Source organism: Pyrgilauda ruficollis, unplaced genomic scaffold (assembly GCF_017590135.1).
Source record: "Pyrgilauda ruficollis isolate IOZ18807 unplaced genomic scaffold, ASM1759013v1 scaffold7, whole genome shotgun sequence".
Taxonomy (NCBI): Eukaryota; Metazoa; Chordata; class Aves; order Passeriformes; family Passeridae; genus Pyrgilauda; species Pyrgilauda ruficollis.
In genome coordinates, this window is record NW_024528821.1 from 4,879,058 (window position 1) to 4,949,120 (window position 70,063).

General features: G+C 50.0%; 2 protein-coding genes across 7 annotated transcripts; one reads left to right on the plus strand and one right to left on the minus strand.

Annotated features, from left to right (window-relative positions):
- Positions 1–27,634: 27,634 nt before the first annotated feature.
- On the plus strand, positions 27,635–41,026 carry EDA2R (ectodysplasin A2 receptor). The gene is made up of 9 exons (XM_041485122.1): positions 27,635–27,817; positions 32,638–32,746; positions 33,386–33,564; positions 34,323–34,408; positions 34,573–34,737; positions 35,214–35,360; positions 35,504–35,982; positions 36,218–36,266; positions 36,658–41,026. Exons 2-9 carry the CDS (start codon positions 32,660–32,662, stop codon positions 36,951–36,953), a joined length of 1,488 nt encoding a protein of 495 aa, XP_041341056.1. The 5' UTR covers positions 27,635–27,817; positions 32,638–32,659; the 3' UTR covers positions 36,954–41,026.
- Positions 41,027–48,659: 7,633 nt separating this feature from the next.
- LOC121363244 (probable G-protein coupled receptor 83) lies at positions 48,660–57,494 on the minus strand. Of its 6 annotated transcripts, none has more exons than XR_005956664.1 (7): positions 57,465–57,494; positions 56,176–56,757; positions 55,262–55,387; positions 54,480–54,613; positions 50,754–51,344; positions 50,287–50,486; positions 48,660–49,640 (listed from the first exon to the last, which is right to left on the minus strand). XR_005956664.1 is itself a non-coding variant. In XM_041485401.1 (6 exons), the coding sequence occupies exons 2-6, from the start codon at positions 56,557–56,559 to the stop codon at positions 50,429–50,431; spliced, it is 1,293 nt and encodes a 430-aa protein (XP_041341335.1). In that variant the 5' UTR covers positions 56,560–56,804; positions 56,977–57,080; the 3' UTR covers positions 50,140–50,428. The 6 variants fall into 6 exon arrangements, 1 of the variants encoding a protein (XP_041341335.1); XR_005956663.1 differs by lacking the exon at positions 57,465–57,494 and adding an exon at positions 56,977–57,093; XR_005956661.1 differs by lacking the exon at positions 57,465–57,494 and adding an exon at positions 56,977–57,080 and having other exon boundaries at positions 56,176–56,804.
- Positions 57,495–70,063: the final 12,569 nt, after the last annotated feature.

Consider the following 70,063-nt stretch of genomic DNA (forward strand, 5'->3'; position numbering starts at 1 on the left):
TTTTGGATCCTCAGATGCCTGACCCAGCACTGGAATTATAATGCTGACCATAAAGCAAGGAACCAAGGTCATGTACTGCATGCTCTCCTGTCAGGAGTCAGAACACGGTTCCCCAGGGTCCTGTGAGGTACATGCAATTACAGAGGCAAACAGAAGCCCTTTCTGCTCAGACAGGGTTTGTGGCTGTTGTCCTTAAATGAAAAATACCAGTGTGGTCAGGAAAATGACGTACATGGAATCCAGTTTCTAATTTTGTCCTGGATTCCCACTTAAACTTCTGAAAGAAACAGCAGAAAATATCCATCCCAAAGTCAGGAATTAAGACAAATAAATAAATAAATATGTAAATACTGTAATTTATCTGGGTTGCAGTCACTGTAAAATGGCCACTAAACTCAACAGGGTGAGTAAAACTTTACAGTTTGGTTGTTATTTTGGATCACTGACAACTGATATCATCTTGCAAAGAAGAGTGATTCATCCAAGTGCTTAGAGGATGGGAGCCCTGGACAGGTTCTGAGGCTGATGACCAACATAAACAGGCTGTAAATTCAGGAGGTAATAGTGCAAGTCAAAGGAAAAGAGAGAGAAAGGAAAACTTATGGCCAGAGTCAGGGAGAAGTAGATAAAAGTTTGAACAGTGGAAACAGATCCAGAAATTCAGGCAGGGAAATATTTGCTCCTGCCTAAGTACATGCAGCAAATCCAGAGGAGGTTGCATGGGACATCATTCACAGAGCCTCAAATGGAAACTGAGCTCAGACACCTCTGAACTATTGGGATCTGCAAAGCCTCATCCTTACTGAGGACCAAAGAGGCCCTTGACTTGAACTCTGGAGGAGTCCAATTACAAATTCTGTGGCTCTGACCTCTCCAACAAACACCTCCTCCAGGCTGCTCTGCAGCAGCTCCACTGCCTGGAGACGGCTGACACAGCTCAGGGATTGCACTCAGATTTTAAAATGGGAACTGGAGGATTTTGTTCAAGAGCTTGACCAACACTGAGGCATAAAAGGGGTTGTGAGGCAATGCAGAGACGGGAGTGGTGTTCCCCTAGAGCTGGCAGTGGCTGGTACTGTGTACAGGTGGCTTTGTGGCTTCACCTGGTGCCAGGCAGCAGATTGTTGAAACCATTTCATTGTTTGCATGTTACTTGGTGAGCTGAGACTTCCCTGCAGAGGAGTTTGCACATCAACATAATTTATTTTTGGCCTTGACAGCTCCTAACTTCTGTGGTGAGTGAGAGCACTTATCAAAACCCACTCAGATGTAGGTAAAGGTGTCACTCTTAATGGCTGAACATATCCAGCACTGGTAACTAATCTCAGTTATCTTTGAGATCTCATGACAAAAATAATTATGTGTGAGAGAGTATTATGGCCACACACCTCAACAACACAGGGCAGGTTGTGCACAGTGACACAGGTTTCTCTGTGCAAAATGACACAGCATTATGAACTGTTTCCTCTCAGGGAAGAAGTTAGTGAGGAAACTGAAGTGGACTGAGGTGGAGTACTGATCCTGCACAGTGAGGAGGTATCCTGTGCATCATCACACCTCCAGTTTGTGCTCCTTGCCTTTCAGGAGTGACATTGGAGACTCTCTCCAAACAGACCATGCCCAGCACTCATTGCAAACGAGGGGCTGGGGCTGCTGGGACCAGAAGCAAGAGATGTGCTGCATTCCTCCACAGGCTGTCCCAGCCCTGGCTCCTCAGGCAGCACAGAGAAACCTCCCAGTGATGCTGAAAGGAAGGAACCAGTCTGGATCTGCAAACCCAGTCTGGACTTGGAGGTAAAGAAGGGTTGAATGCACCACAGGGATGTACAAACAGCTAAACCCCAGATGGGCAGAGGGGCGGTAAATGTCGGAATTTGGGAGAGAACTGATGCTGGCAGAAGATAAGAAGGTATCAGAGTAGTGAATCCAGCCTGAAGTAAGTTTTCCTTGGGAAGAACTATCTGTGTTTGCCAGCACAGTGTGTATTGACAGTCTGCAGCTGTGGACAGCAGCTGAGTGTGGATCTACCTCCTGCCTGAGCAGAAACCATGGGCTGGGAAAGTTCTTGCTCTGGCAAGCAAGTGTAGAGAGCTGGGTGACACAGGCACAAATACAACCCAGAACCCATAGTTAATTGTTGGTGAAGATTTACCCTTTGTCCTTATTAACTTGCCTTTAAACAGACATGATAAATGCTGTTCATTACTCAAATGTATTCTGAAGGAGTCTAAACTTCCCCAGCTCACCCTTTAATCATCCTCTGGCTTACACATTTGTCTTTCTTTCCAAGATGCTGGTAATAAATAAATGCTGTTTAAATGGTCACAGTGCTGTGGCAAGTCTGCAAGACCATACATCTTGTCTTTGGGTTGTTGGTGTTTTTTAACTGCCTCTATATTTCTTAATTCAAAGACTTGAGGAGTTCAGTACTTGTTTCCTGCCTCGAGATGTCTGGTGAAATGTCTGCTGACATCTTGTCTCTAGTGCCAGTGCCAATGGCAGGTGAATAAGCAAAATGAGGGGGCAGCTGCCTGGAGCCTGGGCCACAGCACAGGGATAAGGGAGAAGTGCTGCTCATTTGTCTCCTTCTTGTCCTCCATGACTGGACATGAAAAAAGAAGGTGTAAGCTTATATCTGATGTAAATTTATAGCTAAGTAAAAGCTTTTTTTACTCTACAGATGATCAAACACTGGAACAACTTGACATGAGAGGCTGTGGAGGCTCCATCCTTGAAGACATTATGGCCTTTATAATATAAAGAGAATCTACAAGACTGAATATTCTCTCTGCTGCAAAACAAAAGACAGTGCTGGCATCAAAACCATCTCAGTGCTGGAGTGAAAGAGGAGCTGATGTCTCAGCAGCAACAGGAGACAACAACATCCATCTATCTCCAAGATTTTTGCCAGTTTGGAAAAACTGGAGGCTGGAAACATGGCCAGAATCATCTAGGGTAATCTCAGGCAAAGTACAGAACAAATTAATTAATAACCTATTTCTGGAACCTTTGGAATGATGGATCTGTGGCTGATTAATTGTGGTGGTGTGTTCCCAGGGACTGATCATGTCAGCTGTGCTGCTTTCCATGGAGGGAGTTCAGTCACTGGCTTGGGAAAGTGTTGGTAGAGAAGTTCTATGATGAAAAGGAATTTGAGCTTTTAAGATACTTGGATCATTAAGAAAGAGTTATTATGTGCAGCATTGATTCATCAACTTGTGCTTTTAAGTTAACTAGGTCTGTTTGGCAATTGCAATCTCTCCTTTTTCTGGACTGCAAGCAGTAATCAATCAAAACCCAGCTCTGAAGTGACTGGAGAAGTACCAACAGCAAACTGTGCCCTTGGCAGGGATCTGGGTATCCACTGGAACCTGCAAAGGGCTCTGGCTGCCTGAAGAAACTTCCCATCTTACACACTGCTGAATCACCAGCCTGGGGCTGTTCTGGGATAGGCAAGAAGAGTGGAGAGAACTTTACCTGTCAGAGAGCTGTCAAGCACTGGAGAGAAAGGAATCCCTTTGTTGGGACTTCTCTGGAAAAAGGTCAAGGTTCTCACCAATTATTGGACAAGTCTTCCCATGAATTGCAAATCCAAAAGCCAGAGAACTGCAAGGTCCCAGTATATACTCCAGTTATTTCCCAAGCACTCACCAGAGTTAAAACCTTCCATGCAGTTTCTCCACAGTCTCCTTGGTCAAGCTGTAAATCAGGGATAAAATTGACTCAATGACTCCTAGACAAATGAATGGAAGCATCACAGCTATTCCACATGATTGCAGCTCTCCAGGGCCTGGAGCTGAGTTCCAGTGCTCTGTTCCTACCTGGCAGTGTGTTTCCATGAGCACTCAAAGCTGCACTCGCACATCATTTATATATCAAGCCAGAAAATATTTTAATTTTTGTGAAAAAAAAAAAAAATACAGAACTAGCACCACCCCAAGGTCTCATAGGAGAACTTCCTGGAATTCCTTATGGTTGGAAAGGAGCCTCAACAACTAACATTTGCTGATTTCTTCTTAAGGCTGGGAAAAGAGAACATTAAATGGAGGAAAATGTTAGTTTGACTGAAAACAAAAGCAAATCTTGTTCTAAAGCCAGGACAGAGCTGGAATTTCTTTCTAGTGTTTGCAAAGGATAATAAAATGAAGCACCAGGAAAATATCACATCTCACAATGATGAATGTTATTACATCAGACTTTCAAAATACAGCTTGATGAATATGTGTAATAAATACAGAAATACAGAATATGTGCAATAAATGAAGAAAACACAGGAAAAAAAATCAGAAGTCATTTGACTTTAGGTAGTACAATTCTAAAAACCATTTGTGTTGCGCATCAACTCTTCTGCAGGGTTTTTCCAACCAGAATTACAAAGTACTTCACAAACTTGGACCAGCTCTTCATCCTTTGAATTATTTGGGGAAATATTTCCCTTTGAATGTGGGAGATAATTGAGCCATGGAAATGAGCAGAGGTGAAGTGATCCAGTGGCACAGGCAGGGAAAGGCTCCTCTCCTTCCCTCTCAGGATGAAGGTGCTTTGGCATCAGACAGCAGCACAGCAGCTCTGAGCCAGTGCTTGGATCTGCTGCAGGCACCAGCAGCCACTGACCAGCCTGATAAACCAATTTTGCCTCAGTAAAAAGGCAAAGCACTAGTAATATGCTAATAAAATTAGCATTAGCAAAGTGCTTTACTCAGGTCAGCACCATTGCTTAGGAAAGATGCACAGCACAGGGGTGAGGACCTGTGAAAGTGAATTTCAGATGGTTCACTGGCATGTTTTAGGGTGCTGTGAACACTCTGCCTCCAGTGGAAGGGATGCTGGGTCATTCCCCCCAAAGCAGTAAGGGCTGAAATCCTCAGTTCAGAAAGGAATTCCTGGAAGCATCCCCAGTTTGACTCACCTGGACTCCTGCAAACATTCCTCATTCTCAGGGAAGGACACAGAAATCATGTACACACTTAGAGCTCATGCTGAATTCACTCTGTCTTAACCCCTGTCATGGCTCAGGAAGTGCTTTCTAACACATTTTCCAGAGGGCAATGTTGTTAGCAACTCTATGCCATTATTTAGTTTAATTTTACTCTGCTAATAAGCCACAAAACAACATCAGAGACCCTCCTGATCCTACTCATAGCTGACCTCCTTTCTGTGGGATGTGTAAATATCCATCCACATCACCCCAAAAGAACATGGCCTGCTGCCCTTGACTGCAGTACCTGTTCCAGGCTACCTGGCTTCTGCTGCTTTTGGCTCTGTCTTCCTCTCTCTGTGGATCCCTGCAGCTGTTCTGGAGCATTTTTAGTTATCAAGAGACAGCTCAAGTTCCAAGAACACAAAGTAAATAAACCATTAACGGTGCCTGTACCAAATTAAAACCTCTCTAATCTTTGTACTTCTATCTTTATTTATTCTACTAATTTCATGGCTGGAACAAGTCTAAATATAAACAAAACATTCTCCACTATCCATCCACACAGCCCAGAGTCTTGGCTCCAAGGAAATCTGCTGACACAGTTAAAGGAAACCCACAGTAGCAAAATCCAGCAGTTTTCAACCTTTCCTAAACGACCACTCAAATGCTGTGAACTGGGATGAAATCAGGAATCTTCAGCCCATTAAATAACATAGAAAATGGAGCATGTTCATCATTCTATGATGAGTCTTCCCACCTCTGAGGGCTCTCAGGGGGCTTCTCCAGAGCCTCTCTCAGGGCAGGAATGCAGGCAATCAGATCTGGTTCCTGGCCACTGTGCACTGAAATTATATGGAAGATGAATTTCTTCTCTTCTAAACAAGACTGTCAAGATGGAATATATAGAAAATCTTCATAGCAATGTGTTTTTAAGACAGTGGAGTTATCTCTTACTGAAAGTGGTTGAAAAATCCATCCAGCAACCTTTCAGAAGTGAACATCACAATGTTGTGTATGCACAGGCAGATGGAGGAATGGATTATTTCATGGGTGCTTTTTCTTTCCAAATGCTGTAATTCTGCCGCCTTCCCTGCCCCTGTCCAACATCAGCCAGCCCACACTGCACACAACCACAGAGGAAATGCATCGAGGCAGGAGTTCTTAATAGTCACTAAAAATTGAGTTCTAAAAATAGATAAACGTTTGCAGTGATCTAGACAGTAAAATACTGCGAAATACTTTTTTTTTTTCTGCTTGTACCAAACAGTTTTTGAGAATGACTAATGCACTGTTTCCACTGTCTCCAAAACATGCAGGTACAAATTATTGCTTGAGAGAAGGGAAACATCTGTTCTTCCCCAGCCTATTGCCTTAAGACTGTGAGGCTAAAAATCCACAATTTCTAAATGGTAATGACCCATGTTTGGGGTTGGTTGACCAACCATGCGTGGCCACAGAGAGGAGAGTTTCTGTTGAGAAGTTTTTTTCTTCTAACACGGCATGAAAAAATTTAAGTCACCTGGGTCATCGTGGTCCTCTGAGGCTCCTCTGAGAGTCATCAAATTCAGTCTCCTTAGCAAACAGTAAAACACAAGGTAAATGTCATTAGAATGACAGGGCTTGTGCAAAAAGCATTGTGGGAAGGAGTATTTCAATATCCTGCCATTATAATTTTCTGTGTCCGTGACACTGTAAGCTGCTTCCACAGTGCCTAATTAACACAGTCATTAATATCCTGTTACAGGAACCAGAATGTGTTGGGAGCGTTCCACGGGGTTTTGCTGACTGGCTTTATTTATTCACACAGCTATGGTGAATTCATTATCACATTCCTTGAATATGCCCCATCGTGGTGGTGAAAATCTGCCTGTGCTAAGAGGATGGTCCTTGACTAAGCAAGCAGCCCTTTGCATCTTGCCTCCCCCACACCCCTCCTGTATCCTTCAAGGCTAAGGGAGGCCACTGCCAGGTTCTAGTTTGATCCCTGAAACACAAGCCATGGCAATTTTGCCCAGTTATACCTACACTGAATGATATTAGGATACAGGCTGCCTTACTGTGCAAATAAAATCTCTTCAAGTTTGACAGCTGCTCATGGAAGTAGAAATCTTTCATAAAATCTTCCAGTCCTAATTAATTTATCTGAAGTGCTGGAAAATTCACAGCCTTTCTCTTGAGAGCCCGTGGTATTGGCTGCCCACCCCACCTTTAAAAACCTGTGTTATGTTCCTTGATTGCAGCTTTGTAACTCGAGGCTTCAGCCCTGGCATTTCATTATGCCTCCACTGGGCATCAGGGATGGAACAGGCTGTTCTCCCAGGGTTCTCTCCAGCAATGTAGCTCTGAGAGAGGAGTTTTGGTTGCTTCAAGGCAAGCTGCAGCTTGGAAGCATCCCCAGTTTGACTCACCTGGATTCCTGCAAAGAGGAGTTTGGTATCAGTCCCCCTTGGACTGATATGGCCAGCTCATCAGAAGAATTCAGTAGTCCCTCATTGTCACCTGCTTGTGCCATTGAAAAAATTTTTACCTTTAGAGCTGCAGAAACTAGCAAGAGTTGTATGTATTTCATACCGATCTGTGGGGCAGAGCTGACAGCCTCACTGGCTCGGTGCTCGACTTCTTTTGCATTAGACTAGTAGGGCTTTGACTCTCTGACCTCATCAGGGATCAGGTGCTGCTCCCTAAATTCCTTGTGCTGCAGAAAGCATTCCCCGTTGTCAGCCAGCAAATCTCTCCTTTCATCAGGATAGTGCATGTCTCTTCCACACACACACACAGGTTCACACCTCCACCTGCACAGTTTTCCATATTTATTCTTTCCCTCTCTTTCCTCTCCCCATATTGGAAGACAAAAATACATCATCTCACTTCTGGGTGAATACACTCAGAAACTAAAGCCAGAATGTCAGAGGGCTCCATTTCCTGACATACTCAGAGGGTCACAAGGCTGTCTGAGAGCAAGAACTATTATTTTCCCTGCCACATTCACCCAGATATTCTCTTCCCCCATACAATTCTTGCTAGTTTTTGCAGCTGTACAAGGTAAAAAGTTTTGCAATGGCACAAGGAGGTGACAATGAGGGACTACTGAACTCTTCTGATGAGTTTGCCATAGTGATCTTACAGGGAACCCTTGTGGCAAGTTTTTAGAGATAGAAAGCAAAAATACAAGTGAAAACTCCCATGACACCAGCATCAGAGTCAGATATTCATGTTTCTCTTCCTGCAGAGCCCCCACTCCTGCCCACCAGGTATGCACTAGAACAGAAACTCCAGCATTATCATAATTCTGTGGAACTGGCTCAAATAATTTATGCCTTTTAAAAGTGAAAGTCCTTGCTCCAAAGCTTTCCAGTCTAGAATAAAAGCACAGACTGCTTCCTCAAATTCCCAGGAAGAGAAAATGCAAGAGATATCACAAGTCATTAGGAGCAGTTCTCTGTAATTTCCACCATCATCTAATACAAGCCAAATCAAAACCATCACAGAAAAGGATTGGGTTGTTTTTTCCCCTGCTTTCTATTCCTACAGGGCACATTTCTGAACAAAGGGGTTTCTTTCTTTCAGCCCTCAAGCCACTGGGTTTAAAGACAGCTCAGACACCTCTGGCCCACGTGGCAGCCTGTACTTTGGGTATAGCTCTGTTGTCTGACCTCCCTGACGCCCCAAGGTTCATCAACACCTGCTCCAGCTGGAATTTCAATTCCTAAATCTACTTTGAAGATAAACATGTTGAAACCATGGCCTGAGACAGAGCTATGACACCATTTAATGCAATTTCTAATCTTGCTTCTTATACAAGTCAGTACTGCTTAACACCCACTGAGAAGTTCTCATATGGGACGTACAAAAGTCAAGTCTCCCAATTACAAGAAAGAACCACTGTGGGGAAAATCCCCAAAAGCAGAGCCCAGATAAACCATCTTCCTTTTCCTCCTTGGCTTCTAGGGCTGCAAAGTTATCAGTTCCCATCAGACCTCAAACAAACCCATCCAGTCTGAGGCTGTAACATTGCTTTCTGCTGAGACCACAGGGGCAAGCAAAAGCTTTGATCAACTAACCACTGCAAACTTTTATTTATTTTTAATTTCCTTTTTACGTAGCAGACATGGTTTGCAACAAAAGGTCATTTGAAAAAGCGATTTGGCAGTGCACAGAGCAGCAATGTTTTCCACAGCACACTCAGCTGGGCTGTGCCAGGGCTAGGAGGGCCTGTCCCAGGGCTACCAGGGGGTTGTGGTCATTACTGTCATCCAGACTTTTGGCTACTCTGATTTTTTATTCAGCTTTTGGAATGGGATGGGTTGACACAGAATAAACCTCTGCTTGGAAAGTCTGGTAGATGCCTTTGAGATGTTTTCTTGGTGCCTCTTTCACTGGCCACACAACTACAGAGCTCATTCTGTCCCATTTCTTACATAACTGGTAAATTTTAAATTTCAAATCCATGAGTAACCAAGTGATACAAATTCCTAGGGACAATGGAAGGCAACAGACCTGGTGGTGCAGCTGTGATTGCAGACAGGTCTGGCACAGGTTTCTCTCCAAGCCAGTACCATAGCACCTGGATTAACCCCATGGCCTGACAGAACAGAGCTTCTTTCCCTCTTTTTTTTTTTTTTCCTTAGTTCTTCTACCTTTCAACACTGCTCTGTTATGCACCTCCATTCTTGTGCTACTGATATGCCTCACTGCCTTCTTTGAAGGGAAATAAGGACGTGACTTTCCTCTGTCCTGGTCAGCAAACCCAAAGGATCAGAGATTAAGGTGAGCTGTCCCTGGGTGTGCACATCACCCAGTACTGCAAACAAGTGACTGAGGCAAAACCAGCTGGTTATTTCCCCAAAAGCAGCTCTCATCTCTTGAGAATGAATATTGCATTATCATCAGGAAGAAACCTGTGCAGGGTCCAGCCAGTCTGTACTGACTGCATCACACAGCAGCCCCTGACAAAGTGAATTAGGGTGACCCTAAGGAATGAGTAATGACCAGGAAGATCACAGGAAATGCTCTGCCAGCACTGCACACAGGGAGTGGGATTTAGGATGCATCAGGATTTCAAAGGAGATGAAAAACCTGACAATTTCCATTCAAGAAAATGAATAATGACACTTGCCAGCAATTGCAGATAAAGGAAAAATCACAAATTATTTTGAAATTTCATAGAAATATCAACAGTATCCTATTTCTGTTGGGTCTGGAACATCTTACATATGAGATCCTTGATGACTTCATTGGAAATTCCGCAGGCTCCATTCTCACAGAGTTTGTAAACAATTAGAATTCACCCTTGGCAGCATTTGCTACACCACAGTGGTTTGAAGAGTGAGTTCACACTCTTTGCTGAGCCTCCTGCAGCACACCAGGAGCACAGGACACAGGACTGCAGTCCTGGAAGATAAACAGTTTCACAGAAACCAGAAGGGACCTCAGAAAACAGGTAATCCATCTTTTTACCACTAACCAAGTCTAATCAAAACCAAGCACTCCTGACCTGCTCTTAAAGACCTTCAGGAACAGACCTCACCACATCCCAGACGATCTATTCCAAGGCTTTCATTGCCCTTTGCCAATACTTCTTTTTATTTTATGTCTCCCTTTAATCATTCTCGCTGCAGTTTACGCACATTATTTCTTGTCTTACCCAGAATGAGCTCACAGAACAGATTATTCCCTTCTGTGCAACAGCAATGCCTGCATTTGCCACAGTTCTCTGTCTTTGTAGGTTATGAAGGCAAGTTAAAGGATCTCTGATGATTTCTGTTACTCTGCCTGCAGGCTCTCCAGCCAGTTTGTGTTTCCCTTGAAGAGCAGCCCCTCTAAGCAATGCAATTTGAGGCTTTACCCAAACTTAGCTGAGCTGTAAGGGCATCACTCTGACAAGACTCTCCATCCTGGGTTACAGAGGCAAACAAAATACAGTGATCCATGCAAGGTGAAAATGATCAGCAAGGGGCTCAAGCCACTCAGTGACTCGCTGGCAGACTGAACTGAGATGGAGATCTCATTGATCTCATCCAGATATGTGCTAGCACCAAACTGTCCAGCTCTTGTGAATGTGAAATTGAATCTACAGCCTAATTCCTTTAGGCAAGAAAAAAAGACCTGAAGCTCTCTAGGAATCAGCAAATGAACTCCTGAATTTAATTGCATGACTACTCCGTGCCATCTTTCACATGATGAAACAAATGTATCATGATTGCATTGTCCTAAACCAGGATAATGTTCTTTTTCTCTCATGTCTTTTTTTAAAAATCTGAATTGATTCTTGGCTTGGGATGAAATGCTGCTCATATTGAACAGACAAAAGTTGTCAGAAAGTTCAAAGACTTATTTGGAATTCCTGTTAGTGAACTATCCAGAGCGTGTTGGGAAAACTTTTCCCTTGGGGTGTTATTGGGATCTCAGTTTCCAAGAAGACTTCCAGACCTGTTTAGTTTCAGCCAAGCTAATAATCTCCCTCTGTGGCATTTGGTTCTTTTCCTTCTATTCCTTATCAGGAATTTTAAGATACATGTGAGAATGGAGAAAGCACAAAGTGACTAAATATAGTCAGCAGCAGGCTGGACATCTCCAAAATCTTCAGCAAACAGCTAATTTTGACTGGAGGATAATTTTCTGGTTGGGGACTTGTCTTTGGTCAGTGGCTGACTCAGGAAATCTGAAGCGACAAAAAAAAAAAAAAAATCTGTTGTTTCATTTGGGATTTAACTCAAAGATGGGATAAACCTGCCATGTCCAAAGTGGTCAGGGAGGAGCAGTGCCACTGAGTCTGATGCTGCTGTGGCTGAGCTGTCACTGTGCCTCTCACTGAGCTGTGCTGACCACCTAACTTACAAATCCTGTACTTTGAGAGTTCTTCTCTAGTACCTGAATCACTGACTCTGCCTGGGAAACAGGGACATGCTCCTTCTAGCCCAACCAAATGGTGAATTTTCTTTGGGGAAGGTTAAAAGCAAAATATGAAGGAAAAGGAAAATGAAGAAGTCAGAGAATGCAGCCAGTTCCTGCCCCTGCTCTTTTACTTGCTGAGCTACAGTGGACACCTTTGAGCACCTTCTTAAAAAAGAGATGGAAAAATAAATCTGAAAAAACCGCAACAATTTCTACTTTTAGGAATGCTTTTAGCAACCCTTCAGTGGTCCTAATTTTAGACCATTTTTCAGTTAAACTTAGCATTTTCTAAAGTTTAATTACAGAGTTATTCCATTCAGACTGACAGCAAATTATTTCTTTGAGATTTCATTTTGAGTGTACACTGGAGCATCTTTCTAGAAATGCTGCCCTTGATTTTAACATCCTTCCAGGGGAGTTGTGCACATATTGCTGCAATAGGAAAAAAAATCCACATCCAGCAGTCACATAAGTAGTGTGTGCCTAATTAGTATGGCTAAAGCTAAAGATCAGAAATGTTGCAGATGAACATTATGGCTACACACTGTCTCATCTTTCCCTTTTGGGAGCAATGAAAGAAGCATTTAGCTAAAGCACTTGCATAGGTAATGTTGCCATCTTGCTTTCATTCTGAGTTGGCAACTGTCTGCAATTTATGCATGAAATATGGAGCATAAATACTGCTCCACCGAGGGGAAATATGGGCATGTAGAATTCAAAAAAGAAGTGGGGACTAAAGGGCCATTAAGTTTTTCTATTAGCACTACCTCACAAATATTCCAGCATGCTGATGGACTTCTCTCACCACAAACTCTCAGTGCAGACTCCATGGCTGCCCAAAGGGGATAGAGCAGGATGCCAATATTTGGAAAGACTAGAGAAAATTAGACAGGAATGAAAGAAAAATGAGTTAAACCTTGGGACTCTTTGTTCCACTCTCAGCAAATGGAGGCATCTCAGAGCAGGGCACAAGCCTAACTTCAAATTGTCATTAAGAACTTGAGAATTACTAAAGATTTGTCACATGAGGAGTTCTGGTCACCCTGCTCACTGCTTCCTCTTGCTTCCATGAGTATTCCACACAGATCACACAGGATTAACATAAATCATTGGGTGATCACCTTAACTTGGCTCAGCTTTCACCCTCCCAGTCTCTCACCCTGCTATTCCCACAGCTCTCATGTCCCCACACCTGTGTGCACCACAGCAAACTCTTACAGTGGTTAAATGAGTTCCAGTGTGCCTGAGCTGGGGTGAAGGGGGAGGCTTGGGTGAACATGTGGATCTGAGAACAGTTCAGCACTTCTCATCTCAAAATACCTTGCAAAAGTGCTTAAAATATCTTCAATTCTCCTTGAATTAAATCCTTCTCCAATTTTTTCTTTCTTTTGTTGTTGTTTTTCCTACCATTGCCATTTCTGCAACAAAGCAAAGAGTAGCAGAACCCTCCAGATTTCTTTGCTTCTACTTTTTGGGAACCTTCTCACAAAGCCACATCACTGATCCCATTTCCTGTATTCCCTTCACCATGGAAGTGCTGTGCTTTCATTATTGTGGCATCATATTTCCCTGCTTTAAATCCTCTGTAACTCTGTGAAATTTGAAGTGACAATGAAAGCTAGACACTACTTGAGGAAATGATGGTTTGTTTTGTGGTGCTGGCAGAAGATCATGGCTTTGGGGACTTGAAATTCCCCAGGATTTCATAACCCTACACAGCATCTTTGTCACCAGTGTCTCCCTGCCCAGCCTGGCTGGAACAATTCCTTACCTTCTGTTCAATTCACACACCCTCATCCTTCCAAGCTCCTCAGGCAGTCTTACATTCTCCCACCATTTTTTCACTGCAAAAATGCCTTTCCAGAACAAAAAGATGCCTTTTCCCAAAGAGGCCAGGATGCCTTTTCCATGCCACGAGCATCTGTCTGTCACTTTGCACATTCACTCCCCCACGCTTCCCAACTCTCCTCAGGGGCGATCAGGAATTCACACAACAATCTGGGTCTGCTTTGGTCTCCTTTCTTTGGTGTCCTTCCCAAAGGCTGAGGGTTCCCTCAGGCTCCATCCTGACCCTGTGACGATGCCTCAGCACAGTGAAAGCTGCAGACTCCCCTGTGCCTGGCCCTGCACATGTCCTGGCACCCTCTGAGCAGAGCAGAGCAGCCCAGGGTTTGTTTGGCTCACCTGAGCACCCCTCTGGAAAGCCTCAGCAGGAAAAATCTCCTCCAAAATCTCCTCTCTTACCTTAGGCAGGATTTAATTGACCACGTGTAGGATTCAGCACTGAAGGCAGGAATTAGGGAGGATTGGCACCGAGCTACTCACCTCCGCTCCTTGCAGAATTCCCTCTGTGGTGGAGCTGAGGCACTTCCAGAGGAGTCAGGGGTCAGTGCAGCACATCCAGCAGCCCCCACTCCACACCAGCTCCAAGAGCTTCAGGCTTTTCCCATCCCTGCTGCAAGTTCTGAAGTGAAGCAGCCAGCCCCAGGCACAAATCCATGGTGATTCATGTGCCACTGGCAGGCTGTTGGTTTAACCTGTACAGGTTCAGGTGTATGAGATCCATATGAAGCTTTAGTTACAAAACAATGCAATTTTATCTTCCATGTCCATGATTGCCTTGCCATGTGCTGGAGCTTGCTTAGAACTTTAAGAAGGAAATCAGTAGCAAGTCCTGCTGCTTCCAGCTCCTCAGATCTGGTTCTTCTCCTTCCCCATGTCCATAACACAACCCTCTACTACCCTCTGTTACCTTCTGCTCTTCTGCCACTGGCAGATGCTTGTACTCTTTGGGTTTTAATCTCTACTGGGTTTACATTTGAGCTTTATTTTGTCCTGAATTCTGCTCTAAAGTCAGGATATCTATTATCTATGACTCATGCATGTGCATGTTCCAACATGTAATTCAGCTACAGGGCAAGGTAAAGATCCTTTTTTGGAAAATAAGTCCTTTTCTCAATGCGTGTTTCTCCAGCTGTGTAACTATGATGGGTGTCCCACTGAACAATGAACCTCTTTCATGCAGCTCCTTAGGAATGGTGGAAATCACAATGTAAGTCTGGAAAAGGAGGCATGTGACCAGACAATAGTAATGATGGTTAATGAACACCCAGGAGGTGCTGGGAACCAGAGATCCTGCTCAGGCTAACGGGAGGTGGTACCTGACCAGCCAAAGGCACCCCTGAACTCTCCTGTGACAACAGTATGAACAGAAGAGGCTGTTGCCCGAGGTGAAATGTTGTTTTACAAGAACTAAACAAGAAATAACTGCACCAAACCCAGACATTTTCCTAAAAAACTGGCTGCCAGTGCTCATGGGGTATTGCGGTTTTATCTGAGTTCAGGGAAGAAGCGAGCTGGAAAGCCTCAAAACTCACTGGAGGAGAGAACAAAAAGGGCTTCCAGGCACAGAACTGGCTAGGAAAGTGTCTTTGAAAACTGCCAGCATGGAAACTGCTAGCTATTGCTGACCTTTCCCATGTTTACAGAAGCAGAACTTTCAACACCTGTAACTGGGAGGGAATGAGCTGAAGAAAGATCTGACTCACATCGTCATTTTCACCTCCTAAGAGAAACAATTCTCTAAGGCTTCAAGCACTCACCATGCAGGCCACAAGGCAGCGTCCCTGGAGAACAAGCTGTCTCTGAGCTCTGCCACCCCATTTCATTAGTGGTGCTCATTCCACATCCCTCTCCAGCATCCTGACACCACACTCGCTGTCTGCTCATGCCCTTGCCTCCCTCCCATGCTCCTGCCTGCCCTCCTGGCTGTAGCCAGGACAGGTCCTGCCTGACCTCACATGGAGCTCTGCTGTCCATCAGGGTGTTACTTGAGGTCTCTCTCATCTCTGTGACACCAGTGGCTGTGCAGGGCTTGGGCAGGGCAGGCTCCATCAGACCCTTCTCTCTGGCTGGGCTCAGGGGGATGAGGAGCTGCTCCCCACGGCTGGGCAGGGCAGCACATGGGGCTCAGGCCTCCCTCCTGGGGATGCAGGTGAGACAGGGATGGTGCTGGTGTAGGCACTGCTGGGATGTTCCTGCAGGGAGAATAGAGTGAAGCTGCTGCCCAGCCTGTCAGAGTCCTCAGGAGATGCTGAAATGTTCAGATTTCTGAGAAAAGCTCAGTGGAGAAAAACCAATTCACTGGTATTGAGCTTTAGGATCATTTTTTGGTTACCCTGTGCAGCCGGGGGAGATTTAAATTTCTGCTTTCCAAGAAACAAACCAATGAGACTGAGGCTGGGATGTGGTCATCTGGCACTCGAAGCTGAGACTAGAATCTGCACACTGCATAATTAGTGATGAAATTCCATGTGTTGGCAGTGTCAGTGACAATCCAGCTGCAGCACAAGGCTCATGCAGTTGTCTCCAAATGCTTCTCCTGTTTCTTGAAGGAATTCAGGATTTCATCTTCCTGCAAAATATTTAACCAATTCCTTTCTCTGTACAAGACAATTTGTGACATGGGGTAAGGAGAAAGTTCATTGAAAATAACCTTGGGGGATTTTTATTAATATCTCACTGCTACCAGAATGTGGGTTTGGGTTCTTTCCCCTTCTTTAAAGTTTATTTTATACAAAGTTTATAACTGCGACTGCATTATTTTTCCTGCCTATAAAATACCAAGAAAAGGGAACTAAAATCTGTGGAATGGCGATAATGTACTTTTTTTCTTTTAATCTGAGGTAGGTTTATTTATCTCTATTAATGCTAGACAGGCATATTTTAGTGATTCATGGCTGGATCCATGTAAAGCCAGGCACAACAAGGAGAAATATAGGCATGGTATTTTTCTGTTAGTGCCGTTTTAATGAGCAAATGAAAAAAGAGCAATCCTTTTCATGTTCTACTCCTGCAAGAGCAATTCCATGATTATTGATTGTTACTAGAAATAACTGTCTAATACTGAAATAGCTATTTGAGGTACAGGATGCACAATGTTCATGCTGCTTGAGCTTTTTATTTCAAAGTGTTATCAGTACTCATAAATCAGAGTTCAATTTGATTTCCTTCCATAAGATGAGATTTAATTACAAGATTCAATTATTTCTGTACTCAAGATTGATTTCTGGAGAAAGAAGTGATAGAGAAGAGGGACACAGAAGGGTGATGCAGAGCCAATCACAGTTACACATGCATCCCCAGGCCTGCAAGCCAAGACATTCCCTTTTCATCATTCACAGAAATAAATTATCTCAGCAATGTGAACATTGCTATTTTTTTTTCCTGGGTATTTAAATGATGTTAACAATTTTTAGCTCATTATCCAGTCCTGTGGTGTTCTCATATAGGGAAAAAAAAAACTGACTTGCCCCAACTGTTGGGGTCATGGTGCCATTTCCCCAGAGTACAGATGGGGAGGGAATGGGACAGACCTGAGAACTGCAGCAGTGCCAAAGCTGCGAGAGGAATGTCTCATTTTCCCTCACAGCCTCACAGCAAGCCCAGACAGGCTCTTCTGAATTAAATGCACATAGATAGGTGTGGGAAATCTTTCCACTGATATTTTTAATGTTTTTTTTTCTTCATCATGCAGTGCCTAGGTTAACCCTTATGGTACATAGCAGCTGTCCTTAAGAAGAATAATTTCCTTACGAGGCTTTCTAGACAAGATCCTTCTCTGCCCTGGTGCTGTCTTGAGAACCAGGCTGAGGGAGCCCTGCTGAAGGTGGAGGAGAGGCAGAGGCAGGGAGAGCCAGCCCTGCAGGTGTGCCAGTGCCATGGATGATGCCAGTTTCCCTCTCCTTGGGAACATGGCCTCTCCCTCTCACTGCCTGCTCAGCACAACTCTCAGCCCAAGTTAGTTTTGCCTTTATGACCCCTGGAAGCTCTGAGTGCTCAGAGCCTTGGGGTGGGCAGGGCTGGGATCCCAGCTCCAGGGGGCAGAGGCACAGCCTCAGTCCCTTTGATCAGTCTGGCTGGCAGGGGCCCTGGCACAGGGTGTGCAATGGCATCCTGTGCTCAGTCTGCTGTCAGCTCTGAGTGTGACATTCCCTGAACACCTACGAGTTACCCTCCAGCTTTGATCATCTCAGTTTATTGGGAAACAGAGATTATGTGATACCACTGTGCTGAGCTTCTTGGAATCACAGACATCCAGAGTTAAACCTGCAAACAAAGGTAATGCACAAGGTTTGGCCAACAGAAAGTATTTTCTGTGGGATAATAATCACCAAATTCTTTTACTGCTCTCAGGAAAACACACTCTTGGTTTGGTGTGCATCTTGAACAAAACAAGGGGAACCTTCTCACACTGCTCCTTTGCCCTCCTCTGCTCTGGAAGACACTCACTGCTGTGCCTGCAGCCGTGGGGAAGCTGGCAGTGTGCAGTGCTGCCCTTTAAGAATGTTCCTTATTCCACTGGGACAGAGGAGCACCACAAAAAGCACAGAAAATTTTTTGTAATGGACCCGATTTACTGCACCTGTGTTTCCCTGGGTCAGATGCCAGAATGCAGGTCTGGTGCACAAGTTTTGGCAGTGTTTGGTAACAGAGAATGGCAGTGCCATGCCCAGCCTGCTCCAGGAGTACCGGTGATCCTGGAAGCACAATCACAGTAATTAACACATTTGAACCTGGTGCTGACTGAGACAGGCTCAGCGCTGTGGGGACCTTTTGTTCACCACAGGCAGCTCTGCAGCATCTCCACATCTTCAGTGAATCGTTCCTTCAGTGAGATAGTTATTAGCACATTGTCTGACCCTTTGCACTGGGAAAAAATGTCACAGAAGCATAGAAGGGTTTGGGTTGGAAGGAGCCTGAAGGATCACCTCGTTCCAACCCTGTGGCACAGGCAGGGGCAGCTCCACCAGACCTGCTTGCTCCAAGCCCCATCCAACCTGGACACTTGGAGCCCAGTCCTCTCACTGCACTGGCACAGCTCTGTCCCAAACACCCATCCTGACTCTTGGCTGGTGAGAGAACATCCCAGAGCGTGTGGGCTGGGAGGGTCTGTGATTTGCTTTGCTGTGTCTGTGTGCACACAGATGGAGTTTCAGGGGCAGCCAGTTCTGGGGTTTTACTGGCACCAGGTGTCTCCTCTGTTGTGGTGTTTGCTTTGCAGATTTGTACCATCCCCACGTCACTGCCCTTGTCAGTGGCTGCCACAGGAGCTGTCGGTGCAGGTGTTAATTCATCCTGGGATGGGATGAGTGAAAATCCCTGCTACTTGTCCCTCCCCTGGGCATGTCCCTTTACAGGCCCTGTCAGGCTGTTTGGGTGCACCCCTTTCAAAAGGAACCTCCAGGAGCCCAGAGGTGAGCACTCTGCTCCCAGCTGGTCACAGGTACATGCAGGCAGGCTTCCTTGCAATGGTTTGGCACTTGTATCTCTCATTGGGCCAGACATACTGAGGAGAAAAAAAAAATGTATTTAACTATTAAAATTTGTCAAAGTTCCAGTTAAGCTTGAAGTTAGACAAAAAGGAAAACAGAGCTATGGAATAGAATAATTTTTCACCAGTGACTTGAGATAAAAGATTCAGTGAGCAACACCCTCTGAAGTGCTAAACTGATTATGAGTTCTGAAGACATATATCTCTGTCCTGACAGGACCTAATACTACATAAATATATTTTTCAAGAAGCAGTGCTTTAAACATTTACTGGTCAGAGAAGAGACTCTTAATGTGTACATTTATGCAAAATACAAACCACAATATTAGCCTTCACTGAGAGCAGATAAACATGCTGTGCATTTCTTGGAAGGCATTAGAAATGTCATTTCAAGCATCCTGATTTTCTTCTGCCTCTTCTTTTTTATCATAGAGTGGGGATAGTGTGCCAGATCATTGCAGGTTGTGCAAGACTGCAGCTTGCACATGCTGCCTGTGGTACCAAGGCACTCAGCTCCCATGACAAAGAGAGTCACAGCTCTGAACAAGCTCAGGACACTCCAGAATTCTGCTGCTCTCATCATCCACGCAGCACATGCAGCAATGTGGGCATCAGGGTGCTGTTCCCAAGCTGCTGGAGCCTGGGCAGTGGGCTCATGCTCCTTGTGCTATGGCTCAGGAGCAGCTCCACTCCATCCTGCAGCATTCTCCTGCAGACACCTGCCTGCACCAGCCTGCCCTCTTGCTCCAAGCTAGGCTGGCATCTGTACCAGGGGAGAATGGAAATTGGCAACTGAGTGCTGTTCTGAGGAAGCTGATGGCATTTTCTGGAAGCCAATGGGTTTATCAATTGCTTTAGTGAGTAAAACACACCCAGTCCAGTAAGAATCCAAGTTCCACGTCCTCTCTTAGGAAGGGCCAGCAGCGTGCCTCAGTGCCCTGGCCCACAGGAATTAGCCTTTGCTTTACCCAGACAATTAGAGCCTTTGTTCCATGGGAAGAAGGCACCTGACTGAAGCAGGTGACACTCATTTGATTCTGAGACTTGGGGAGGTTGAAACTCCCTGACACTTTGTGATCCAGTGCCTGCAGAGGAATGGTCCCCTCCAAGCCACCCTGCTGCAGTTGGCTGGCCTGTTTGCTGATGCTGTTATCATTCTGCTATCAGTGGTGTTATCAACCCCTCTCCATGCTTGGTGAGTTTCCCTTTGTTGTCATCTGGGCCACAAGGTGATCCCTCAGCTGTGGTCTCCACGATGAGCTCCACTGAAGCCCGACTTTGTTTGCTTCCCTGGGATTTTGCAGGTGCAGCCAGTCATGGAGTTCAGGCACGTGTTCCTCTGAAGTGAAAAAAAACCAAAATTCCTGATGAACCTAGAAATGTTGCTGTGCAACATTTTCTGTGAAAAATCAGACCAGTTAGTGAGGGAACAGGGAGGAAGAGCACAGGTCTGCTGGGGAGTGGCTGGGGGGGCTGGGGGTGCTCAGCCTGGAGAAAAGGAGGCTCAGGAGCTCCCTGACAGGAGGCTGTGGCCAGGTGGGGGTCAGTCTCTTTTCCCAAGTAACAGGCATCAGGACAAGGGAAAACAGCCTCAAATTGCACCAGGGGAAGTTTAGGTTGGATATTGGGAAAATTTCTTTCCAGAAAGGACTGTCCAGCCCTGGCACAGCTGCCCAGGCAGTGGTGGAGTCCCCATCCCTGGAGGGATTGAGCAGGCTTGTGGCACCTGGGGACATGGGACAGTGGTGGCCTTGTCAGTGCTGGGGGAGCAGCTGGATTTGATGATCTCAGAGTGCTGTTCCAACCTCAGTGCTGTTGTGATTCTGTGCCTAAGGAGGAAGTGCAGAAGAAGAAAAAGGGATAGAAACTCCTGTGGAAGTTTGCTGGCTCAGTCCAACAGGAGTGCATTCTGTGCCAGTCATTCACATGAACATGCTGAGATATGATTAGCTTTGACTTCTCTGATGCTTATCTGCATAATTTGTTCTATGTTTTCACTTATCTCTTCTTCAATAAGGAAACATGCCAATACTGAATGCGTGGGTCAAGTTCTATTTATCAATTTAATTTGTTTTGGCTACAAGGTGGAGATTAGAACTTGAAAGTGAGAGGGAAATAGGCTGAATACGAAAGCAGGTGATCTGAATGCACAGCCAGAAACCTGGACCACCCACTGCAAACCCCTACTTGGGTCAGTAACACTTTCCTGTAAAAGGGACTGATGTAGTCAGGTTCAAAGTAGCCTCTGGTGAGCCAAAAGGATCTGCTCATTAAATATGAACCACAAGTGCCTCAGACCCCCCATTCTGGATTATCCTAAACAAGATTGATTTTCTTCTTTTTTTAATTGGCTATTGAGTGCAGCTGAAAATCACTTTTCTTTTTGTAACTGCTGCTATTGTACTGATGTCACATGGCCAAAGTGTTTTGGGAAGAGAATTTAAGGGAAGGTGCTTTCTGCTCGGCTGAAGAACAGAGATTCAAAGGAGAGGCCTTTCAAAGGAGAGACCTTCCCTGGCATTCACAACATCTTGCCCCTGAGTGGAAAGGGCAGTGGGTGTTGGACACCTCCATGGGTGTCAGAGTAAGGGACTTCTACAGAGAGAGCAGTTCATCCTGCAGACCATCCAGGTACACCTCCTCAGCAAAGAGATTTTTCCTAGAAGAAAATCAGTAGTGGAAAGGGAATGTAAGAAAGAGTGATATTTAATGGGATGTGACAGAGATAATAATTCATGGCAGATGATGGTGACAGCTGGGGAATCACAGTGTCAAACTCAACAGAGTGATGGAGAGGAGTTACTGTTGTACACACAGGGAATTGCTCCTTTCCCCTGAATAAAACATCCTTTGCTTTCACACATACTTGCTGCTGTGGCAGGCAGGACAGGGCAAAGGATAAAGGATACTTTCAATTAAGACCTTCTAGGAAGGAAATCTTGTTTTGTTGGGTTTCTTATTTTGCAGAACCTTATTTTTGAATCCAACCCTCCCTGCTCTCGGCAGAAGGCAGCTGGAACTGAACTCTCACACAATCTAGGGTCATATTGTGTGTGAGCACTGGGGTAATAGACTTGATGAGCTTAAAGGTCTTTTCCAGCCTAAATGGTTCTGTGATTCAGTGGAAATCCTAATTAGCTAGGGTAAGACCTGAAAGGACTGTCTGCTTTGCTTGACTCAAAAGACAGACTGTGGTACCTGGGAATGCTTCTCCTTAGACAGGAGCCTGATCAGGGCCGGCTCCTCTTGCCGTGGGGCTGTTCAGAGAGGGCTCAGGAGTATCCACTGCCAGAGCAGGATCACACAGTGATTCTCTGCTGTGACTTGTTGCCAGGCTCAAACCAAGCTGGGAAATGTTGAGGTGGAGCTGAGCCAGACTCAAGGGACATTCACCAGCTGCCTGAAGGACCCTGCTGGCTCTGGCAGCCCAGCCCAGCTCACCCCTCTGCTTCCAGCAGGACAGCATGAGGGATCTCTCCCCAGACCTGAGGGGGTCACCCATCAGGAGAGCAATTCTGTCTGTATTACCTGCTTCTACCTTCTCCCTGGAGCCAGGAATGTTGCAAGTGAGCGAGCAGCTACAAAAGAACCATCTAATTATGACCTGAAGTCATAAATCTGTGATAGTTTGTTTTCACTGTGGCTTTTTGCTACTTTCCTCAGACAGATCAAGAGAGGCAAGGGCAAAGCAGGCTGCGAGGAATGACGTGATGGTTTGTCCTCTGTTTCCTCCTGCACCAGCAGGGCCCAGTGTGGCACAAGCAGGTGTGGGCAGCCCTCCCCTCCACCCTGAGGAAACACACCAGGCACCAGGGGCTCTGTGTGCTCATCAGAGGCTCCTCACACTCCTCACACTGCCCACGGGGCTCTGCTGAGCTGGGCCTCACAAGTCTCCCTGCTCTGGGGAGTCTTTGGGCTTGTGCTTGCCCACGGACATACCTCTCCCTCTGGAGAAAACAGGGGACTTGGAAAAGCTGAGGTGAGCAAAGCAAGAACACTTCTGTCCAAAGTGTTCAGATCCAAGGAAGATGCTGGAGGCAGGAGGGGAAAAAAGTAATCTGGTTTGCTTTTGTCTTCCAAAAGAAAATGAGCCTAGGAAGAGACATACCAAAGAGTGACATTGCCTGGATTTCTGAGCAACTTTCCTGGGCACTCCAAGAGCTTGGGCCAAGAAATATTTGAAGCTGTGAGTGCACTGGGTCCTTCAGAGCAGATTGACACAAGGACAGCTTCCTCCATGGAGTGAACCAAGAGAAATTATGGCCTGGGCTGCTCTTTAAGCAGCCCCACGTCCCCACCTGGCAGTGCTGGAGCTGCCTGCCCCACAGCACAGCAGCCTGCCCTGTGCCCGTGATCACCGTGCTGTGAAAATGACCTGGAACAGGCTCATGGACACGGCTGCTCATTTATAACGCAGCAGAAAAAGTCATTGTCACTGCCAGGAAAAGACAAAGGGCCGCCAAACAATAACCCAGCCATAAATGAAGGCTATAAATATGGAGATAGGTGGGAGGTAACTATAGGATTCCTCTGACCAGGATGGAAAGTGTCCTTCAGGTCAAGATGCTGTGTGTGCCATGAGCAGCTTTTTGTGATCAGAATTTTTTCAGTGGAAAAAAAAAAATAATATCTGCTTTTCTTACTTTCCATAGGTCAACATTAGGATGCAAGGTCAGAGCTCAGCTTTGAGTGGAAAACAGGGATAAGTGATGCCTGTGGACCCTGGACACCCCGTGTCTCATAGAGAAGGAGCTCCTCAAGGATTTGAAAGTAAGCTTGAAAAATCTATTCAGAAATATGATCAATTGCACAGAATGAAGCTGTGAGGATAGGTGAGAGCAAAAGATTGCACAAAGATCATGGTACATTGAAAAATCACACTGATTGCAGCTGCCTTCGTGCTGTGAGTACCCTCCTGAAACAGTTCTCTGCAAGATTCATTGGGCAAAGAATGAAATGTTATTTAGTTGTGCAATAATGCCATAACTGTGCCACAGCCATAGTTGTTGCCAGCTGGGTAAGAACAGTCAATTTGCATTAAATCCTGAGGACATACTTCAGGCAGCAGTTTGCTCCTGCCATTGCTGGGTTTCAGCCCAATTCCTGACCCCACGTGCAGGTCTGGCAGAGGAGGTGCACACACATTTAGGGCTGGATTCATTTCGGGTGGACTGTGTGCTGGCCACATCACAGGAGCTTCACCTGTCCTAAGAGTCAGATGGACTCGGGGCAGCAAGGGAGAGGAGAGGAGAGGAGAGGAGAGGAGAGGAGAGGAGAGGAATGCACGAGTGAAACTCGGTGCAACAGCAGAAGGAGAGAAAAGGACAAGGCACAAGTGGATCTGTGACCTTCCTACAGTAAGCTTGGAAAGCAGAGGATGTTCCTCGGCAGGGCAGGCTCCCGGCGATCTCCCAGTGCCCTCTGCTGACACCAGACCGGAGCAGCCCCGGCAGGAGCCCGAGCGGCATCACCCGAGTTGCTCAACAGAGATCCCGAGCTCTTAATTCCTCTGGCAGCACAAAACCACAGCAATTCCCCTCTGGGAAGCCGCTGGGACGGCGCTGGCCTGTCCCTTCCCGCAGCTCCTGCGGGGATGCCCCGTGTCCTGCCCGTGCCTGCCTGCCCGAGAGCGCCCACGGAAACACCCGGGATTCCGCCTTGCAGGATGCTGTGGAAAAACACTCCTAGAGACTGACTTCTGTCAGCACCACATCGTGTGATAAGGGGATGATCCTCCCGTGCCAGTGGAGGGTGTTTCTACGTCCGTGTGTCCACGTGTCCGTGTGCCCGTATGTCCGGGGCAGTGCTCACCGTCTGCTTCGCCTCCCCAGTTGATTCCTGCCTGGTCTCGGTGCCCTCTAGTGTTGTGAACGCTGCAGTGTGTAAAAAAAACCTGTAAAACTGATCTCTGCTTCAGAATTCCTGGTTTTGCTATCTCTTAATACACTAATTCCGTTAATTATGCAGCATAGTCACAATTTGACGGAGACAACGTGACCCTGAGCATATCACAACACAACAGCAGACACCTGAGAACACGGTTCTGTAAGCTGAAGCTAACATCTCTAGGGCCTCAGCCTGCAAACCACACCCAAACCTGCTGACTGTACAGCACTCTACCTGACACAGCCATCCCTGCATCTGGGATTATCAGCTCTCCCAGATGTTCTCCTGGCTGTGGCTGCCAGGTGCTGATTGAGCTGGGAAAAAAATCCACCTCAGTACTTCCAGCCCAACAGACAGGAACTGGGATTAGGCAGGACTGCCTGGTTTGGTCTCAGACCTAGAGTTGGTTGGCTCAGACTGGTCACAGCAGCATGGCTTGCCAGGACCTCAGTGAGGACTACCACCAACCAACCACTAACCAGCACAAACTATCACTAACCACCACCAACCAACCACTAACTACCACTAACCAACCACAAACCACCATTAACTAACACTAACTAACCACAAACCACCACAAACTATCATTAACCACCACTAATCACACCATTAATACCACTAACCAACCACAAACCACCATTAACTAACACTAACTAACCACAAACCACCACAAACTATCATTAACCACCACTAATCAACACCACTACACCACTAACCAACAACAAACTACTACAAACTACCACTAACCAACCACAAACCACCACTAACTAACCACAAACCACCACTAACCAGCCACAAACCATCACTAACCACCACCAGCTAACCACAAACCACCACCCAGCCCGGTCAGAGCAGCTCTGCCCGCTCCCCCCCCAGCCGCTGGACGCTCTGCCGGCAAACCCTTCCCTGATGCGATCGGCTTCCAGCAGAAATCGTTCTGCAGGTGACCTCTGCTGACGGGGCTGTGTCGGCTGTGACAGGCTCCCGCAGGGACCCGCGGGTGTTTCTGTCCCCCCCGTCGCCCCCCGGGAGCCCCCCCGTCCGTGGGTGATGCAATGAGGCGATTGCATCAGGCGGCCCCGCTGAGCCGCCCGCCCGTGTGAGCGCTGAAATCATCCTCACCGCCCCGAGCGGCTCCTCCGAGCTCCCCTCGCTGCCAGCTTGCGTCCGTGACCGGCTGAACTCGGCTGAGAAACGCCACCAGGCAGGGAGGAAGCAGGGAGAGGGAGCGCAGGTCCCAGGGGGAGCTGGGGGACTCAGCCTGGAGAAAAGGAGGCTCGGGGGGGATCTTGTGGCTCTGCACAACTCCCTGACAGGAGGGGACAGCCAGGGGTCGTCGGGCTGTGCTCCCAGGGAACAGGGACAGGAGAAGGAACGGCCCCAACTGGCACTAGGGGAGGTTCCGGTTGGATATCGAGGGAAAACTTCTTCCCTGAAAAGTGGTCAGGCACAGGTTGCCCGAGGCACTGATGGAATCACCTTCCCTGGAGGTGTTCAAAAGGACTGTGGGGTGGCACCTGGGGGCATTGTTTAGTGGTGAACACGGTGCATGCTGGGTTAACTTTTGGACTCGATGTTCTTAAAGGCCTTTTCCAACCATGATCATTTTGTGAAGTTGACTGCTTAACAGAATTTCATTAAATCCTTTCAGTTATTCCAACTGGACAGTCTGGCTCCTGTTGAAGCTGCTCCACAGTGACAGTGGGCAGCTGAGGAGAGTTCTCAAAAGCATTGGCTGGAATGGCAGCTCTTGAAGCTTGAAAGGAAAGAGAGAGAAATGGGGACCATTCCCCAAAATAACAGGTTTAAACCCAAACACAGTTCAGGTACTCATCCTGGCACGGCAACCTAGGGCCCAGGGCGCAAAATGAGCAGCACTGGCTGCCCATCCTGCCCCTCCCGGAGGCTGGGAAGGCAGCAGGAAGGCAGCAGGGTCCTGTCATGGTCCTGGGTCAGGGCTGAGGGGCAACAGCTCGGGGACAGCGCACGGAAGGGACAGCGCTAAGGAAATTTAGCTGCCCTTGCACAAGGAGGTTCAGTTCCACACACCAGTTTGGCTCACACTGTGGTAGAGTCAGTCATTGCACGGCAATCTTAGACACCTCTGAGGCTCGCCAGAACTACCCACAGACTGCGGGTGAGTCACGGCAAGTGCTGGGACACGTGGATGCTGATCCTGGGAGAAGCCCTCTGTTCTGGGGCCAGCCATGCCCGGTGTGTGCTGCCCACACAAACCATACACACACTGCACACCCTACACAGCGTACACACACTGTGCGTGGCACTCGGAACCGGGCAGTTTATTCCTTCCCGGTGTTCCCCCACGGCCGGGCCCGGGGCTCCTTCAGCCTCCCAACTTCGGCTCTTGGGGAACAAGGTCCCGCAAACCCGAGGGGTCTCTGGTGTCACACCCCGGCCGGTGACAGCGGGCCGCCCCGGCGTTGCTGTGCCCAGACTCCCCTCGCCGCGGAGCTCCGGTCGCGATGCCGGTGCCGGTCCCGGTGCCGCCGCTCCCCGGCCGCCCCCGCCGGCGCCGCTCCCCGGCATGGCCCCGCCCCGGCGGCGCCGCCGCCAATGGAGCTGCGGGGCGGGGCGCGGGGGCACTCCCGGTGCCCGGGACGGGACGGGCTCCGACCCGCTCCGCTCCACGCGGGGCCGCCGAGTCACTGCCGGTGCGGTGCCGGTCCGGCTCCGGGTCCGCGTCGACGCCGTTTCTCCTGGTCCTGCCGGTGCCGGTCCCGGTGCCGGTCCCGGTCCGTGCCGTGCTGCTAGCACCGAGACAGGTAAGCAGCGGGGGTCGCGCACCTGCCCGCCCGCTCGCGGCGGTTCCGACCCTCCCCGGTGCCGGTGTCACCGCCGTGCGGAGGCGGTGGCGGGATCGGGGGAACCGGCGGGACCTGCGGCGGGTTCCGCTCCCCACAGCGCGGCGGCAGCGATACACGTGGGCTGTAGCCGGTTCCGTGATCACCTCTGAACGCCGGCGGTACCGAGCTGGGCGGTACCGGCCCGATGGGCGCGGGAGATGCGGAGACCGGAGCCGGGGTCCGGGGGATGCCGTGCGGGTGATGCGGGGCGGCCGTGCCGCGGCGGAGCCCCTGGCCGGGACGTGCCCGGGCATATCCCGGCGCGCTGCCGCCTTCCCCGAGCGGGCGGCGGGGGGCGCCGGCGGGGCCGCGGGGTCTGGCCGGGCTGCGGGCGGGCCGGGCCAGCGCTCGCCGGGGCGCGCCCACGGCCGGCACCCGCGTGGGCTCCGCTGCCCCCGCGCCCGTCCCGCCACCGGCCTCGCCTCTGCTGTTTTTCCAGAAACGAGCAACTGCCAGATGCGGGGGTCGGGAGGTTTAGGTTGTACATTAGGAACAATTTTTTTTCCCCAAAAAAATTTGTTGCCCGGCCACAGGCAGTGGTGAAGTCCCCGTTTGGGGAGATCTAATGGACGCGGGGATGTGGCACTTGGGGATTAGTGGTGGCCTGAGCAGTGCTGGGGGAACAGTTGGACTCCGTGGTCTCGGAGAGGTTTTTCCGGCTACAGTGGTTCTCTGATTATTGCCGGAAGATAGTGAAAGTTACTAAGAATTAGATGTGGGGCAAAAACCAGATGGAAATCCAAAGTTTTATGCAAATTGATAGAGCTTTGTAGGTGTTGCTTGAGATACTTGGCAAGGCAGAGTGTAGGTTTCCAAGGTGGGCAGCCCTAACTTGGCAAAAATCACTGGAAAGTGGGCATTGTGCCCTGGGGACTCCTGCTGTGTGCTAAAGAGGGGTGAGAGCAGCCCGGAGCGCTTCCTCCCCACCCGAGCGCACGGTGCTTTCATTAAAGCAAACGCAAGTCCCCAGTCACTCCAGATAAAACAATTAGTGGGTGGTTGTATGTGTAGAATCTCCAGTTTGGGAAACCTGCTGATTTCCAAGCCACGTGGAAAGCCTCAGATTCCGCCTTTTTTGCTTCTGTGAGAAGCCCTTTGCCCACAGGCGTCCCACTGCTGCAAAGGCTTTCCCAGCATTGTTTGTAGCACAAGGAGATGAGGAGACACTGCCTGGACCAGAGTGGGGGAATGGCTGAGCAGGAGACTGGAGCTGACCGTGGCCAACCATGAGGCATGCACTCATATTTTCCAGATAGCATTTTTCCCCCCTGCTTTTCACTTGCAGCTCTTATTTAGCATTTCAGCTCTCTGTTCTTAGGTTCCAGTGTATACAAGTGTCTCCTCTTGAGGCATGGTGCTGCCTGACTGTGCCAGTCAGTCCTGCAGCAGAGTAGAAATCTCCTGTAATGTGTGTGCTGGCTCACGTGGTGATGTGAAAGAGCCACTGCTGGGTGGGTGTCCGAGCCCCTGAGGGTGGGTCTGGGCACCTCCTGTCCCAGGCAAGCAGAGACCCATGGCTGGAGGGGACAGGGTCCATGGCTGAGATGGGAAGCAGGCCCCACCCCATCTCCTCCTGTCCTGCCTGTATCTCTGCCAGTCCCCCCTGCCCCAGTCCCTGCTGGGCAGATAGGGAGAATCAACAGCCTGAAGGTTTTACTGATTGCTTTCATTTCATTTTGTACCTTTTCACTTATTATTTTCCTCACCCTTGTTTTCCTCCCAGAATCCCTTAGCTGCACACAAAAGAAATAGATTGGATTCCAATACACTCTAATCTTTTTTTTAAATTATACTTTCACAGAGAAAAGACAATGGCTGAGCTGTAGTGCTGTCACAGGGTGGATGAACTGCAGCTCATGCTGTGGCTCTGCTGGAACCATTTCATCTCACTCAGTGAAACTCATTGAGCAGCTCATGGCTTTGGTATCTTAAGGGCTGATGCAGTGGGGAGTCCATTCTGCTCTCCTGCTCAGGCAGGATGTCCCTTTAAGGCAATAAAAGAGTTCTTTAACAAATTAGAGATGTTTTCAAGTTAAATCTCATACATCTGGGACTGATGGCAGGAGGTTCTTCTTCCTCTCAACCCCTAAGTACATTGATACTGTGCTCCATGTGTACTCATTGTTACTGTGTCATCTTTATATTCCCCTGTGGAAAATAAAATGTGTGGCTCTGGAAGTATCAGGGAGACTCCATGTGGTTCCCAAAGAGGTGGAGTTGTTGGTTTTGGCTTTTCCTTTAGCCTCAGTAAGACCAGTTGTTTCAGTCAAACATTAGGTGATCCAAGGTTGCTGCCATCCCAGAGCAGCACCAGGTGGTTTCGATGTGTCCTCCACGTACAAATCAAATGTCTTGGGTCTGGTGGTGTTGAAATAAGTACAAAGAACCCCCAGCTTTGAATTTCATGTGTGATATTCAACCAGATGTTGGTTCCCTGTATTGTTACACTTGAGCAGCAGCAGACCTGCCCTGTGCCCAGTATCCTGCTGGCACGTTGGCTACGGCTGTCTGCTCCATCTTGAGTGATTCCATCATCCTGGCAGAGGTCCTTGTGCTTGGAGCAGCTCTGACACAGGATTCCTTTGGCCTGTGTAACTTTCTGTATTTGGCAAACTGCTTTAAACCGGGTTCTTGTGGGGAGGGGGCTTTGAGGGCATTGTCTCAGCTGCAGGTCCTCTGAAAAGCTGGGAAATTCTGTAAATATATGAGAAAAAGTGGCAAAGTTGTGTTCACAGGACAGTTTCACCAAAAACCCTGCTGGTTTGGGTTTTTTGGGGCTTTTTTTTTTTGTGGTTTTGTTTTGGTTTTTGTTTTGTTGAGGTTTTTTTCATCTGTCCTTTTTTTTCCCTTGCATTACAGCAGTTTGGAGAGCAGGTAAAAATCAGCCCCTTCCTCTCCATACTCTGATATCTGGGCTTCTTTCCTGTTGCCTGCAATTCTGTTTCATTGATCTTGTGCTGTTATTAGGAGCAAAAGCCTGAACCAGACTCCAGGCCCCTGGCATGCTGGCCTCCTGGATCAGTTGGGTGACACCTGCCCAGCGTGCCAGCCCCCCAAAGGAGTTGTGTGTCATTCATCTGGGACCTGGCTCCCTGCTTTTTATGTTCCCTCCTGCTCTCAACCTGTAGCTGAGCCCTGACACCAAACCCTGTGCATCTCCTGGGGCAGTGACACTGGCATCACCACCTTCTGAGATGTGACAAATCTTTTATTCAGTGGTGTCAGGAACCTTTATGCTAGTTACGAGCTGTGCCCGTGCCCGTCTCGAGGTGCTTGCAAGACAGATTTAGTCCCTGCAGCTCCTGCTGGCCTGTCCCCATGGACTTGGCTGCTGATCCTGTATCAGCCCATGTGCTGTGAGCAGGAGCTGCGTGAGGGAGGGTGACTCATGTGCTGTGCTCGTCTGGGCAGACCTCATCTCCCATGAATCTCGGCCCTCCGGAGCCGGGGGAGCCCAGCCAAGTGTCCTCTTCCAAAAGGCACCGGCAAGGGAGTGGTGGGATTAGGCAGAGGAGGCAGAAAAAGCCTGCAGAGGAATGCTGCTGTGGGAGGGGAAGGAGCTGTGGCAGGAGGTGCTGGGGGCCCTGTAGATGATCCCCCCCCACTGCAAGAGCCTTACAGGGGCCAGATATCTGGCCAAGCTGCCCTCTCAGAGGAGAGCTCTGGTTCTCCTAGGCAGTTCAGGCTGGTGCCCTCCAAAAGTTGTTCACTATTCCTGATGGGTGTTGAGGACTTGCTCCCAAGGCAGGTTGAACAGTTTCTCTCTTGATTTTCTGCACAAGGTAATAAGAAAGGCAAAGTGGAGATTGGTCTAGTGAAAGTGGATTTTATTCCCTGTATGTTTTCATGGGAAAAGCCTATCTAGAATCTGCAGAAATAATCAGCAGCCCCAAAACACCAAATAAATTGCTCAGTTTTGCAGCTTCAGTCTGAATTGCTTGCTCTGAGATGCTGGTCCTGTTCTGCCCCTTGAGCTACCCTTACTGACAGTGTGGCCCTGTGGCTCCCGGGCTGGTTCTGTTGTTACCTTCTGCTGAGCCATTAATGCACCTCAGGAAGGCTCTGGAGGGTGTTTCAGAGGGAGGTGGGAGCTCGTTCTGCTGGTCCTCTTGAGTTTGCTGTGAGTGACACCATGCAGAGATGAAATGTGCATGGAGCAAGAGCCTGAGCAACTGCACAACTCCAGGGTGGAGCAGCAGGGCCACAGGTGTGTGTCCCCCTTTCTGTTGGGGGTGCAGGGTGTGTGGGACAGTGTGTCCTGTTCTGCCAGGGACGCATCAGCCACCAGCATCTGGTGCTGTCACACCAATGCAGCCTCGTTGGTCAGAGCTGGGCTGCTGGATCCTGAAGCTGGGGCTTTGCTGAGCCTTTGCTGGGGCCAATCTGCTGATTGTCTCTGGTAGCCAGAGCCACAGCTGGGGCTGGCAGAATCCACTGGTGACCTGAGCAGTTAGTGGTCAGTACTTCAATACTGTGACTGAAATTTCATTTGCTGCATTGTGAGGCTTTGAGATGGCAACAGAATGGGGCAGCTCATCACCAGCCTTGCTGGGAATGATGGAGCCATGTGGAAGGAGCCAGGAATTACCTCCTGCCCAAGTCCCACCCACAGTGCTCAGCAGTGTTGGCTGCTGTCCTGGCCAGGTGGAGATGTCTGCCCAGAAATGGGCACACTGCTCATCCCAAGTGTGTTAGGGCTGGCTTTGATCCATCTGCCTTCTCTTCCTCTCATCCCCAAGCTCCCCTCTCCTCTTCAGCACAATGGCCTGCCAAGAGAGCGAGTACCTGGATGACCAGAAGAAATGTGTCCCCTGCAGAAAGTGCATGCCTGGGCAGGAGCTTTCCAAGGTAAATTGGCTTCTCTGTAAGGAGCAGAAATCATCATGGGTGGCATAGCTGGGTTAATCCTCTGCCAGCCTCCCTTCAGAAAGATGATCTTGGGTCCCAGCATGTTGGGAAGAGCTGAGACCTAGTAGGATGGGATGGTGGATTGTTTCATTTACCCTGGTAGGAAGGTGAGACAATGGAAGCAGGAGGTGATGAGGGATTTAAGGCAGCACAAGGAGCAACCTGATTTCCTTTTTTGCTGGTGGAAGTCTAAACTTCCTCTGGTCTGTAGCCCCGAGCAAGGTCACACTGCATGGCTGGGCTGCACCTGGGTGGGTGCCAGCAGGACACTGCTGCAGGGGGTCCCAGGAGGTCTCAGTGGTGGGAGGCAGCAGGGTTCCCCTGGTGGTGCCTCCTGGGGCATGGTGCTGCCAGAGCTCTCCCACACCCAGAGCACACCAATGGGCCCCAGCTGGGCAGCACACGGGGTCCCCGAGTGTCTCCTGGGAGCTGACTGATGGTGGCTGCTCTCAGCAGGGTTCTGAGGACCCCAGGTGAACGGTGGCCCTTTGCCCCCAGAGAAGGGACACTGTTTCCCTCAGTAGCATTTGGAGCCCGTGGTGGCCCCTCACCACGTGCCCCCATCCCGGTGCCTTGCAGGACTGCGGCGACGGCAGCGGCGGGGATGCGCAGTGCGTGGCCTGCCCTCCCAGGAAGTTCAAGGACCGCTGGGGACACCACGGCTGCAAGCCCTGCCTGTCCTGTGCCCTCATCAACCGCCTCCAGAAATCCAACTGCACAGCCACGGCCGACGCCGTCTGCGGGGAGTGCCTGCCGGGGTGAGCCAGCACAGCCATACCTGGGGCTGGGCACAGGGGGCTTGACCTGACCCCACCCATGGTCCCACAGGGGACACCCCACCCATGGTCCCACACGGGACCTAGGAGGAGCCTGGTGACCCAGTGAGGTGTGTCTCTGTCCTGCTAATGGCTTGGAAGTCAGACCCATCTGGAGGGTCCTGTTGTAGCTCCGGAGAAGGAAACATGAAGGCTCACGTAAATGAGCTGTGAAAGAAAACTTCCAGACTCTCATTGTTCTGTAGACACCAGGGTGGCTGAGCCCTGGAAGATGAAGTGTTGTAGACCACTATGGTTAGTAGTCCCCAAAGGGGGGGTTTAAGGGGTTACTGAAATGAAATGGCTGCATACAGACAGTCTGTGCCAAGCCCAGGTGCTGCAGACACTGCTGGCCAGCGGTGGGCTCCAGTGTAGGAGTCTCCTCTCAGACAGAGCTGTAACTGGGGTGTTCCCAGCCCTTTAGGGAGCTATTAACCATTAAAATCCACTTCAGCAGACATGGTGGGGGTGGGCTGTTGGAAAGATCTTGCTTCTTGACATATGACTAGACATGAACAAGGAGGTGTGGTGTGGCTCTAGCCAGCGATGAGAGCCCTGTTGCTCCTCCTTCCAGCCAGGAAGGAGTGCAGGATCAGCTGTCCCACTCTGCTGCAGGGTGTGTGGCACAGCTGGCTGCACAGGCAGGGTGGTGGGAGCCCGGTGGGGCCAGGCTGTGCTGAGCCTGTGTGCTGTGTTGGCAGGTTTTACCGGAAGGCGCGGATCAGCGGGCAGCTGGAGTGGGAGTGCATTCCCTGCACCAAGCAGACGCCGTCCTCCGAGCCACAGTGTAGGTGCCCTGTGCTGCTGGGGTCAGGGCAGGTGACGTGGGCACAGGGGAGCCACAGCCCCGCTGGAGGAGGCATGGCCATGGGGTGTGATGAGGGATGGGCAGGGGAGGGGTGGTCCAAGCCTTGGAGTTTGTCTCCAGCGCTTTGTGGATGATGTTTGCAGGTCGCTCCAGAACAAGCCTGGTGAAGGTCGCTGTCCCTACTGTACCACCACAGGACACAGCCCTTCTTGCACTGACCAGCAGTGCCCTGGTCATCATCGTCCTGGTGCTTCTGGCACTTTCCATCATCTACTGCAAGCGATTCTGGAAAAGCCAGTGCCAGAGAGGTGAGTTGGTGCTCTCGTCCCTGCCATTCACCTGTGCCAGTGGCCCCTTCTTGCTGCGTAGAGCATTGCTGAATTCACAGCACAGTGACCCAAATGTTCCTCAGCTCATACAGAATAGACACCTCATCCTGCTTCTCATGCCTGCAGGACCTCTCTTTGTGTGTGCTTTACCTGCTCAGTGACACAGAGGAGCCTCCCTCCTTCTTAGGGCCATCAGGAGGAGGAGGAGGAGGCCATTTCACTGTCGCAACTGGCAATCCTCCCTTCTGAGGTTTTTCTGGTTGGGTGGCTCTTTGCTGCAGAATGAAAAGGACTGTAGGTGTGGTGGCCAGGGTTAGGGCAGGATGGCATCCAGCAGCATGCCAGGGAGCTGCTGGGCTCCCAGCTCCTCGCTGGCCGACATACCACAGGGCTGAGGACATGCTAGGGAAGCGAGCCAAACCTTTGCTTAGGCTGTTTCTCCTCTATCCTCCAAGTCTTCCTGAGGACTCAGAACTTCTCGGGCCAGCGAGCAACGTTCCCAACTGCAGCAGCACCTGGCAGGTTCCTGTGTGAGGAGCAGATGTCTGGACCCTGCTGCCTGGGTGTGAAGAATTTGAGCCCTTGCTACAGGCAGGCGGAAGGTACCTGCTCTTGCTGCCTTTCCTGGGGAAGGGAGGGTGGTGCTGGGCTCCAGCTCACCTGGTCCCAGGCTGAGATGCCCTGAGGCAGGAAGGATGGAGCTGGATGGTGAGCTTCACTGATGCGTGCTGGTTTCTCGTTCTAGGCCCCGTGGAAGCGGTGCAGTTCATTTCCGACGGGGAAGCCGTGGGTCTCCAGCTCCCCTCTCTCCAGCCAGAGATGGACTTGCCACCAGCCATCGCAGCCAGCACTGCCTCCAAGGCCCAGCTGGGCAGGAGCCTCCTGGAAAGCCAGCCCCTCATCCGGGCCTCGGGCCATGGAGACTGCCTGGACGGGGTCCTGCCGCCCCCCACCCCCAGGCAGGGCCGGCCGGGCACGGTGGAGGCCCTGGCCCCCCTCTCCTCCTGTGCCTCCGAGATGCAGCACAAGTGGCCGCATGCACCCGTGGAGTGCACTGAGCTGGACCTCCAAAAGTTCTCCAGCCAGGCGGAGTTCGTGGGTGGTGAGCGGCTGGAGGACGCAGCAGGCCGGGCTGTGAAGAGGATTCCAGCAGAGAGCAGTGCTGGGGTGCAAGAGAGGGCTCATCACTTGCCCACAGCTGAAATCCCACCTGGGGAGCAGCCGGTAAGTTCCTCCTGCCTTATCACTCCTCAGAACTGCTGCCAGCTGCCCAAGGCTCAGGCACGGAGGCTGGGCCCTTCACAGGGGTCAGAACATGGACTGAGTTACGTTAATACGGGGGTGGTAAGGCTGGAGAAGCAGCACCATTCCCTGAGCCCCTCTGAAGGCCCTGGGAGCAGAGCCAGGCATTGCTGTTCTCAGCAGACTGCCACCAACCTTGGGGTCTTTGTCTTGCCAGGTGGATGATGCCCAGAGCCTGGTGACTCAGATCAGCAGCACGGCCAGTGGTAAGTGGCCTTCCACTCTCACCTTTGTACTCCAAGTACGGGCATATCAGAGACAGGTTCTTGGAAGGGAGCTCCTCCAGAAGCCCACCATGTCCCCACCAGGGACTCACCTGACTTGTGCCCTTTGGTGCTGGTCCACAGGGTATATTTTCTGCGATGCTGCCTCGAGTGGCCTGTGGGCATGTGACCCAGCTGTCACCAGTTACCAGCTTCCCCAGGACTGAGCCAGCTCCATGCTGCTGAGCTCTAAAAGTGATGTTGGAGGAGATACCTGCCCTGGAAGGGTGGCCTTTCACCTGCTCAGCAGGGGCTGAAGCTGGAGGCTGGCTGTTCTCTTTTCCTGTTTGGTAGGATGTGTACTAACCCAGCTTCGCTGTGTTGCTCCCCCCAGGTCTCCCAATAGCAGAGCTGCCCCATTCCTTGGTGCAGTCTCTTGCCTTCTTGCTGGACCCTTCCTTGAACGGCGTGAAGAACTTCAGCCACGTGGCGCTGGAGCTGGGGCTCATGCCGCAGCTGCTGGGGCGGATCTCGGGCTTTGAGCAGCTGGTGGCACACTTCACCTACGCGGGAGCCGCGGTCACCGTCCCGCTGCTGGCGCAGGCGCTGCAGCGGCTCCAGCGCTTCGACGCCTTGCTCCTGCTCTGCGACCACTTCACGCTCAGCCCCGCGCCCGACCGCCAGCGCTAGGGCACGGGGAGGGACGGAGGAAGCTCCATGAATTGCTACTCCTGTGAGAGAGGATCCAGTGGCCTGCAGTCACATAACCTCGCTGGTGTGCATGGCAGGAGAACATGGAGATGGTCTTTGCGTCATGGAATGGACGTGACAGGGGTGTCTCTGCGCAGGGGTTCAGGAAGCACAGCTGTGCCTTTGCCCTGCTGCATGGGGGAGGGCTTGCTCAGGCCCCCACAGAGGCTGTTTTTTCTCTAGCTGTGACACCCTTCCCTGTCAGTTTCTGTGCTGCCCATACTGTGGTGCTCTGGTTCTGCAGTGAGCCCTGTCCTGCCCCACTGTTGCCATGGGGTTCCTCAGCCATGGGGCTCACATGGGCAGTGCTCTCCTATGAGCCCAGCCATCTCCTGCCTTCCATTCCAGCTTTCCCATCCTTCCTCTGGCCCATGCTCTGCTCTCCCAGGTGCCACACCCACTTTCTCAGTTTACTTTTCAGTTGCTTCTTTCCCTCTGCTGTGATTTCCTTGGCAGAGGACCTGGTCATGCCTGATGTGCCAGGCTCCAGCCTTTGTCCTTCTGTGCCACCCTGGCACCTTCCTCTCGTGTCCATTTGTGGTGCGGTGTGGCATCCTGGCATGAGTTTCGGACTGGCTCTCAGGATGAGCTGATTTAAGCCCTCATTGGGCTGTGGCTGTTGGCCATGGGCAGGTGCTGGCTCACCCCAGCCCCGTGGCTGTACACTGCCCATCGCCTCCAGGGCTTCACAAACTGCCTGTGGTGGCACAGAGTGTCAGGGGCAGGGACGCTGCACCGCGGTGGCAGCTGAGGGCTGGAGCTGTGGCTGTGGTCACAGGCAGCAGTGACATTCCTGTGCCAGCCACAGCAGGAGCTCCTCCAGAAGCTCCTCCTCTTTTAAAATAATATTTTTCTTTTTTTTTCCTGCCTAAAATGGCCTGATTTCTCATTCCTGGGAGTTGCTACTGGGAAGGGGGAGCACCCTTCTGGCTTGGTATTTCATCCTGGGGGATTTGTCATGACTTGCCATGGTCTTGCTGTCACCAGTCGCCCTGATTTCAGTGTTGTGCCTGAGCCTGGGGGCTGCAGGCAGCTGGGCTGTTCTCGGTGTGCCCTGGCCAGCGGGGCTGTGCTGGTGGCCTGGACAGGAGCGGGGGCTGCAGAGCACGTTCCTGAGCGGGGCACAGCGGCGCGGGGGCGGCCAGGCACGCCGGGGGTCACGGCAGAGCAGCTGCCGGCGGGGCTGCGGCCGGGGCTCAGCTCCCAGAGCTGGCAGAGCTGCTGCTGTTAACAGCGGGGCTGAGGGCTCAACCCCTCCATGGGCCGTTCACTTAAGAGTTAGACTCTGATCTAAGTGGTCCCTTCCAACTCAGGATGATCTGCGGTGTGATCAGTGTCAGCCCAGCTGTCCCGAGACTCGCAGACAGCATCACTGGGGCCGAGCTGGTGGCGCTTGTTTGTCCCTCGCTGCCCTGGCTGGGCCTGCCGAGTGCTCTCGGCTGTCCTGCCTGTCACCGGGGTCTCAGCACAAGGCCGTGGTGTGGTGGTCACCAGCAAGTGGCACTGTTCCCCCACTGCCTGCTGCCCCTCCCAGGCCCCTCGGCTGAGCCCACAGAATTTTTCTTTATCTGACCACGGTACCTCAAAGAAACCGATGCCCTTCTGGGAAGGCAGACTTCCCCCACACCCGGGCAGTGATAGCTGCTGGTGTTTTCTTTCCCTGTTTAAAGATATTGGGGCTTGAACACACCCCGGATGTGCTCAAATAAACAAAGGCATGGGCAGTTTGAGCTGGACCTGGCACTTTCCCCTCACTGCTTATTTCTTCCATATTCAAGGTTATTTTATTGCTCTTTGCTCCTCAAGACCTACAGCATTGAACTTTGAGCCATGTGGGGCCAGGATTAGTCAGACTCTTGCTGCACTCTTGGACTGTTAGGGAGTGTTGCTATAGCACACACAGCCTGGGGCCAGGGATTTCCTGTTTGAGGCTTTTCTGTGGCAGGGAGAGTGCTGGGTTTAATCACCTCACAAAATCCAATAAATATTTAATCTCTCTGTGGACATAGTCACTTCCAGCGGGAAGGAAAATAACTTCACCCACTGCCTCTGAGTAAGAGCCTCCCTGCAGCTCAGCTTGCTGGCCCTGCCTTTGAAGTTGGAACTGGACTGGGCAGCTTGTCCTGTGTGTTCCTGTGTCACCAGTGCCAGCAGTGTGTGGTCACTTGGAGCGCACAGAGCAGTGGCAGCCAGGCAGGATGGCAGAGCCAGCTGCTCGTGTCACATGGCAGTGTCAGGAGCAGGAGATGGGCAGCAAGGGCTGTTAAATCAGAGCTGTGGATGATGGGGACCTGCCCCAGGTGTGTGCTGCAAATCTCTTCACATGCTGGGCAGCTCCACTGGTGTGCTGGGGTGGGGCTTTGGGCCAAGCAAATGAAGTGAGGCTTTAGTTCATTTGTTTAGGGGCTTTTCTCACTTCTATAAAGAAATCAACCTCACTTTCCTCATAGTTTTTTATGTAAACTTCTTTTTCAATTGTTTGATGTCTGAGCAATATTACCTGTACTCAATACTCGCCCCCTGCCTTGAGGGTGCAGCACGGTGGCTGTGTGCTGTGCTGGGTGTGGGGATGGGCCATACAGGGTGTGCAGGGTGGTCTGTGCCCTGGCACAGCTCCTGCCCCACTGGTGCTGCCCCTCAGGCCCTGATGTGCCACAGGGTGTGCTGCCTCAGCACTGGCTGGCAGGGACTGGTTTTATGTGTGTTTGAGCTGTTCTGGGTCCCCCCTCGGAGCCTCACACGTGGTGTCAGTGCCAGTCACAGTGGCTGGTGCCCCAGCAGGGCAGGACACTGCACAGGAGCATTGCAGGACGTGGCTTTTCAGCAGTGAGGCTCCCCCAGCCAAAGGCTGCTCCCCACTCTCACTGTGCTCATGGCAGGCACCTTCCTTCAGCTGTGCTGACAAAACCAGCTGTGTTTACAAGGGCCAAAAGTTCAACAGGTAGCCTTTAGCCCACCCTAAGACCCCTTGGCTAGGCTGCCTTGAGCCCAGCCAGAGCCCTCAGGGAACCAAGAGAGCCTTGAAAACAGGGATAATGCTGTGACCCAGACATCAGAACAACAGTGATCCCTGAGCAGGGAACTGCTTCACCGGGGAACCAATGGACTTGATACTTGACTTTTGCTTTTTAATAGTATTTTCAACATAGTACATAAAATGTAAGGTAGGGAAATTCCTGTAGTGCTGGATCTCACGTCACAGCCTCAGGAAGCCATTTGTGCCAAGCTGGCATGGCTCACAGAGAGATTAAAGAAATCAAATAACTCTGGAATCTGTGCAAACTTGAGCTAGGACTGAACAGTGGAAACACTCCAGTGCAATGGGGTTATTTTTTCACAAGTGATTGGTTTCCACACCAGTCTTGCCTGGAAGTCTGATTTGCAGAGGAATTTGTATGATAAGTTTAAATCTAGCCCTGTTCTGGGAAGCTCTTAAGCATAGACTTAAAATAGGCACATACTTCACTGTTGTTAAAGTGTTTATTCTGGTGAACAATTGGTGAACATCCCTCGGGTGCTGTTCCTGAACAGGGGGCTCATGAGAGCTGTCCCTCCAATATGCATTTACAGAAATAGGCAATACTGAAGAAGACTTGGTGTTACTGATCTGGGCACACTTCTTGGAAGAGTCTGCAAGTGTTGGGGGGAGGTACCCCCTCTGTGTTGGATTATTTAATGCTTCAGACTCTGGTGCTTTTCAAAAAAAACAAATCACTACATTTCTGTAGCCATGGTTTACCCAAGGGAATGTATGTTGTTTTTTATGGTAGATGTTATTTTTCTTTAAGGTTACGAATAGGTTATTTATATTTTTTGTAAATTCTGTGCCATTACCGTTGTAATTCTGCTGTAGCATTATTTGTGTTGGGTTTGGGGTGTTGTCTGTGTTCAAATCAAGCAGAAGCTGAAGCTCCTGCCCCCTGTTAATGGAAGGGGGTCGATCCCTCACATTCCTCCAGACCTGGTGCTCTTGAGTGATGTGTGTTTGTAGTTCAATAAATTTTGGAGCCAGACATGGTGATGCGTGGTGAGTTTTGATTCCCCTGAGCGTTGCTGCCCACCTGCTGGTGGGGGCTGATGCTGCAGGGCCAGTGGGGGCTGGAAGGGGGCTGATGAAGATGAAGAATGAAGAGATATGCTGCAGGTCATCAGCCTCATCCCAGTGTGGGAATGGGCAGGAGGGGCTGGAGAGGGTGGTGCTGGATGGTGGCCGTGGTCCTGGGTCTGTCCCCCAGGGTCTCTGCCCCCACCACAGGCATCAGCTTTAGTTTTTACATGGGTTTCACGTTCCCCAGAGTGGCCAAGTCTCAGGTGTGGTTCACTGCATGGCCTGGGGACAGGGGGAGGCAGAGACCCCTCCACGATGCCCAAGGAACTCCCAGAAGCTTCGCTGAGGAGCAGCTGCTGTTAAAGCTCAGTAATTACAGGGCTTGTTAAGCCTATTCATGCCCTTATACTGCTATGTTTAAAAAATAATTAGCATCAAGGGTGTTTTCTGTTCTAATTAGAGCTATTATGCTTGTCCAAACTCTGGCAGGCTCCCTGAGTGTTTGCAGTGCTGCAGCCCATCCTGCCTGTGAGGATCCCCGTGCAGTGCTGTGTCTGCAGCCCTGGCTGCCTCTGTCATACCACAGCTATGGACAGCACAGCCTCTGCAGTCAGGGCCCAGAAGAACTACTCATCCACCTCCAAACACAAAGCCATGGCAGTGGTGGAGGTACTCAGCATCCACAACATCCAAAGAAGCCTTTTCTGTGCAGGGTGTGGGTTCCTGAAGCCTGCTGTCACAGGGCCTGTACATGGTGCAGCCCAGGTGTTCCCAGAGTGCCAATCTCACCAGCCTGCAAGGGGTGATGATCCCAGAGTCCCTGCCTGCACCAGCCCAAGGCAGAAGGTGTGGGCAGGGTGCTGTGTCCCTCCTGTGGGTGACCTGAGCCCAAAGCTCTGCCTGTGCCTGTCACTTGGCTGAGGCCACTGTCACTGCAGCAGGAGAGGGCCAGAAGTGTCCATTGGGAGAGCAGCTTCCTGCACGCTTTTGGGATGGGAATTCAATGTATGCCATGCCTTACCTTTGAGTGACTCCTGGCCCTGGGGTTGTGACCATCCAAACTCTGCATTCTCAGCTGATTCCATACTGCAGCAGGCAAAAGGGGGGTGGGTTTGGCCACACCTTGGGTCTGTCCTTCTGGAAGAACAGGAGTGCCTCTCCCATGCACAGCAGATGCTCCCACCCAAGGCAGGAACTCCCGGTGATCAAGAGCTTCACACCCCCTCTGCTCCTCACCTCAGACTGCTTGTGTTGTCTGGTCTTGCCTTGTTTTTGGCTGGAGCCCAAGGAGTGATGATAAATCAATCATATTCCCCTCAAAGTACTTGGGATTCTTGTACTCCATGCTGGGATAAGAGGCAGCTCCTGTGAAGCAGAGCTGGCAGAGAAACACACATGCTCCATGTGAGCAGACAAGTGTGTGGCTGAGGACCCTCTCCTCGGTGGTCAGAACAAGGCTGGCTCCCCACCCCAGTTCTGGTGCCACCTCAGCCACTCTTGAGAGAGGCTGGCAGCAGGTCAGGGGGCTGAGGTACCCGGTCCTTACCTCAGCTGCCTCCAGCAGGAACATCTCCAGCTGGGATGCAGAGCTGTGCAGAGGCACTGACAGCTTGGCGAGCCTCCAGCTGCAGAGGGAATGCCAGGGAATGCCAGGGAATGCTGTTTAGCCCCCACCAGGCACACGCACTGGGCCCTCTCCTGAGCTGTCTTTGGAGCAGGAAGGCAGACGTCTGTCCTGCTGCTCCCAGCAGTCACACAGCACAGCCAGCAGCCCTGCTGAGACACATGTTCCTGAACTATGGGGTTTTGCTCTGAATAACCCAAGTGAAATGTGTGGGGTGTGGATACCTCACCTGCACCCCCTGAAATGTACCTGCAGAGGTGGGGACCATGGCCCTGTCCTTGTGTGGACAGGGACCCCTGAGCAGAGCTTATCTCAGAGCTGCTGAGGTGAGATTGCAGTCACAGGAGGTCTTTGCATCCTTCTCACAGGAGACCCCACTCTGTCCCCACTCATGTCCTTCTCCCCATGAGCACTGAGTGGCAAAGGGGTTAAGCTAGAGGGGCTGGTCAGGGTGAGGAGGTGTTCCCAGTAATGAAGTGTTCCAGGTGGGATCCTGCTTGGAACCAGATTCATTAACGAGCCCTGTGTTAACAAGGACTGCATGGTCTATGGACAGTGAAGTCAGAGGAGCTTTCTAAGATCTCCCTTGTGTGCAGGTTCTGGAGGCACAGAGCAAGAGTTTTCACAGTTGCACTTTTTCCTAAAGCCCTGCATTTGCTTTGGGCTGAGATGACCTGGATTAAGAACAATGTTTTGTTAAAACACTGATTGAAATTCTGTAGTTACAGGGAGGGGGTGGCTGCCCTTTTCTGTGCAGGAGAGGGCAAGCACACAGTCCTCAGCGGAGTCTGAGCTGCAGCATTTAGTGAGAAAAGGGCAGGAATGAGACTGACAGCTCTGGAGTTCCTTGGCAAACAGCTTCCCTGCTTTCACCCTTCATTTCCTTGCCTAACCCTAACCAGGAGGCTCACCAGTAAAGAAACCTTAAACACCTGCCCTCCATGTGCCCCTGGCCCCTGCATAGGGGCCAGGGGATCTGGCAGATAAATTTTCATTGCTAAAATTGAAGACTGAAATCCGTTAGAGAGACATGAATTTCCATACCCAAGTTCCTTTCCTTCCCCACAGGTTGTGTTTTTACTGTTTCTTCTCTGATTTTCTCATTCTGTATTTCCCCCAGGCTTCCCCTGCACATTCAGTTCTTACCTCATTGTGTCTCTGCAGGACACGAGGGCAATCACAAGCAAAGGCAAACACACATTTTGCAGCACATTATTCAATTGGATGTGTTTGCCAGGAGGCAGAAATGTGTTGTTCTTCTTTCTTCCACACTCACCTTCCCAACCTGTCAGTTCACTCACAGGGACTTTCAAACAGCAGCTGAAAAGCTGCACAGTGCATGTTTGGGTTACAGACTCCAAGGCTGCTGGGTGCCTGTGCAGGGGTGCCACCATCACCTGCAGCCTCAGTGGGCAAAAGAGCCACCAGACTCTGAGGAACTGGGCAGAATGCTTGGGGGAACATTAATGAGAGCAAACCATCTCATCTAGGACCAAACTGTGAGCAACATCCACCACAAAACAACAACAAAAAAGTCCTTATTCTTTTTATTGGCAGCAGCTGTTCATTTTTAAGGGGAAACAAATCCAGCTCCAATGCCAGAGCTGTGCTGGAGGCAAAAAACCACTGTCTTTGGGGACAACCTGATGCCAATAATTATTATTATCCTTCAAAAATACATTATTATCCAAATGAAATTGCTATATTCCTGCCCTGAGCCCTGGTGGTAAATGAGGTTTTTGAGCCTGGCCAGGCTGTTTCTCCGTGACAATTAATGGGAGCTCATAGCCTGGGCACTGGGCTGGTTTGCCTTCCAATGCAGCAGCAATAGGGATGGAATTTTAGCAAAAGAACAGTGTTTTTACAACCCCTTAAATACCTCTTCCCCCTCATTCTCCTCTGAGCTGGCTTGAAGGAATTACAGGATTACAAATAATCACCCCAATCAAGTACAACAACAACAACAGAGCCAATGTTCATCATTTCTTGCCTCCTACAGCTCATATTAACATGTTGGATCAAGGAGCACACAATGCCCCAGGTCTGTGCCCTGGCCACCTCCAAAGTCACACAAGCCAGACACGACCCAGGCTGGGGCTCCCACCCTGCCCTGGCCCCAGGACATCTCCAGTGAGAGCAGGCGGGCTGTGAGCTGCTCTGCTCCACGGTCTTACCCTGGTCCTCTCCAGAGGGTCTTCCCAAAGATGTGCCCCACACCCTCTGCCCTGGGCACCAACAGGGTTGTGCTCCTGCCCTGCAGCCATGGAAAGGCATTAAAAATGGCAGCTTGGCATCCAGAGTGTGTGTGTGGGCACAAACACATCAATACAGGCAGAAATGGAATGGGGGAAAGGCTCCTGTCCCCACTTTGTACAGGGAGGGGGAGCAGAGACGGTGTAAGCAATGCTCAACACTGCAGATAGGAAAACAGGACCCTTGTCTCACCTTCCCCCTCAATCCCTCCTTCCTTCACAGTGAGCAGGAGAAACAAAGGCAAAACAAACAATTTGACAACTTGGTTTCACAAAGAAGCTGAGAATCAGTCAAGTGCTGAAGATGTTCCCATTTATAGCTGAAATGCCTGAATATATTGCTAAATATTCATGGTTTTTATTAGCTCTGCTAATCATAACAGCTCCCCTGGAGAATGAATATCCCTACATCCTGCCCTGCAAGCTGTGCAAGACAGCAAAATACTTACATTCTCCCGAATGGAAGGCAAAGGAAGGCAAGTTAGTGCAATTCTGTTAAATAGAACAGAGGGTGTGTCACATTTAATAATGGGGGGGAAATTCACGTCCTGCCATAGAAACATGAACATAAAGAGGAAAGGGACACTGCATTAAGACTTTATTTGGAGTGCAGCTATTGCCATCCACGAGGGAACAGTTGGCATCAGTCACTGTTCCTCAGCACGAGCAACTGGTGGGTTTAACTCCAGAACAGGGTGGGAAATGGAGACAAACACTTAAATAACTGAACTGTGAAGAGGAGTTCAGGAATGACAACATACTGTGGAAGAAGAACTGTAATGCTAAAAACTAAAACTCAATTCCTTTCCAGCCTTTAGGAGAGACTTGGTTTATTAACCTGAATGTGAAAGGTCTGAGCAGTGTATCACAGTTCAGAAGCAAATTAAACTGTCCAAAACAGCCCAGAGCCACCCAGCCTACTGCAACTCCCCACTGATGGAAATGTGGTAAATCCATCACAGAAGGAATCCAGGCACTCCTTGTATTCTGAATTCTGCCACGTTTGGCCTGTATCACCAGCAAAAGGTCAAAATAAGCTGTGGAAGGAGAAGGAAGCTGCAAAATGTTAAGGCCATTGATTAATTGATTGCTTAATTCCTGTGGAAAACTGCCTGAGGCAGGATGTGGCTGCAAAAAAACATTGTCTGTCTCAAAAATAGGAACAAAATCTGCTGCTCTGAAACTTGCTGCCATCATTTTTGTTAGGTATCATAAATTATCTCCTAACAGTACACACAGTCTGGGCACCAGGAATCACACTGATGGTGGTGTTCATCTTGGCTCCAAGTGTGGGCTTGAAATGGAAATTACTTCTGCAGTGCTGTAGGAACAGCAAGAAATGGTCAAAATGAGGCTTTGAAAATCCCTGTTGTTGCTGTCAGCTACACCAGGTCCCTGCAGAGTGGAAATCCTGGAGCAGGAGACCACCAAGGTCCCACAGCCTGCAGGACACAGCATGGATGGGATACAGATGTATGCAATGAAAGCATGTGGGAATGACATAGAGGATATAAACCTTTATGCTCTGAAGGCCCATTAATTGTGAAGTAATAAGCAGGAATTCCATTAATGGGGACACTCCCCGTGCTTGCCCCTTACAGTGTCCCATAAAGCAATTGGGTTTGTCTCCAGCAGATGCATTAGATGGTCCATTCATCTGATCTTATAAAGCAATTAGTCTGTTCTCATCTGCCAAGGAGACTTTTATGGGCCTGTCATGGAGAAGTCTCTTCAAGTGACAGACTATTGTGTTGTACAACCAGACCTGGTTCCTGCAGAGCTCAGCCTGTGGCTTTTGGGGTGTTTATTACTATTTTTGCCCTCTCACGTCTGCTTAAGTGACAGCTGCTCTCCACTTCTACAATTTGGCACTACTGAACTGAGCAGCATCAGCCAGTGTGGGCTGCTGGGGGAGTGAAACTTCAATCAAGAACTAAGTGCATTAATTCAGCCCTTATTATCAGGGCAAACAACAAAACACCAAGGGATGGGGAGCAGGGCAAGAGGTGCTTTTGATCTGCTGCCTGTGGAGGCTCCATGTGACCTCCCGAGGGAGGGCTGGCTCCAGCACACCCCAGGCACAGCACCCACACCCCTGCCTGCTCGGGCTGCTCCCTCCTGGCTCTCCCAGCACTGCTCAGAGCAGCCTTTGGTACCTGCTGCTGGCCCCTGCCCAGCAGGGACCCCAAGGAACATCTGCTCTAGTGCAGAAACATCTGCAGCACATCTGGGCGAGGAGACGCCTCCAATGTACCTGCTGGGCTCAGACTGGGACGAGCCAAGCTCGGAGAGTGCTCTGGTATCACCTCAGGGGAGCAGTTTGGGAGCAGACCCGGGAACTGGGGTGGGGATCACTGCTGAGCACTGGTGGGACAGGGCAGCTTGTGAAATGCCATCAGTCTTCAAACCAAGCGCTGCCTGCAGCCCGTGCCTGGTGCTAAACCTGTCCTCACTTGCCGGTATTCCTGCCTGGGCTCCCTCCAAAGCCTGGGAGATCAGACGCGTTCCTTTGCCCACCGCAGAGCAGGAGTGGTGGCGGGAGGAGGCAGCGGGGGAGAGCAGGCGGGTCTCTGGGCACAGGTGAGTTCTTTGGGGGGCAGGTGGGCTCTGTGGGGGCAGGTGGCGTCTTTGGGGGGCAGACAGGTTGTCTCCACAGTCAGTGAGAGAGCAGAGCTTGTGTGCCCCAGCTCCAGGGAGAGACTTTGCTGCTGCTGCCTGGGGCACAGGGCGGCTGCACATCATCTCCCACGCGGGAATTCGGGGTGTGCCTTTCACATCCAGTCTCCCAGGTAAGGGCCAGGCTCCTTCCTCCCTCTTCCTCCTCTGCTGTGTGATTGACCTAAGACACCGAGTTACTTCTCAGTGCAAGATGATGGTTTGACACTGGCCCACCTACACCCCAACATCCAGGGCTTAAGCTGGATTTAACCGAGGACATTCCCCCTTATCCCTGCAGCGTGCTTTGGCCAGCCCCTCCGTACTGTTTTCCACTTGAAGAGCTAAGTGATGATAATTGTATTCTGTTTCTCCTTCCTGAGCTAATTTTCTGACTCATTGTGGGGGTTTTTCTGCTAGCTTTTTGTTAATCTAGTTGGCATGTTGTGGTTTCTTTGTTCATTATGTGGTGGGGCTATATAAGAGGATTTGTCTCTGGAATTCAGGTATCCCCTGCACTGCGTTCCCTGTTATCGTCTTCATCAGCAACTCTGCTGAAGGCACTCTGCTGCATTTGGCATGAGCTAACCTTAATAAATTCGGGCTGTTAATCACTCAGACATGTCTCGCTGGATCTTTGCACGCTGATTTGTGTGTGCTCAAATAGTTTCCCGGGAGTAGACTTGTGGTGACTCAGTGTTTCAATAATTTGCCCTCCAAACTCTCCCGGGGGCTTTGCCTGCCGAGAGAGCCGCGCCGCAGCCACCGGGGGCACCGGGAGGAAGAAGGAGGGGTCTCCTGGTGGCAGAGGCTTCCCGGCGGATTCTCCTCGCACCCCACACTCCTGTCGGGTCCCAGGGTGGTGTGTGCAGGGAGCAAAGAGCGCTGCTGTGCTGCCCCAGCAGCCCTGGCCGGCCGGGAGCGGAGCTCAGCCTTGCTCCGCTCCCCGGGAGCTCCCCCTGGGATCCCGGCGCCGCTCAGCGCCATTTCCACAGGTGCCCGGCGGGATGGAGACACATCAAGGAATGTTTATAAGGAATGTTTAAGCATCTATTTATGTACTGAGTTGACTCAGACCCAGCAGAAGCCGAATTTCACAGATTCCCTTTTCCAGAGGCTGGCTTGGAGTCCAGCAGAGATGCAGCCTCCTGCTCCCCAGGCACTGTCCGTGCCCTGGTCAAACGATGCTCAGGTTATGCTTTTTATATATATATTGTGCATTTATGTTTGCCTGAGAGCTGCTGGGCGTCAGGGCATCCTCAAGTGACACAGGAGCCTTGAGGCACTGGGCAAAGCATACAAAGTTCTGATTCTCACTCAGGCATTGATAATTATCAGTCCAGATAGCTGAGCCATTACGGAGATTCGATACACTCAGCTCTTACATCCTGCCCTTTTAGGGGAGAAAAATTCAGCAACGAGGAGATGCTGCGATTGACAGATCCAAGGAAAACCAGCCAGGTTATTTCTGACAGCAAGAGATAGATAACTACAGGGATTAGCAGAAGATCAAGGCAGCGTGGTGAGACCCCTTCTTTGGAGTAAGGGCTTGGACTCCTCCACAAAAAGGTTATTCAGCCATTTAAAGAAAGAAAGGAAGAAAAACAAACCTAATAAATATTAAAGACAATACATGGCAGTTTGAGAGCTGCTCACCAAAAGCTAGTGAGGAGCAAGGAACAGGAAAAAAACAAACGATAGCTTCTTTTACTAATTAAATGAGGTGATGCTTATTAATTAGAGATTGTCTTAACATTCTGAGAAACTCACAGTGATGTTTTTTGACTGAAAACAAACCCTTCTGTACACTGAGAGAGGACGGCGCTGGCAACCAGCACAGCTTTGAATTCCCATGTTCAATAAGTGTGAGCTCCAAGCAAAGTGCCTCAGGGATGAAGTATTCATCCATTCTTGCTGCCACTCCTCGTGTTCTGCTGTTTTCTTCTGGTGCAGGCACTGCAGTGCACACCCAAGGTGCCCAGCAGGGGTCAAGTGGCCTGAAGCTAGGATCCCCCTCCTTTCTGTCCTTTTCCTTCCCACTGCAAAAACTGAAAATAACAACAAAAAAAAAAATAACATAAAAATCAGTCCTTAATTTCCCTTCTTTGGTCTGGCTTATTCTCCCCTGGGAAGGTGGTGGGAGTATGTTCTTATTCCCTCAAGCCACCCAGCTCCCCCACTGCCTCTCTGGGCTGAGGATCTGTCTGAGCTATCACCAGGACAGACCAGGAACCCCCACAGCAGACACGGCTGCCCTTGGGCTACTGAAATCCATCACCTGGTTTGCACCAACTAGACAGCCCCAGAGTCCTTGCTTGCTCCTCACAGAAGATTCCTTCCAGCCCTTTCTTGCCCTCCTGTTGTTTAAATGAGACTTTTACAGCAAGTAGTAACAATGCAGAATGATTCCATTCTTCAGTGAGTGAATGCTACAGCCCTGATGAAATATTTTGTGGCCTTTTATAAAGTGCCAGTGTAGTTCTCTTTACTGAATAAATATATTTATAATAAAAAGAACTTCTCAGTGGACTACATTAATCTGTCATCGTGCCATCTGAGCCAACGGCCATGGCTCCTGGGGTGCATCCCTGCTCCCCTTGTCTGGGGCTGGCTTCCAGCTGCTGAGGGTGGGACAGAGACAGGGCAGGAGGAGCAGCAGAATCTGACAGCAAAATCTCTGTAAACAATCCTTACCTCTGTAGGAGGCTTTGCTATACACTAATTGGTGAGGCTCCCTGTGGATGGAGCACATCTGCATGCCCAAGTCCTTCCTTCAGACATCTGTCATCACGGATTTGTTCCTGCTGCTGTGCAGAGCCCCACGTTATGATACATGTTACAGCCACTGACAGAAACCTGGGTCCACTCCCTCTGATAGCAATAAATGGGAAAACCTGAAAGCAGATCACGATGTTTGAGAAGCTCCATGTCCCCTGTACATATTCCTGCCCCCTGGCCGGCTGCAGCGTGGGTTTTACTGGTAGAGTGCTGGAGAGGTTGTGTGCCCACCATGCCAAGCAGAGGAGGGGCTCTTGTTAGTAAGACAAGCCAAAAATCAGCAGTAAAACAACAGAGCAACAATGCAGGTTCCTGAGAAGAGAGTGGGAGATGCCCTTTGGTGCCCCCCACAAGCAGGTAACTCCGCTCACCCCGTGGCTCACAGGTCCGTGCTGGCCGTCGGGAGGTTCCTGGTGGAGCAGCTGGCCTGGGAGGCCGGTCCCTTCCTGCACCTGGCCTGCTCCAGCCACGCCTCGCGGCAGGACACGGGCCTGGGTGGCAGCGCCTGCTCCTGAGGCTGTGGCACCTTCTGGCAGACGCAGAGCAGGGAGCGGAGCCCCGTGCGGAAGCTCTCGTTCAGCCAGCAGTAGATGAAGGGATTGTAGCAGGTGCTGCTCATGGCGAACCAGTGCAGCGCGAAATAGAGTGAGTTCTTCGTCTTGATGCCCAGGCTGGAGATCAGCACCACGTAGCAGTTCAGGGGGAACCAGCAGACTGCAAAGACCACCACCACCAGCATCAGCATCTTGATGCTCTTCTTCTTGTTCCTGTGGTGGGTGACGTACTGCTGCATGGTGACATCCCCGATGGCATTGCGGAGCCACAGCTTCTTGGCCAGGCGCATGTAGGTGATGGTGATGATCAGCAGAGGCAGGAGGTAAAGAAGAAGAAAGGTAGACAGGTCCAGATACTTCCAGACCAACTCTGCAGGCTCAGGGAAGTCAGGGAGGCACAGACTCCGGACAGTGGCTTCCCTTGAAAACAGAAATTCAGATATGGCATGTAGCCATTGCTGTCCCATGGGTGCTGCTGGCTCGGCAAACCACAGTGGGGGTCTCACGCTGCCCACAGCCACCTGCTCAGAGGTGTAGTGGGGACAGTGGGAGGACACAGAGCCACAGCTCTGGCAAGTCTCTCTCAGGCTTGACCTGCAGCCCCTGCCCTCCATGGGAGCAGCCACCCTGCTGTGTCCCCCAGCAGCCGGGACCCCTTGCTCTGCCATACCCCCTGCACAGGATCCCCCAGCCAGAGCCACTGCATCAGCTCCAAGCCAAAGCTGTTCTGGAGGGGAGGAAAGGGCTGGAGGCTGTGAGAAAGCCTCACAGGCATGACCAACCCACCTCCCTTCCCTTGCCTACCCACCATTCCCTTGCCATCAGCTCCTACAACCTTCCTGCTACCTCTTAAAACTGGTGTGATGATTATTCACTTGGCTCCAGTTGAACCACTGACAATGAACTAACAAAAGAAAGTGTAACCATACACAACAGCTCATTTTAACAACCTCTCACACCTGTCCCATCCCATCCAGCCCCAGGATCTGGGTGTGTTCCCACTGCCAGGTCAGCAGTGGCTCTCATCCCATCACCCTTCACTGTACCACATGTCCCCTCCACACCCTGCAGCTGGAGTAATGGAATTTATTTCCAGTGGATGTTTTCTCTTTTTCTTTCCTTTCTCCTCTCTTTTTCTTTCTCTTATTCCATTTTACTCTTCTTTCTTCATCCCTTGTCCTTGGTTGTCCTCTATTCAGCAGAGATTTGAGCCCCCATCAAGCTGTACTATCCACTGCAGTATTGATTAATATCTTTAATGTCCTGTTTTCAACTGCTGGAGCTGCCTTTTGTGCCACAAATAGGAGATTGCTGAGAACAGGCGCTGGAGCAGGGGATGAGGTCAGAGGAGTGACAATGGGTTCACCAAGTACAGAGGACCTGGAGATGCCACGCAAGATGGGAACTGACACAGAAGGGAGAATCATCTTTTTTCAACTGCAGTCTTGCCTTTTCCTCCCCTGGATCTGGGCGACCTCACCACTGGTAGAGGAGACCTGCCAAAGGGGATCTGACAGGAGAGTGTTTCGGTGAGTGCTGATATGATCAGGGACTCAGATGGCTGCTGCGTAGTGCAGCCAGAGAGGGATGTTGGTGGAGCCCCTGTTTCCTATCCCAGAACCCTAACCATTCCCTGGAAGCAATCCCAGAAGCCCTGACCCTGCAGGAGCTATTACAAGCAATATTACAACTGCGATTTTTTTTTTTTTCAATGGAAAGCAAGGACAGGAATAGCATGTCCTGGAAGTCCTTATATTGCTGAGCTGCCTCGTGCCAACACAGGGCTCGGTTTCCTCTGGCCATGCCAAAGGATGAACAGAGACAGGTGCCCCGAAACAGATCGTAGGGTTCGTTCATTCATGAGCAATTTGTTCCCTAATCCCCAAGCACAGCTGCGGAGCAACGCAAGCACGGAGTAACCCTGCCCTGTGTTTACAGTCTGCACTTCGAGTATGATATCCCCTGGCTATGGCAGCACATCAGGCACAAGCACAGGCAGGGGAGGGCTGTGAAGCCCCCATCCCACTTCCAGCTGGTGTAGCCCCTTGGACACCAAAAGCACAGACAGCCTAGGCAGGCACTCACGCTCTCCTGCCTCATCAACAGGAGGGATCTGGCTGGGCTGCAGGAAATTAGATTTGTCCTTTATACAGAAGGTCAATGTCTACAATAGAAATCTCATTCCTGCTGCCTGTCAGTGTCTCCTTGCCCCACTCCCTTGGATGCTGATCTCAGCCTGAAAATACAGGTCATGGTAAGATTATCCCCTTGGCCTCAAGGCTGGGATTCCTGCGAAGGGCAGCACCAGCAGTGTGACACCTGCCACAAAAATCCCACTTGGGTACTGTTACAGACTGTTTTCTAGACAAGAGAGGTCACAGCAATGCCACAGGCTGGTGGGGACAGGAGGGACAGAACAGGTTGGGTACCACAGAGGAAAGGACTGCAAGGGAAAAGAGCCCCAGAGTTTGGGGTTTGTATTTCTCCCTGGCAGAGAGTGACAGCAGAGACAAGTGCCATTGCTGGGTCTTTTGTGGGGAGATAAGCTTCTCCTTTTAATTTTTTTTCTTTTTCTTTCTTTCTCTCCACATTAGAACCTTCTCTTTTTTTCTGGTATTTCAATCCTTATCCTTATGTTGATGTGAAATTTCACTTCATCTGCTGTTATTGTGTTCAGCCAAGCAAAGAGTTCCCTTTCCTGAGAAGAGGCACCATGGCACACCAGGAGAGCTCCAGTTCCTGCCAAAGCACTGGTGCCTCACCTGCACCACTGGTCCCCCACAGCCCTGCTTCATGAAGAATGTATGTTCTCTATGTTTTTCTCATTAGTGTAACATCGGGCAGAGGAACCTCAAGCTTCAGGGAAGGTTGGTCCTGCTTCCTAAATCCACATGGGAAGTCACAACCTGAGACTCAATGTAGGAAATCCTGAGGAAGAGGGATCAGTAGCCCTGCTGACAAACCAGGGTGGTCCCCTGCTCCTGCTCCCTGCAGAGCCTTGGTGATGTCAGCACAGGTATTCCCAACAGGAAGTTTATTTTCTTTCTTTTTGAAACTGCAGTTTGACTTTGTCTCTCCTCCCTGCCTGGGCGAGTTGGATGGGCTTGGTCTTGCTGGGTCTGAGGAGCTGAGCAGGCAAAAGGAGGGAAGAGGAAAGTCCCTCAGGAGAAAATTACCTTCTCAGGACAGAGCCTCTCCTGGCAAGGCCATGGCACTGGAGGAGGTTGTGTTGCCAACAGCTGTGCCCTAGCCAGGCTGTGCCTGGGACTGCCCCAGCACGTGGCTGGGAGTGGACCCAGATCCTCATCTGGGCACGCAGGAGGTGGCAACAGCAAACCCTGGACAGCAAGCCAGGCAGAGCACAGGCCAGGCAGCTCTTCCACAGCCCCAGCCTCTGCTGGGGGAAGTGGGATGCCACCCATACACCAACTCCCTCTCATCCCACATCACCCATCCCGTGCCTGGGACGCTCAGGTGCCCTCCCTGCTGAGCAAGTGGCACTGCACAGGGGCTGCCAGGCCTCCACATGCTCACTGGGAAGGGGAGATCACTCACCTGTAGTTATACTGGAAAAGCTTTTGATAGACAGCATGGGGCAGGGAGAAACAGGTTGCCATCAGCCAGATAACAGAGATGCTCAGAGCTCCCTTTGTCAGGGACATCCTCTGCTTCAGAGGGTTCAGGATGACCTGCAACAGAGACTCCATCGGGACTCTTCTCCCACAGGAAGCAAAGGTCCTCACAGCCCACAAGAGGAGTGGGCAGTTTGTGACATAACCTAACACAGCTAATGATAGGAAAATGACAGCCATGATTAGGAAAATGTCCTGTCATTAGAGTGACCTGGAAAATGGGAAACATTGAACTTCTCAATCTGCTCAGAAGAGCTTTCAAACTTTATCCTCAATCTTGTAATGTGAGAACTGTTTTCCTTAAACTGGAGGTTACATTAGGTCAAAAAAAAAAAAGGGAAGATATCTACCCAAGTGTCTTCACTCAAGGGTATGTTTTTTATTCTATATGAACTATATAAAAAACATCTCTTGTTCCAGCTGGGCCTGTGAAGCTGAGCTTTCTTCCTCTCTGCTGAGGCAGAAATTCTCCTTTCATGAGATTTTCTTTGTTAGATCTTTAAGTTGATAAAATCTGATAATCTGGAACTTACTATTTGACAATGGCACATGAAAGGGGAGTGATTGCTGGGGACAAGCACATGGCCTGGGCTGTCCTTACTGCTCTGCACAGAGCCAGCATTTGTCATGGCCACGGACAGAAAAACTTATCATAGCTCAAGTCTCCTCTCAGAGCCTTGAAAGTAAAGGGGCAGGCAGTGTCACCTGGTGCCTGTCGAGAGCGATGGCCGTCAGGGTCAGTGTGGACACGTGGAGGGAGCAGTACTGCACAAAGCGGCTGATGTGGCACATGGCCTTCCCAAAAACCCACGTGCTGTTCACAAACCGGACCTGAGGGGAAACAACAGCTCATCAGCCAGAAAATGTGGTGAAAATGAATCCAGGAGGATTTGGGTTGTTTTCCAACAAGTCCTGTGGCTGGAACCTGAGCTCGCCCAGGGGGTCTGGCTGGTTGGGCAGCTTCACCTGAAACTTATAGAAAGATCAGCTATCCTGGTCTCTGAAACTCCTTTACAGAACAGTTTAGAGAGTCAAACCCCACTTACTATGAAGTGGTGATGCCACAGCCCTCCTGGCCAGTTCTACAGACATTGTGAACAGTGATAAAAACTTTTTATTACACTAACAACTATATTTGGAAAAAGTGGGCCAAGGTTTGATATCAACCCCACTGTCAGATTTGGAAAGCTTTCATTGAAGCCTTTATCCAGCTGGCATCTCTGAAAAGCTTGACTACTTTATTCCAGTCACCCAGTATGACTGACATTCAGAGTGTTCTGATCCACTAAGGGACTCTCTAGTGCTCTCCTGCACAAACATTAAAAACACAGGAACTTGTTCTCATTCCCCACAAAGCTCTTGCTGGGGTTTGGTAGCACACATTGTGATAAACTTTGGAGTTTCTAGGAGTTACAGAGTCTAACAGAGCAACAGAGAGCCCACAGGTTGCTGAACAGTGTTTTACTTGCCTGGTAGAGTTATCAGTTAGACTTGGTGGTGTTGGGTTCCCACCTCAGCCCTAGGAGAGAGTGCATGGAAAGCCTGTGACCACCAGGCAGAGTTCTGGTGGGTGGGAGACTCCTGTCCTGGTTGAAGGGACAGCAAGACCAGCTACTTACCAAGGTGAAAGGTGTGTTGAGCAGTGTGATCATGATGTCTGACACCGCCAGGTTGACGATGAAGAGGCTGGTGGCTGAGTGCATCCTCTTGTTCTTCAGCACCACATGGCACACCAGCATGTTCCCAAAGAGAGACATGACGATAATGACCGAGTATGCCATGATTAGCAGCGCTTTCACTGTTGGTTTCTGGGATTCTGGCTCATATTTAGCCAGCTCAGCAAACTTCTCCCACTCAACAATGCGGCTCTCTGTCCAGTTGAAGATGCTCCTGTTCGTCGCGTGGTAGATGGACATGAGTTTGGCCAGGGAAGAGTAATGGTCAAACTCCTCAAGAAACCCTGTCACCTGTGACCTGGATGGCTGAAGCAGCGAGTGAGGCATGGCAGGTCAACCCCAGTCTTCCCTGCTGGGGAGCAGTACCAGTGGTGTGTCAGAAACAGGCTGGTTTGGGACCACACACTCTCTCACACAGCAAGAAGAGCAAGAACTTCACAGGTGAGCTCTGGGCTCAAGCAGGCTCCCTGACCATCCCGTGCTGCTGTCACAGGAACTTCTTTCCAATGCAGAAACGCTCACCTTCTGCTCTAAACAAATGCAAAGACGTCTTTCCAGCAACGATCTGAATTCTGAATAGAAACCAACACTTCACTTTCTGGATCAGCTAGGTCTGTATGTGACACTGAATACATTACATCATGATTACACCCCAGTTCCCTGCACACCCCAACCACAAGGAGAAACCAAACTCCCCACCCTTACCCCCCTCCCTAACTCCTACCCTTACTCTCTCTCACTTACCGCGTTTTTGTTCCCGACCGTGCCCGGTCCCAAGGGGCAGCAGCGGCTCCTCCGGCTCCTGCGCTGGACAGCCCGCACCGCACACCCCGCACCGAACACCCCGCACCGGACAGCCCGCACCACACACCCCGCACCGCACACCCCGCACCGCACACCCCGCACCGGACTCCCCGCACCGGACTCCCCGCACCGGACACACGCCACTCTCAACACACCCTGCACCGCACACAGCCCGCGCCGCACCGCGCACCTTCCGCACCGCACCCCCGCACCGCACACACCCCGCTCACCTTGCACACCCGTCTGACCCCGCACCCCTGCACCGCACGCACCCCCGCACCTTCCGCACCGCACCCCTGCACCGCACACAGCCCCCGCACCTTGCACACCCGTCTCGCCCCGCGCACTCTCCGCGCTGCACCGGCGCCCCCACCCGCACCGCACCGCACCGCGCACCGCGCACCCCTCCCACCCCGCACCCCTCTCACCGCGCACCCCCGGCCCGCCCGCACGTGCGGCCGGCGGGGCCGGCGCCGCCGCTCGGGGCGGGGCCGCTCCATTCATGCATCGGCGCGGGCGGAGCCCCGAGAGTCCTTGCGGGGTTAATCGGTGCCGCGGCGCCCCGCGCGCACCGCACCCGCCGGTGACGGTGCCGGTGCCGGTGCCGGTACCACTCCCTCGGTACCCAGAGGGGCTGCTGCGGGGCCGGGGCGGAGGGCAGCGCCCGCCACAGCGGCCAGCGGGCACGGAGCATCCGTGCTTGCAGAGTGCCTTAACGGGAAAAAGGGAAAACCATCCTCACAAACCTCTCCCGGGCCGAATCTTTGCGGAAAGGCTCCAGGTGGAGTTTCAGCGCTTGTTTTTTGATGGGTGTTTTTCTCACGGCTGGGTCACTCTTGACAGATACTGACACAGAAGAGAGTTTAGGTTTCAAAGACTTTAGGCAACATATTTTTAAACGAGATAGTATAATCTTTCTCATTCTGCACTCCATATGTGTCACTTATTCCATACATATACATATATATATAATATGGGGGTTTTTTCCTGTCCATTTCCAGTCACCTGCATGATCTCCTTCCCCTGTCCATGTCCATGCTGTGGCCAGGCCATGCAAGGACTAAGGCAGGGAAGTAGCTACAGGATGGGGAACACATGGGAGGGACATGGGACACAGAGAATGTGCCTCTTGCCAGACTCCAAATTCTGCTTCTGAGTAAAAAGGTCCCATGCTGACATGAGCCAAGAATTCACTTTCATTGTCAGTGTGGGGTTTAACAGCCCAGTGCAGTTCAATAAACAGCTGTGGTCATCCAGCGTGTTCCAATTACAAGAACACTTATATTTTCCAAATTATCTATTTTTTCCTAATTCCAATTGAGAATGCATTTTAAAATGTTGATCGCAAGCCTGATGTCTGTCCTGGTACCTGGCATTTGTAACCTCTATCAGGGCATATAAACAATGATGACAGGTATAATGTTAGATTTTTCCTAGTTTGGGGGCTTTTTGCCATGGAGCAAACTGGGTATCCCAGCTTGCACTGTGTCAACCATAGACTCTTGGAAAGACTAATGAAGATCTTCCAGGCAAATAATAGAAGAAGAGTCCAGATGAAGAGAGGAAGAAAGATTTATATATTTCGTGTATATTTACAAGGAACTGTTTTTTTTGCTTAGAATTGTGTATTTATGGATTCCCAGGTCTAAGAGGTGCACCAGTCCTGACTGTGGCAGAGCTCCAGTTGCTTTCAGCAGAACCAGAATGAGCTTTGCAGTTGCTCTCTGGAGTTTCTTGCCTGAGGGCTACAGAAAAGACACACTGAATGTTTATTACCACTATAGCAAGATGATCTGGGAGGTTTCTGCTACTTTTTAGTCCCCCTGAAGCAATTCTCACTGTGGCTGTGAGAATCTTGTGCATGCAAAGAGCTGTTTCATTATCCTCCCATGCTGTTCTTGCTGGCATGTATTAGCACTGGCTTTAGAGCTGCAAGCTCAGAAGAGGAGAGCTGAGTTTAGTCTAATCATATTTCCAGCAAAATTACCCAGGCATGTTAGCTTTCTCCTGGTGCAAATTATCAAACTACAGTATGTGCTAGGACCTCCTGAAACACTCAGGCCCCCACTGGCTAAGGAGTTAAGGCTTGATCCCTTACAGAGCAATAATCCCAGCCAGCCTCTCTCTCCTGCCCTCGGACCCCTGAGGGAGCTGCCAGCCCCATGTGTTCCATGTCATTAGGCGAGTCTCTGCGTGATGCATGTCTGGTTTTTATCTGTCAGAAAACACTCCAGGAGCAGGAATGGTTGTGTTGTGGAATAAAATTGTTATAGTTTTTTCCCTGTCCTTCTTGAGCAAAATTCCAGTTACCTGCCTGTCTCTGAAGAGACTGCATAGAGGAGGTATTAAAGGTATTCAGTGCCTTTCTTTCTTGTGTCTTACTCTTAAATGTCAGAAGGTCCTTTTAGAAGAAATAATAAAAGTGCAGATACACAGGCACCAGAGGCTTTGGAACTGAGGAACTGCAGAACTACTTTTGCCCTCAGACATTGGTGTCTGTTAGATTTTAGGATACAGAAAGTATAGCTGAGCCCCTGAAATATTAATTACCAAGTTTTACATTGCATGTGCTACTAATGTGCACAGCCCAGACACGTGTCAGAGCCCAGCTCGGGTTTGCCTGAGGTGGCAGCAGGGTGAGAGCTTCAGCACCAGGCACTTCCACCTGAGCCTGGCTCTCTGAGTGCTTCTGGAACCTTCCTCCCACCCGAGCTTTCAGCAGCCCCACAGAGGCTTTCAGGCTCCTCTCACCTGGCATGGACACACCACATTTCTAAACAATGGATATTGCACATATAAAACAGAAACTGCAATCAAATTTTAAACTCATCTTCCAACTTAAATCAAATTAAAATTCAGGAGGCAGGAACTGGGAAGTGCAAATAGTCGTCCATGATAACCAAAGCTCAATTTCCCCAGGGTCAGAGTATGATGTGGCATCAGTTGCCACTGACATGGGAACAGTGCTTTCATGTGCATTAGGTCGGGCCAGAGCCTGCTGTTATCGTGTGCTCTGACTGGCTCTGAGCTTCAGCACAGGCGAGTGGGTGGAGAGGCACCTTGTACAAAATGGGCTTCAAAAGGAGAAATAAGAAAAGAGCAATAATGCCATAGCAATTGAAATTGATGTCCTGTGAACAGTTACAATTTAGACTTCATTATTCAAAATACAAATGGTAATTGCATAATAGCTACTAATAATGCAACTTCAGGGTAGTTGGAAGAGAAAAGCTTTATAATGGATTTGATAGTCCTTGAGGTTCAGCTGTAAGGTTTGGGTGACAGAACAAAGAGAACTATCTATTCTAGATTGTATCTATCTATTACAATCTACCATTATAACTGTGCCCCCTCCCCACTCTGATGGGCTTTGTCTAGTGGCCCACTGGGGCTGGATCTTCAGACTTTATTTTTTTTCTTCTCCTTGGAAAAAAGCCATACAGAATGACTGACAGCACACCCAATTCCTGTCTGATTGCTGGCACCCTGATTTTCAATGGGATGTGAAACCCTAGCAGGTAACAGCCAGCTCCTACCTGTGCTGTCCTACCAGCTCTGACTGCTCCAGCCTGGCCGTGGCTTGGGCCATCAAAGTCTGCCCTTTGGTTTGGTGCAGCCCATCTGTGTGGGAATTCAACCCATCAATTTCATTGTCCTTTGCTGGGGTGAACTCTCAGCTTCAGAACCCTCTGAGCCTTGAACACTCTGTATGGTGTTTTCTTTTTAGGAGGTTCTTCTCCCCCCTCCATGTGGTAGTCAAGACAGAAAAACAAGTAAACAAACAAACAAAACAAAACCAAAAAAATCCTGTTTTCCTTAATATAAAACTCTTTGCTAACGAAAGGATCTTGGCAAAGAGTGGAAGGGGTAAGTCACTTTCTGTGTGTGGTGTGCATGGGGGCTGTTATTGGGAATATGGGGGCTGTTATTGGGGATATTAATGCCCTCATCCCTGCCTGCAGCTCACTCTGTGGGGGCACCAGCCAGAGCTTCTTTGAGTCCTCCTGCACAGGTACAGGAGCAGTGAGCAGAGACACCCCCACATCCAGGTGGGACCACGTGCCAGCCACACTCACACCCCCACTGCACTGAGCTCACAAGGACCATTCTCACCTTTGTTGAAAAGTTCCAAACTCACACACCTCTCCCAGCATCTGAACCCAGCCCCTGTGCGAGCACATGGCTGGTTTGAGGCCAGAGAGCTGCAGCTCTGCAAGCAGGACTTTGTCAGAGGCTTCCCTTCAGAGGTGTCTGGAGTGGAGGCCAGCAGCTGTCAGACACTGCACAGACCCTATCACAAGCTCAGGAAAGAGGTGGATATGTTTGACAAGGTGAGGAAGACTCAGGCAGCACCCTCCTCTCTGCTGTACATTCCCTGGCTTTTAAGAAATGCCATCCTGGAATGGCTCATTATCTCTGTTCCCTTCCAAGACCCAATTAATTTAAAGCATGATAGGTTTGCTGGAATGACTCATACACCAAAGGAAGGAAGGAATGAAGAAAGGACTTGAAAAGTATTGGTAAAATACATTTACTTTAAAACTCTGTCCTTTGTGCAGCTCTGACCAAAGGAAGAGATGTGACCAAAGCTGAAGTTGCCTGAGCCAGCAAGGGACAATCGTGCAGAGGCTGATGGCAGCTGTAGCATCCTGCTGAGCTCTGTCTGGGGACAAGTGACCCACCAGGGCCCTGATTCAGGGACTTCACTGTGTGGCAAATATCTCTGTGTAGCTGTTGAGGGATGTGTCAGCTCAGAAAGCCCCTGAGCTACGGAGCTCTGGTAGAAGCTCACTCCTTCAGCTGGAAGGATCCCTCAAGGATCCCAGGAAGGATCCTCCAGGATCCATGTGTTTGCCCAGTTTCTGAGTTTGGGAAGAATGGTTCAGCCACCAGCAGCACTGGTGACAGGTACCTTCCTGTGTCACCCCTGGCAGTGACCCCTGGGCCTGGGTGCCCCAGGCAGGGGTGCAGCTCTGCCACACAGCCCAGGGCAGCCAGGACTCGGGAGCAGCTCAGCCAGAGCACGGAGCGTGCTGAGGCTCTGCCAGATTCCTGATCAGCAGAACAACCACAGCCCCAGCAGCTGATGGTGAGGGGCACAGGGGGCAGGAGCCTCTGCAAAGCTGGGCTGCAGCAGGTGCTGCAGGGTCCTAGCAGGGTGCCAAAGTCCATCATTCTGGGTTTGCAAACGCGTGGAAGCAGGAGCACAAACAGCCAGGAAAGGAGGGGCAGCTCTGACAGACACTTGTGCTGAAGCATTTAAAACTTAATTTTCAGCTCATTCAGTTAAAAGAGGTTGTGAAATTACAGCAATAAAATCTGAAGAGCATAATCCAATTGGCACTTTCCTGGGAGGTCTAAAGAGCTCAAACACAAAAGTAGTGATTATCTTGCTCTTAAATTATAAGTTAAACTACTTTACCACCAAGGGAACAAAAGATGGCCAGTAGGGCATCCTTCCTGAAAGGGGCTCCAGGGGCGATCCTGATTATTTTTCATCCAAATTCCCTTCCAAGCAGCCTGGGGGAAAAAAAGGAAAAAAAAAAAAAGAAAAAAAAAAAGGATTAATACATACTGGAGAAATGTGATTTATTGGAGCATGCAGACACATGTCAGAGAAATGGCCCCCTTGGTGGAAGGAGGCACCATGGATAAAGAGGACATCTCCTTTTGGATCCCTAAGAGGATTTCCACTGGTTTCCCCTGCAAAAACTCTTGAAGAGGCTGATCTGGGGGTGGGCACAGGGCAGCCTTGAGAATGGACAGAGAGTGACTGGCTGCCTCTCTGCCTGCACGGGACACATGGATGGCCAGGGGACAACTTCAGGGAACTGCAACAAAGAGGAATGGCTGGACAGGTTTAGAAAGAAAGGGGCATTTCTCACTGCTGTGGAAAACTGGAGAGTGCTGGGATTGCTCAGGCAGGTCCCTGTGCAACCCCATTCTGCCCCTCTGCCCTGGAGCAGCCAGACATCACTGGGGTGACTCACCAAAATCTAGTACTGGAGATAATTGGAGCCTCCAAAGCTCAGTGTCGGGGGCTAAACAAGAGCACTGAGGAGTGAGCTCTGGCCCTAGAACCAAGCAGCACAAAGATTTCCAGGGCCACTTGGAGACTTAGATTTCTGTAACAACTGTAGACAAGGCAGTAATTTTCCATTTCTTTACTTACTGGTGCAGAATTCTAAACAACCCAGGCAAGAAATCAACACACAAAACACCCAGCCAGCATATGGCTGCAGAACACTGCCAGCCAGCATCCTCTGCTCCCAGCTGCAATTATCGGGCAAAACACGTTACCTGTGCCAGCTCTGGCTGGTTTATCTGCAGAATTTTTATCAGTGTAAATGGAAACAGGTCCACAGGGTGAAGTCAAGGCCCATCAATGTACATTTCACTGCTGGGTAAATTCAAGGCAGGATTTTTCCTCTTCACAATAGTAATACGCTTTTTTTATCAAAAACTTTTGTATTAAATCCTCTGGAACTGTGACTGCAGAACAAGTTCAGGAATGAGCAGAACAAGAAAGGATATACCTGAAGGTATGTGTCTTCTTACCAGTTCCTTTGGTCTCCAGCCACCAGCATCACTTGGCCCTTAGCCACTGGAACCTCTCCTGCAGCAAAGGGACCAGGCAAGCAGTGATGGGTGGGCATCTGCAGGGAGCCAGCCCAGCTCAGGGGAAAAACATGTTATTTATTAAACCAGAAAATTAAGTTTTCACAAAAATAAACCACAAACAAACAAACAAACACAAAAATAACTAACTTACTATCAGAGAGCTCAGCTAATAAAGCCTCCCAGGCTGTGACAGTGGCAGCGAGGTCACAACTCAGTCCCCCAGCTGGTGCTGGGCAGGAGCTGCTTGCTGCAGCCCAGTTACTGCCCCTTGGATTTGGGTTCTGCAGGGGTTGGGCCCCTCCCCAGCCATGGCAGGAAATATTCTCCTTGCCAAAATGAAGCTTGGCTATATTTTGAAATTCCTGGGTTTCTCCTGGATTCAGGGATCTCTGCTCAGGGTTCAATACCTGTCAGAACAGAGGAGGGATTGTTCCTTTGCTCCAGAGCTAAGATACCTCAGGTACCAGGAGAGGTTTCAGAAATGCTGATTTCTTGCTTCTGCTCAGTTTTCTTGCTCCAGGGACTGATCTAAATCACAGTCTTGTGGGGTTCCTCCCTTTCCAGGTGTAAGAGGAAAAATTACAACATCTCTTTTTGCTTTTGAGAAGTTCAGCAAAGATAGGAGGCCCAAACGCCTCCGGGTTGCTGCTGGGGCAGGGACCACTGGGCCAGGGCTGGAAGGAACAGGAATGGGGAGAGAATGCTGGCAAGGGCTGCCCATGCTTCCTGCCTACCCTCCCCAACACCTGCACAGTGCCCAGCACATCTCCAAATCCCTGAAACCCGTGAGGCTGCAGAGCCTTTGGCAGCACAAAGAGACCCACACATGGCAGGGGGTTCCTGCTGGGCAAAAGTGTGGAGACCAAGGGAAATGCTGCTGCTGCTGCTGCTGCTGCTGCTGAGGCTTTTCCCAAGACGAAACACAGAGCAGCATTTCAAAGCCTTTGTTTTGTTCAATGCCATCCCCTTTGGTGCTGGGACCTCCAGCAAGCCTGCCCAGATCCTCCCTAGATTTCTCCAGTTCATTGGGTGATTAATTACACCGGATGATTGATTAATTTCTGTATTTGGGGCTTATCCAATCTGGGACTCAGGTCCTCTCCTTTTTTCTTCCAGTTTTTTCCTGCCCTAGATGATAACTCATTTAGGAAACTTCACCTCAAAGAAGCCCCTTCTGTTAGATTTCCCAACCCAGGCCCTCGAGGCTGTGGGCATCAGGTGGATGTTATCTGCCAAATATTTTTTCTATTTTCTTAAGACTTTAGAGTGCCTAGGATTTAAATGAACTAATGTTTCATGTTTTCTGTTTCCTTGACTAGCCTGGCAAGCACAGAAGCTGAACCTTTCCCAGAGGCACATGAATGGCTGCAAAGCAGGAGAACCAGGAGCCTGCCTTTGTTCACTTAAGAATTTGTGAACAAAAAACTGAAAAGAAACTCAGGAGACAGGCATTTCCTTTTTGTGTAGAGAATTCAATGCTGAGCTCAAAGAGGCATTTTCCACTTTCTATTCAGCTCATTTGTGCTAATCAACAGGGGTATAATCTAAGTGAAACTAGTAAGTGCAGGTCAGTGGCCCTGATGTGGCTTGCTGGAATGGAGGGATGGCTGGCTTAGACCAGCCTAAACTGATTTGTGGACCTGGACCCTAAAATAGTCCTGTGAAATAAACAACCTGTTGTCAGCACTGAAGACCTCATTTGAGAGCAGAGGTCTTGGGCTGGATCCTTATTTTGGCAGTCTAAGTCCTCCCATTGCGAGTCAGGAGAAAATCCTGAATTCTCTGGGAAGAGGTAAAGAACAGAACTCAGTGTTGCAGTTGTGTGGCAGCTGTGAACAAAGATGAGCTGATATGATTCTGCTTTGCTTGCAGCTCAGGTGATAATAAAATGACACATTCCCCATGTACCAGAAGCTCACTGATGTGGTAAAACTCAGTGTGGCTTTGGAGACAGCTGCAATCCCACATCCCTGACCACCAGCTTGTGTTTTGTACTCCAGTCAATCAGCACTGACACAGAGCACTGGAAGGCCCCAGTTGGCCATAGCCTTTGTTGCTGTGACAAGGAGGGACCTTCAGCAGTGAGGTTCTTTGCCAGGCTGCTCAGTGAGAAATCTTCTCTCTTCCCTCCTTAGCCTGTGATTGGGCTCAAACACACCAACAGCTTAAAGGAAGGTTTAAAACAGAAAACTCTGTTTTGTGTATGTGTGGGGAAACAGGAACAACAAAATAATAGTACCCTGTAACATAAACCATGCCCTAGGTCTGGTGGGTTCCAGCTGTAGGTGTTGCAGGAGCAGGGGCAGCTCAGGCTCCTGCAGCACAGCAGATGGGTACCACAGGTCCAGGGCATCCTCTCCCAGCTCAGGATTGTTCCAGACTCAGCTGCAATTGCAGCCATGGGCAGATTCCTCAGCAGAGCCCTCACTAAGGTTCAGAGCCAGAGCAGCACTAATGGATATGAGCAGAGTAAAGATCTCTTGAGCAACATGAACTCTGATTGATCACATGTCTGTTTGATGACAGTCTGCTTTTACAGTTCTCCTTCAGGACTTCTGTTTCTTCTCCAGGACTGAATATTTCTTATTCAATGAGCACTTCATCAATATGCAGCTATATTCTGAAGATGAGCTGCCAGGACATGACAGACACTTTCTGCTGGATTATATTCAAATTTCTAACATAGGCATTTTGATTCAAATGAATCTAATTCTCTAATAAAAGCTTTGATTCAACCTGTAGCTCTCATACTTGAAACACTGGAGTGGTCTGGAGATGAACAAAGAATATTCAGAACTCCAAATCTAGATACAACAATGGGTTTTTTTCTCCACTTTGCTCCCACCTCCTTTCTAGAGGTCAGTGCATTAAAGGAAAAGATGTGATGTGTAATTGTCCTGCTAGTGTCTCCCTCTGTACTGTCCATCACTTGCTGGGGCTGACAGGGGTCACCAGTCAAGCAGGTTCATGTTCTCCAGTAATATGATGGCCTTCAGCAATGTGCTCCCTCTCTCTTCAAAGCTGCCTGCTACACCAGGAGAGCACAGCACGGGCTTTGATGCTGTTGTCTGCCTTTGCTCCCCTGTTTATCAAACACTTTGAAATATGTGACACTCCTTTTGCAGGCACTCCAAACCATCCAAGCACTCCCTTTCCACGGGGCTCAGCAATTAACACTAATCTCTGGCAATAACAACATAAGAGGAATCAGAAGACAAGGGGCAGCTCTTCACAGGCTGGGAACGTGCCTTTAGAGGTGTTGCAGGAAAACTCTTCCTGGATACTCAGGCAGTTTATCCCTGGGTGAGGACAGAGACTTCCTAGAACATCTTCAGATAGCTTGTAGGATTTGCTTCATTAGGATGCCAGGAAAGAGCATCCCCACTCCTATGCCCTTTTCAATTGGGTTTCTTCCCCAACCAGGAAAGACAGAGAAAACTTTTGTTGAGAAATTTATAAAGATGCAAAAGTTTGCAAGAGGGGACAGCTCCTGGTGCCAAACTCCTGAGCAGGGTGACACAGGGAGGGAGGAGGCACATCTCTGGAGGTGGCTGTGCTGCTCCTTCTGTCCCGTCTGCCCAGCACAGTCTCATTCTCTTTATGATCTTTAGCACTCCATGGCCTCCATGGGTTTTTTTTTCCCATATCTGAGCACATGCTTGGCTTAATGGTCCCTTAGAATGAAAAACTGCACACAGACAAGGATGACTATGATCTCAGAAACAAAAAGCGAAGGTAACTGCAGCTGAGCTAATCCTTCATCAAGATGCTGTTCAAAGTGCAAAGGATTGGGGGGCAAACCCTGAGATTCTGAATTTTCAGGAGTTCTGAACTGGCATTTCCAAGCATCACAAAACAGTGTCTTTCCTGCATCTTTTCTGCAGGTCATTTGGAGTATGAGAGGCAAAATGGGCAGAATAATCAGATGCCATTGAACCATCACAGGACTGCAGTGACACTCAGGGAAGGGAGAGCTGTGGAACAGCCTGACCAGCAGCACAGGAGAGAGATATAGAAGGATTCCCTGGAGGGAGAAATCACTTCACAACTCTAAAAAGCAGACAAGAATAAGCAATTATACTGCTATGGCAGCAAATCAGGCTTTTAGATGCAAAGTGAAGCCTAAACTTCTCCTGAAATCCCTAAATACTTCAAGATCTGGGAACTGGAATTTCAACCACATCCCTGTGAGGACCAGAGTCTCTGCCCAAGTGTGGGTACCAAGCGGGAGGAGGCCAGAAACACAGAGCAGACACAAGCAGACCCTGCTGTGCCCCCCAGCTCCCCACAGCCCAGGAATCAGCCCTGGACACAGACCCACCAGACCCCTGCACTCACAGAGCCAGGACCTTCACAAACTTCTAGAGCTTCAGCCCTTCACAAACCTACTGGGACTGGGTGCCAAAACCACCACTCCATAAGCAATTCTGCAGGTTTTTTATCCGTCAGCTCATGAACAAACCCCAGCACAGCCAATGCAGCCAGGAGCACACATGGAGACACTGCCCCTCAGTTATCATTTTCCAGTGGTATAAATAAGACCCACTGAGCTCCAAGCTTCTTCTTTTATGCTCCTCCTGAAGCTGGAGCTTACTGAAGATGCAGATGAATCTCTAGTCTACACCATATGATGCAGCACAAACCTGCTGACAGATTCTAAGGGAGTGAAGAATTATCCGACCCTCAGAAAATGCTGTACAATCTGTCCTTTCCTGATTTTCTTGCTCCTCCAGCAAATCACTCTGCAATTTCCTGCTGTACAGTGCTAAAATAGAAGGGAAATTGTTTCCTTATGAATCAGCACAACCAGCATTTTTTGCTTGTTTTATCTGGCTGAGCAATTTTCTCTTAGGAGAGAGAAAATAGTGCCCATGATCCTGTGAAACATCCATGGTCAAACACCTATATATCCAAGGGAAAGTGAGTGACTCTGGACATGGGAGCCAAATATTGAGAGGCTATATTTATTTTTACATCTGCCATTGAGGAGACCCAGTGGGCTCTGCTGGGGTGCACAGGCAGCATCTCCCTGGTCCCAGGGGAGTGAAGCAGAGAGCATCACGAGGCAGCACCGTGCCAGTTTGCCACCCACGCTGCTCTGCATGCTCCCACTCTGGGAAGGGGGCCAGTGGGTGACACAGCCAGGACAGCCCGAGTTCATGCACTGCAGACAGACCATCACTGCTCTGCTCCGTGTTTGGGAAGTTTGGTGTTGCTGTGGAGACACAGAACAGGATGTGACATGACAACTCCTCTGCCTATGACCTTAAAAAAGACTTATTTTTATTAACAAGGAATGCACGCAGACAAACATTCCTCTGCTGCTGGCAGCTGTCTGTGTGGTTTGGCAGGAATCCCATCCCAGGGAGTGGGAGGGCAGGGGGATGGACAGACCCCAGCTGGGTCACAGCTCCCCCCTGATACAGGGCACAGACACTCTTGCTCCCTGTGCCAGCTGGAGGTTGGTGGAGCTGCCTTGGGAGGGAGAGACACTCCTCTGTGGGGCTGGGTGCCCTCCTGGTGTCAGAGCCAGGTTCTGCCCCTGCAGCAGCTTCCCCAAAAGAGTCCTCAGACAGAGCATGAGGGAGGATCCCACAGATCCCTGCCCAGGACAAAGCTTTTCCTCTCAGCCTGATGAGGTCCTGATGAGGACCCACCTGTGACTGTCCCTTCAGAGCCAACTTTGGAGTTCTGTGCCAGTCTCACACCGGGCACTTTGCCTTTGAAACTGAGTCTCTTGCAGTAGCAGCAATCCACAAGGAATCGTGAGTTCCATAGGAGTGATGGATAACTCCTCCTTCTGAGCAAACACGACTTGACACAAGCTTAAAGAGCTTTAAAACGTTGATCAAGAAGAAGCTGTAATTTATTACTGGAAGCTGGAATTAATTACTGCTGATAATCACATTAACCAGAGAATGCACATTCTTTGCAGGGAGTGATCAGGAGTGCTGACAGGTAAAACAGTTAAGCTCAAGAGTGTGGAATTACCCTTTTCTTCAAGAAGGCCAGAGAGAGAGAAGGAGAAACAGCTTCATCTGAAGCTCCTCATGCCCTTTAGTTTTCTGTCCCCCCTCCAGGACATCCCCAGTTTCTTCCCTCTCTCCAAAGCTGGCCACGCTGAACCATGCTGTCACTCTCACCTGGATCCCTGGGATCCCATCCAAATGAGCTCAGGCTCTCCGCAGTGCTATTTGAAAGGTCAGGATCTGAGTCATGACTCCAGTATGGTGATATTTTTGGCACTGCTTTAATCATTTTCTCCTGTATGTCTCATGCACTCCCTGCCAGAACCCCTTGTCCTCCCAATTATGGTGAAAAAAGATAATTAGTAATAGCCTAATTCAGGAACTACTTGGAATTATTGACGAACAGACTCTAGTCCAACAATATGAATTCTTCATTT

What these genes read in the sequence shown, in the direction of transcription:
- EDA2R (XM_041485122.1), top strand. Translation starts at nt 32,660, where the DNA reads ATGGCCTGCCAAGAGAGCGAGTACCTGGATGACCAGAAGAAATGTGTC. An exon ending in GAAAAGCCAGTGCCAGAGAG is followed by an intron (nt 34,738 to 35,213) that starts GTGAGTTGGTGC and finishes CTATCCTCCAAG; the next exon opens with TCTTCCTGAGGACTCAGAAC. An exon ending in TCCCACCTGGGGAGCAGCCG is followed by an intron (nt 35,983 to 36,217) that starts GTAAGTTCCTCC and finishes TTGTCTTGCCAG; the next exon opens with GTGGATGATGCCCAGAGCCT.
- LOC121363244 (XM_041485401.1), bottom strand. Translation starts at nt 56,559, where the DNA reads ATGCCTCACTCGCTGCTTCAGCCATCCAGGTCACAGGTGACAGGGTTT. An exon ending in TCAACACACCTTTCACCTTG is followed by an intron (nt 55,388 to 56,175) that starts GTAAGTAGCTGG and finishes GTTTCCCCTCAG; the next exon opens with GTCCGGTTTGTGAACAGCAC. An exon ending in TCGCTCTCGACAGGCACCAG is followed by an intron (nt 54,614 to 55,261) that starts GTGACACTGCCT and finishes TCTCTGTTGCAG; the next exon opens with GTCATCCTGAACCCTCTGAA.